Source organism: Solanum stenotomum, chromosome 11 (assembly GCF_019186545.1).
Source record: "Solanum stenotomum isolate F172 chromosome 11, ASM1918654v1, whole genome shotgun sequence".
Classification (NCBI taxonomy): Eukaryota; Viridiplantae; Streptophyta; class Magnoliopsida; order Solanales; family Solanaceae; genus Solanum; species Solanum stenotomum.
The window spans coordinates 31,517,520-31,579,093 of NC_064292.1; the positions used below are offsets into that span (position 1 = coordinate 31,517,520).

The 61,574-nt window shown below is 35.6% G+C and overlaps 2 protein-coding genes and 2 pseudogenes across 2 annotated transcripts; 1 reads left to right on the top strand and 3 right to left on the bottom strand.

The window, feature by feature from the left end:
• The first annotated feature begins 19,709 nt into the window (after positions 1 to 19,709).
• Positions 19,710 to 21,869, top strand: LOC125845828 (uncharacterized). Its single transcript, XM_049525344.1, has one exon. It carries the CDS (start codon positions 19,710 to 19,712, stop codon positions 21,867 to 21,869), a length of 2,160 nt encoding a protein of 719 aa, XP_049381301.1.
• Positions 21,870 to 31,065: 9,196 nt separating this feature from the next.
• Positions 31,066 to 52,521, bottom strand: LOC125845829 (uncharacterized; annotated as a pseudogene).
• A 48-nt stretch (positions 52,522 to 52,569) lies between these two features.
• LOC125845830 (TOM1-like protein 9) lies at positions 52,570 to 58,477 on the bottom strand (annotated as a pseudogene).
• A 454-nt stretch (positions 58,478 to 58,931) lies between these two features.
• Positions 58,932 to 59,531, bottom strand: LOC125845831 (uncharacterized). Its single transcript, XM_049525345.1, has one exon. It carries the CDS (start codon positions 59,529 to 59,531, stop codon positions 58,950 to 58,952), a length of 582 nt encoding a protein of 193 aa, XP_049381302.1. The 3' UTR covers positions 58,932 to 58,949.
• Between the last annotated feature and the right edge of the window lie 2,043 nt (positions 59,532 to 61,574).

Here is a 61,574-nt window from a genome sequence, read left to right on the forward strand (position 1 = left end):
GATATTTTTATTTTTGTAATGTTGAAATTTCGACCTCTGAAGGTCGGTATTTTTATTTTTGTAATGTTGAAATTCCGACCTTCGGAGGTCGGTATTTTTATTTTTGTAATGTTGAAATTCCGACCTCCGGAGGTCGGTATTTTTATTTTTTTATTTTTGAAATTCTGACCTCCGTGGGTTGGTTTTCTGCTACAAAACGGGCAGCAAATTGCTGCAATTTTTAGTTGCCCACATGCATATTTATACCAAAACAACCCAAAGCCAAATAAACTTCATCCAACCAAAACAACACAATATTTTTAACATATACATTAAACTATTTCAAAATAAACTTCATCTAACTTCAAAATAAACTAAATTACGATCAAATTAAACAATTCCAAAAATATAGAAGTCTAAAATGTCAAATAGATACAACTACTCCTAATTACCCTCACTCCTTGTCAGACTTACCATTCTCATCACCCTCACTTTCCTTATTGGACTTATCATTCTCATCACTACTGGCCGAACATGAATGAAGAATATTTCCTGATTCAAAAAGAAAAGTTAGTTGGGCCGTAAGCGCTGCATACCTCTTGTTCTCTATCTCCTTTGCTGCCGCAATCTCCTCCTCTCTCTTCCTCTCTTTTTCTTCTCTCTTCTTCTCTCTTCTTCTCTCTTTCGGCTACAACAGCAAGCTCGGCATTGAGATAAGCTATCTTACTCTCCATTGCAGATATTGTCTCTCTATCCCTGCCATCAAAGCTTGGGGATGATGAACCACAATACCAAGACTTCTTCTTCTGATACGCCTTTTCTGGATAGCCGTAGATTGAACCTCTAATCGGTTCACCAGCACTCTGTTTCCAAAGATTCTCGTTTTCTTCTTATGTAAATGGTCTGTCCTGACTCTCAAGACTACGATATTCTTGAGATATTCGTATATACCTATCCTGTAATTTAAACAAAGAACTCTACGAATAAGAATGTAATATATACAAGGAAAAGAAAAAAAAGATTAGTTTGAATGGAGTTCTTACATATGTCTCTTGAGCACGTGGCTCAATCCATCTTTCTTCTTCTGTGGGGTTCGTACTCTTGTTGACATGAGTAACCTTGAACATCTCTGCAACAGCTACCGGCCTACCCAACTCTTTTTCCTGCAAATAACATATATAGAATATGATCTCATTAATCTCCAAAAAGTACTAATCAAAAAAGAATTTATTTTTACTAAATTAAGAAAGTATACCATTCTTTCCTTCCTAGTAACCTGGCTAATAGCTCCACCAGTGTGCAAAAAGCCTCCCTTTTCTGATGCGTGAGCCATCTTCCCAATCTCACTCCTCTTTTTAAATTTTTCATCAGTACTCCAATGTTTCAGTAACAGAGCCCATCGATCTGGTAACATAAACTTAGGCATTCTGTTTTCTCTCCGACAGTCACAAAATGTGCTAGAAAGAAACTTTGAAGCTTTAAGCTTGAAGTTCACTTGAACGCCATCCTCGTGTTCGGGAGCCCATACATAATATTTCTGGAATAAAAAATAACTAAATATTTATTGTTCAAATGACTAGAGAATTTAAATATATATGATGTGAATTTAATTTATATATATTCTTACCTTAAATTCGTTGAACATCTGCCCTTGGGTGTTAAGTGGAATCGAACTCCAATTCGGATACACACCATTTAGTGAGTTCCGATGCACTTTAAAATAATCTTTGCCATACCCAGATCCGGACGTAAGCTGAAATGCGAGTTCATTGACAAAGTAGAGTTAACAAAAAATAATCAATCAATTAAAACATAAATAGATAAATGAAAGATAAAACATAATTAAATCATACTTGTATCCTAATGGCTCGATGATGAGTCTCCGAAAATTGTCTTTATCGCCTGGCTGAGGACCATGTGCATCTGAGTGTTGGGTGGTGGGAGTAGTAGGCTCCGAGCCATTGGATTCAAGATGAAGATTGGAAAGTCCAATTTATCCACTACTAGTATTCAAACTATTACACTGACTAGCACTAGATGATGGTATGGTAGACCCACGACCAAGATGTGAATAGCCCTGCAATGTTTGGTAACCCGAACTAGGTACCACAGTGGGTGTAGATATAATATAACCAAATTGTGGAGACACATGAATAGAGGCATTATGTGACTGGTGTGTCGAGTGAGTAGTTGAAACTGAGGCTTTTTTTGAAATATTAACTCGAGAGGGCTCATCAGATATCACGACCCCAGTGGGCCTTCTCATAGCATTGGCCTTAAATTTCTTTTTCGGATTATCGGATTTTTTTGATTTACCCTTGTCTTTATCTACCATCTATATCAAATAAATATAAAGATTAAAACAAAGTAGTACAAAATAATGTCACAATGTCGAACAAATATATCAAACAAAGTTATCATAACATAAGGCTTAATCCAAATAGTCTTTCACAATGTCAAACAAACGTTAAAACTACTAAAACATAAAGTATACTCAAATATGAATAGCTAAAAATCCACCAACTAAACATACAAATTGTTATTCATCCTCTTCGGAAGTTTCTTCATCATCTATCCATTCACATGCATTATCTTCGGAAGTTTCCTCCTCATCTATCCATTCATCCTCTTCGAAAGTTTCCTCCTCATCCTCCTCCATATTTGTTGGCATATCTAACTCTTCTCTATTAACTTCTTCTAAAATGTGATCAGGATGCTCCAAATTCATTTCTAACTCAGCATCCACTACTTGATGAACACTTGATATTTCATTTTGATATGCAACATCCAATTCATTCTCAACTTCCACTCGCCCCATCGGTTTTGTTTTGATTACAACCCACCAATTAGACTTATCCCTACGCAACGGATAAGGAGCATAGTACACTTGCTTAGCATTTTGTGCAATAATAAAAGGATCATAAGCCTCATACTTCCTAGTGTGCTTGACTTCAATGATATTATGCTGCTTAAGCTCCCTCGTACCTCTTGAAGTTGAATCAAACCACTTGCATTGGAAAAGTACTATTCTTTTGATTGGCCAACCCGAATACTCCAACTCTACAATCTCCTGTAGGACGCCAAAATAATCAACATTCTCATTTTGATTTCCATCATCACCTTTAACCCAAACACCACTATTATTAGTTTTCTTATTCTTTGAGTATTTATCTGTGGCAAATTTAAAACCATTTACGTTATATTGGGACATTGTGTGAACTGTAATCGGTCACCAAGAAATATCCTTGAAAAATTGATCAAATGTGGTGGCATTTTCTGAATTGTAGACCTATATATGGTTAGTAAATTAAAAGCAATGTTAGTAGAAAGAAGAGTACACTAATCTCTTAATAGGTGTATATATTACAACACTTACCCAATTAGTATACCACGTTATAAATGATGGAAACACTTTATCATGACCATATTGGCTCACAAAATAACTGTAGAACCACATTGAAAATACAGTTAGTTTCCTTAATAAAATCGGAGTTGAGTATATGTTGTTTACATATTTAATTTTCTTACTCTAAGAAGGGTTGGACTTCTGGACAATTCAACAAGACATGAAGCTCTGCAGATTTTTTTTCCTTTTCGGTAAGTTTGCGCAATGTACGCTTTTTTGAACCCTTACCCGGTTGGTTGAAGATTGATAATGATTGCACTGCAGGATCATTCCCAGTAGCGTCATGTCGATTAAGTCTGTTTCTCAAACACGACACATACTCATCAAAGTAGTAAGAACAAAAGTGGGATCTTTCTTTAGCTAGATATACTTGAACCATACAGCCATCCACCCTATGTTTATTCTTAATACCCCTTTTAGACTTGCCAATGCTCCCGTAAAATTTTATATTAGATATATAATTTTAAAAGATATATGAACGATTTATGAAATAAGAATAAATATGTTATAGTTACTTACCGCTCAAAAGGATACATCCACCTATATTGGATTGAACCTCCCAGTAGGGCTTCATGAACAAGGTGAATGGGAAGATGTTCCATCACATCAAAGAACCCAGGTGGGAGAATCTTCTCCAACTTATTACTAATAACAACTATATTTTTGGCCATCCGAACCAGATTCTCTACTCTCAATGTGTTGGAACACAAGTCTTTGAAGAACAAATTGATCTCTGTCATCAGTTTCCATATGTTTTCAGGCAATCCACAAAAAGCAATCGGAAGTAATCGTTCCATGAAAACATGACAGTCGTGACTTTTCATCCCATGTAATATTCCACGCTCAATGCAACCCTGTTTCCCAAATTTGAGGCATATCCATCTGGCATTTTCAAGCTTTCCACCCAATCAAAAATTTTTCTCTTCTGTTCCATTGTGAATGAATAACTAGCCTTGGGCTTAAGTAACTTGTTGTTGGCAGACTCCTGTAAATGCAACTCCGGTCGTCTACAATGTTCTGGTAAGTCAAGTCTCGCCTTAACATTATCTTTTGTCTTGCCAGTCACATCTATTATAGTGTTGAATAGATTATCAAAATAATTCTTTACAATATGCATGACATCAAGATTATGTCTAAGCAAATTATCCTTCCAATAAGGTAACTCCCAGAATATACTCTGTTTAGTCCAATTATGTGCAACACCATACCCATCAAATTTGTACGGTAGTTCCTCAATTACCTTTGGAAAATTTTGAACCCTTTCCCTAATATCATCACCTGTTAATATTAGGGGTGGACCATCTCGTTTAGTTTTATTCATTTCAAATGCATATTTCTTTATCCTAAACTCATGATCAAGTGGCAAGAACCGACGGTGACAATCAAACCATGAATTTTTTCGCCCATGTTTCAATGTGAATGATTTAGTATCTTCAATACAGTAGGGACATGCTAACTTTCCGGTAGTCATCCATCCAGATAGCATTCCATAGGCAGGAAAATCATTAATAGTCCACATTAAAGTAGCACGCATGTTGAGATTTTGTTTATGAGAAATGTCCCATGTTTCTACTGTTATGCCGTAATTTTCCTAACCTTTAGAAAAATCACTTTTGAAATGTTCTAAGTATAAAACAATTTGAGAAAAATACTTAGAAAAGAGTCGCCACTTAATTTTTTAAAGAAATTAAGAAAACTTATAATTTTCAAAGACTTAAACAGAAAAAATCATTTGAAGATACCAAAGAGGGTTCGGGGTTCAATTTACACTTCGAGAAGGGCTTAAGCATTCGAAGTGCCCGCTAACATGCGGTTGCCCTGCGACTTGACTAAAATATATTTGACTATCTTTAGGAAAATAATGATTTAACATCAAAAAAAGATAACTTACAATATTTGATAAACTTTGATAAAATAATTAAATGAATGACGCATTTTATATTATTCTATTTTTTAGAGAAAGGGATCCAAAATGGAACATTTGACTCGAAAATCAAGTGATTAGAATATTAATAGAATTAGATTAATTAGAATTTATTTGATTCATTTTTAAATAATAATTTAAACCAATTTAATAAATTAAAGCATGAATATCATTTTGAATTAATTGACTAAACCTTTTGAGAAAATGATTAAGTAAGTATTACTATTTTTAATTAATTGAAAAGGTTTTGGCTAACATTTTTAAAATTTATTTGATGAAAAATACTTTAACTTAAAACAACTTTAACATGAGTAAAATATGATTAAGCAAAAAGCATTAAAGAACAACTCTTTTCAAGTACAAAAAGTTTAACTTAATTGAAGATATAAAATTTTGACCAATATACTTAATTACTAAAATAAATGAACACAAAACATGAAATGTATTAAAAATTAAACCAACACAAAGAATATAACTCTTCTTTTGGGGAATTTAATTAAGCTAATTAACAATTCTAAAGTTAGAATTAATGATTAAAAAAAAAACAATAAATAAAATCAATTAAATAAATTAAAGGTAAAGGAGAAATGAATTTGGGCCCCCTTTTTGGGCCAATTTTGCTGAAAATTTTGGCCTTTAAACCAATCCCCTTTTTGTATACACAGGCTGTATATTAGTGTATATCGAATGTATACAGCCCATTTTTTGCTTTCCGAGACCTGTACATCAACTCCAAAGACTTGTTCTTCGATTTCTCAAGGTTGGCTGACTCGTTAAGAGATAAAATTGAGCCTTTGACCCAACGAGGAGATGCAAGGAGAGGAGATAGGAGTTCATGTTGAACTCCGAGCAAATTTCACATGTAACAAAACGGAGGTAAGGATTAATATTTTATGCATACATAAATAAGTCAATTGCGACATGAAGTTTCAGCAACATATAACTTATCATTTAGACAACCAACTACCAAAGAGATATGTATCATGCTTTAAACAAATAATAGGCAACCATTAGTAGTATTGGTGAACACTAATTTTCAAATAATGAAGAATGTGAGGCAGTAAAATGGCCTAAGCAGTGATGTGTTCATAATGGAAAGCATATATTTTTAATGATAAACATGCTGCACATTTGACCGACACACCTCACACAATATTCAATATTAAAACCCATCTGTAAAAGCCAAAAAAAAATGCCAACTAATCGCACCAAAGAAAAATAAAATAAAAGAAATAAAAAGATGTTGAAGGCACTTAGCAGACCCAATTAGTTTAAGCAAAAGAAGAGAAAAGACCCTATTCCAATACTATATATAACAACACTACTACACACTAACAAGTTGCAAGCACAAATATGCACAGACAAACACAATATCCATAAGAAATGGCATTTGTTGAGCAGTAGCACTTAACACAGAGAACGAAAATGCTAAGTAACATGGAAATTGTCCTTATTAATAGTATATTGACACTTACCCATATATTCAACAAACTCAAACTAAAACAAGGTCTAGGTTTTAATAAAATGGCAACAATATGGCTTAACACATGATCTGTAAGATCTCACTTGCACGCTGCCGAAAATCAACTAAGCATAAACTCATTCTTTATCATAGTAGACTAGTACAAAGATTGTATAACATATAACCAAACCACTAGCAATTGACTTTAAACTAAAGAAAAATTAGCACGTTATACACATGAAAAATCAACGCCAATAAATTCATGCTCCACGGAATCTTAAACGACAAAACTTAACGTTAACAAAACTAAGATTTTAGGCAGAAAAATGGTATAGACTTGTTCAAAATGGGTCATATTAGACAATAGAAAGTTAGTTGAGATTTTGCCTTTACATGTGTAACAACATTAACAACAACAAACCAAGATAGGACGATACTCAAAGACAACAAAATACAAGCAAAGCCAAACAAATTCAGCAACATATAGGCGAAACCAATTCAAGACGAGGGACGATAAATATACAAAAATAATCTAAAACAACTCACTCGAACATGTAATCTAACGACTAAAACAGGACAACACCACGTTCAACTTGACAGAAAAGAACTAGGTTCATACATTACCATACTACTTGAGTTCATGCTGAAAGAAAACAACGCCTAATACTTCACTAAATATATGATTAGCTAAACTGAAATAAGAGGAGAAGAGAGGTCACCTTTATCGTAGCAGGGACTGGAACGACGAGCTCGAAGGTAGCGATTTCCACACCTATGGATTTCGATAAAGAGAAATAAAAGCTTCGGAAAGAAGATAAATTAGAACTTAGAGTTGGTCTCCCTCCTCTAATAGGGATCAAAACGAATGAATATATAGATGGAAATTAAGGGGAAACCGGGTGAAATTTTCGAATTCAAAATTCGAATTTCTTTGCCTTTTTTTTTTTTTGAAGACCATAGTAGAAAAGATTTAAAAATCCCCTAAAATGGGGGAAAGGGGAAGTGAGGGTGGTTGGACCCTGCAGGCGAGGATGACAACGACTTTTCTCCAGATTTGCCGAATTTTTCGCAGAGGGATGGGCGCTCTGTTTCTTAGCATCTGAAGGAAAGACGAGTATGGGCAGTGGGGTCAATTTCTGTGTGAAAAGGGAAGAAGAATGAAGAGTACAGGGGTCGTTTGGTTTTTGCTGCTGGAGAGGCTTTGCTGATGGGTTTCTTTGGTATTGAAAAAAAATGGGTTGGGTCGGGTTTCTGTTGAAAGTAGTGGGCTGCTAGAATTGTTGAATTGGGTCTCTTAAAATGGCCCAAAACTGATCTTAAATATGGGTTGGAATTGATATTAGAGGATGGTTAAGGATTGCAATTGTAGCCAATTAAAATTAAGAAATTAGCCAAATTGAATTTAATTAGTGAATTCGGCTAAAATTCAAACAAGATGAGTTAATATGAATTAATTAATGAGCTTCTTAATCTTAACGAAATAAAAAATTATTTCTATTATAAAATAATTAGTTTAATTAAAAACTAATTAACTCGAAACTATAACTTAAAGTCATAAAATATTTAACTAAAATGTAGAATCTTTGTGATGATTTTCAAATATTTATAAAAAAACGTGATTGTAAAAAATATACATATTTATTATTTAAAATTATTAAAATTATTAAAATGATAATATTACTCTAAAAATAACTTGTAAGTATTTTGGATTTCATAAAATTTATTAATTCAAAATTATGACCCTTGCTAATAAAGTATTTAAAAATAAAAAATCTTTTCGAGATGATTTTTAAATACTCATAAAATGCATTAATTATATACATAACTATATGAAACATATATGTATATATATATATATATATATATATATATATATAAGAAGTGACAAAACTTTTTAAAATAACTTGCAAACTATGTTTATTTTATTTTATTTCTGAAATTTTTATAAAACTAATTATTTTAAATCATTAGAAATTGAAGAAGCTCCTTAATTAACTTATATTGTGGAGGTCCAAAATTGTGTGTCAACAGCTGCCCCTCGTTTGACTTGGATTGATGAAAGAAATTCGAGGCAAATGAAATTGACGAATCCAATTTTGACCGAGTACATCTTCATCTTTAGGAAAGGGATTTTTGTATGGATTTTAGGAATTATGGCCGAACCTCGGTATCAGGCTTTCTACATATCTCAGGCTATATGAGAATTTAGGCCACTTGTAGTTCGATACGCTTGATTTGACGCACGATTGTGAAAGAATTCAAAAGCTATCTCGATAATGAATAATGAAGAGACCGGAATGCTCAAGAATAAGATTTGAGAGAGGATGTCAGAATACAGCCGAGTTTTCAACATTGATCCCGCTTACATATCCTTATACCTTAGGAATCAGGCTGTTTGTAGTTCGACTCGATCGGTTGAAAAAGGAAATCTATTATGCTAGATAACCCTTGGTTCTGGAGGAGTGACATAGTAAGTCAAGTATGAAAAAGAGGCTTGCAATCTCTTAGCCATGAATGTGGCGCGCTTCACACCCATAATTAAGAACTTACATGGACATAATTTCCAAAGCACTTGGTGTATTGTCACTCAGATTGGAAAGTTGCCTCCGGTGGGAGTGGAAAGTTTTCTAGATGCGAAATTCGAACTGATAAACCCAAGGGAATACCCACATGCCTTTTGATAGGGGTGTGATTTGATTGTGGTGGAAGTCGCTCTTCAGCTCGCGTTGTAAGAGTTTGACACTCCTCTTTGGACTATGTCCCAGTTCGATGCTAAGAAAAGTTCCACGTTGTGCTGCATCCTTTTTTATGTCATCCGCACCATGTTGACACTTAATTGCTCTCCTTGAATATTTAATGACAGCTTCTTTCAGTTTGACGTAAAGCAAATAAAGCTCGTATCTCATATTTTCAATATAATTCTTCAATGTACTCTTCTTTTCATATCGAAGCAGTAATAGACTGATTTAATATGTTGGTGGTTCTCTTGATGGTCTGAATATGCAATGACCCTTTTTGCGGCTTGAATATGAATGGCCCTCTCGGCGGTTTAAATATGAATGGCCCTCTCAGCGGTTTGAATATGAATGGCCTTCTTGACAATTTGAATGTGAATGACCCTCTCGGCAGTTTGAATATAAATGGCCCTCTCGACAATTTTGAATATGATGGCCCTCTCGGTAATTTGAATATGATGGCCCTCTCGGCAATTTGAATATGCAATGGACCTCTCGACGGTTTGAATATGAATGGCCCTCTCGGCGATTTGAATATGAATGGCCCTCTTGGCGGTTTGAATGTTATGACCCTCTCAGCGGTTTGAATATGATGGCAATTTGAATATGATGGCCCTCTCGGCAGTTTGAATATGCAATGGCCCTCTCGGCGGCTTGAGTATGAATGGCCCTCTTGGCGGTTTAAATATGAATGGCCCTCTTGGCGATTTAAATATGAATGGCCCTCTCGGCGGTTTAAATATGAATGGCCCTCTCGGCGGTTTGAATGTGAATGGCCCTTTCGGCGGTTTAATATGCAATGTCCCTCTTGGCGGTTTGAATATAAATGCCCCTCTTAACGATATGCAATGGCCCTCTTGGCGGCTTTAATATGATGGCCCTCTTGGCAATTTAATATGCAATGACCCTCTCGGCATTTTGATATGAATGACTATGAACGTCGTCTTTCATCAATATTTGATATAATGATAAGTACGTTTTTATCATAATATCATTTTCATCGGTATCTCGCAACCTTAAGTGGTAGATACTATTTTTTAATTTATCAAATACCTCATTGATCAAATGAAGATCTTACACTCACTAATTGATATTCGCTGGACATATTCTCTTCAACCAGTTGGTTGATAAATATAGCTCATTTGATGATCTTATTATACCCTGCATCCACAAAAACATGTTAGTTTTGGAATACTGATCTGTGTTGAAATCGCCTTGCTCATGGTCTCGTTATCTCTGGAAACTTTGTCTGGTAGATCCAATGAATCGCAGTAGATAAAAGACAAGATCATATTTAAATTAAAACATTTGCTAGGTATGAAGTTTTGGAAAAATAGTTTTAAAGAAAATATTTGTCGATTAATTGTCACGACATGCACGACACGAACAAAACCCTTTGTCTCAGATTTTGATATGATAGGTAGCTTGCTGGCAACTTAAAACCCTTTAAGAACACGTCAATTTGAGGCAATTGAAGTTGACTTCGAAGGTCCGAGTATTCTTGATTGAATTTTTGAGGTCTTTCTCAAAAATTCTGTCCCAGTTAGATGTTTCAAAAACAAATCTGATGATGATCACGGGAGTCTGGAATTTGAGATCTTCTCACAATTATTTCCAGTTGCACATTTCGATATGATCCTTGACTCTTGTTTGTAGGAAATGACTCTTCTTGTAGAATTTTTGAGGTCCTCTCAAAAATTCTGTCCTAGTTTCCATTATGAGGGGAAATGGAAATCTTATTGGGAATATGACCAAACCCTTGTGACGCCTACGTATCCCGTTGAGGCAGGAATCAGGTCAAACGTAGTTCCCATCTCGAGAAGTGACAAAAAAGAAAATTAATAAGGAAACGACTGAGGCCGACATAGACCGCCTACGTATCTAATTCTTGAGAATTTAGGTCGAACGTAGTTCAAGTACAAGGGGAATGTTTCAAAACATAATGCGATAATGATTACAAACAAACTGCAATTACAAGGAAATAAAGGAAAGAAAAAGCATCCTTCAAATGTAGTATCTCTTAACGACATTTGAATTGATAGCTTTGCGCCACACCTGACCGTTCATCTCTGCTAGAACCAAAGCTCCTCTTGATAGTACTTTGTGGACAACATACGGTCCTTGCCAGTTAGGTGCAAACTTCTCTTTGTATTCGTCTTGATGAGGAAAAATGCGTTTCAACACCAATTGGCCTACCTCAAATGTTCGAACTCTTACTTTCTTATTGAAAGCACGAGTCATTCTCTGTTGATACAGCTGGCCATGACAAACGGCACTCATTCTTTTCTCATCAATCAATGCCAATTGCTCATATCGGTCACGAATCCATTCAGCATCGCTCAATCCAGCTTCCTGAAAAATCCTTAAAGATGGTATCTCAACTTCAGCTGGTATCACTGCTTCTGTTCTGTATACCAATAGGTAAAGAGTTGCTCCAGTTGAGGTTCAGATTGTGGTGCAGTAGCCTAGCAAAGCATAAGGCAAATTTTCATGCCAACATTTGTAGTTGTCAATCATCTTTCTCAGTATCCTCTTGATGTTCTTATTAGCAACTTCCACAACTCCATTCATCTGAGGGCAATATGCAGTTGAATTGCGATGGGTAATGTTGAATTGTTCACATATCTCTTTCATCAAGTGACTATTCAGATTTGCTCTATTGTCTGTGATGATAGACTCTGGAACTCCAAAATGACATATCAAATTGTTGCGAACAAAATCGGCCACAACTTTCTTTGTCACAGCTTTGTAGGAAGCAGCTTCGACCCACTTTGTGAAGTAACTAATGGCGACCAAAATGAACCTATGACCATTGGAGGCAACATGCTCAATCGGTCCAATAACATCCATGCCCCAAGCTGCAAATGGCCAAGGGGAACTCATCGCATTGATCTCGTGGGGTGGTACTTTGATCAGATCTCCGTGCACCTGGCATTTATGGCATTTTTGGACAAATCGGCCACAATCTTTTTCCATAGTCATCCAGAAGTATCCCGCCCTTAAGATTTTCTTTGTTAATGTAAACCTATTCATGTGCGTCCCACACACTCCAGCGTGCACTTCTTCAAGTAATTTTGTGGCTTCTGCAGCATCCACACATCTCAATAATCCCATATCGGGTGTCCTCTTATAAAGAACCTCTCCATTCAAGAAGAAGTTGTTTGCCATTCTTCAGATTGTTTTCTCCTGAATACTTGTTGCTTTTTCTGGATATTCGCCAGCTTCTAAGTACTTTTTTACATCGATATACCATGGATTCCCATCCCATTCTACTTCCACGTGTGAATAATGTGCTGGTTGTTCTTTTAAAACTATCTCAATTGGATCGATATAACTCTTTTCTGGATGTTGTATCTGGACGATATGGTTGCAAGGGCGTCAGCAAGCTCGTTCTGTATTCTCGGTGTGTGTCTGAACTCGGTCTTCCTAAATATTTTGCATAATCTCTGTACCAATTGTACGTATGGTAAGATTTTAGGATTCTTCACCTCCCATTCTCCTTAAACTTGATGAATCAACAAGTCTGAATCACCCATTATCAGTAATTCTTGAACATTCATGTCAAGAGCCGTTCTAATGCCAAGAATATATGCTTCATACTCAGCCATGTTATTAGTGCATCGGAATCTAAGCTTTGCTGTTGCAGGATAATGTTGCCCCGATTCAGATATCAACACTGCTCCAATTCTTGATCCTATAGAGTTTACTGCTCCATCAAAGAACATTCTCCACCCAGGATATGATTCTGATATGTCTTCCCCTACAAACAATACTTCTTCATCAGGGAAATATGTTCTAAGTGGTTCATATCCTTCATCTACTGGGTTTTCAGCAAGGTGATCTGCCAAAGCTTTCCCCTTGATTGCTTTCTGAGTCATGTACACAATGTCAAACTCACTCAACAACATTTGCCACTTTGCTAGCTTTCCTATGGGCATTGCTTTCTGAAATATGTACTTAAGCGAGTCCATCCTCGAAATGAGATGTGTTGTATAAGACGACAGATAATGTCTCAATTTTTGAGCAACCCAAGTCAAAGCACAACAAGTTCTCTCTAAAAGGGTGTAACGAGCCTCATAAGATGTGAACTTCTTGCTCAAATAGTATATAGCTCTCTCCTTTCTTCCGGTCTCATCATGTTGTCCCAACACACACCCGAATGCATTGTCTGAGACGGATAAATACAATAGCAAAAGACTATCTGCACGTGGTGACACCAACACTGGTGGATTCGAAAGGTAACTTTTTATGATGTTGAAAGCCTTCTGACATTCTTCGGTCCATTTGGTTGGCGCATCTTTTCGTAGTAACTTGAATATGGGCTCACATATCACCGTTGATTGAGCTATGAATCGACTAATGTAATTCAGTCTCCCTAGGAAACTCATTACTTCCTTCTTAGTGTTTGGAGGAGGTAAGTCTTGAATTGCCTTGATCTTGGAAGGATCAAGCTCGATACCTCTTCTGCTAACTATGAATCCGAGTAACTTCCCTGCAGGCACTCCAAATGCATATTTGGCTGGGTTCAACTTCAAATCATACCTACGTAACCTGTTAAAGAACTTTTCCAAGTGTGTTAGGTGATCCGAACTTTCACGGGATTTGTGATGACATCGTCCACATACACCTCAATTTCTTTGTGGATCATATCATGGAAAATGGTATTCATAGCTCTCATGTAAGTGGCTCCAACATTCTTGAGGCCGAACGGCATCACTAGATAATGGTAGACTCCTCAAGGTGTGATGAAGGCTATTTTTTCTGCATCTTCTTCATCCATTAGAATCTGGTGGTATCTCGCAAAGCAATCCACAAATGATTGCAGCTCATGCTTAGCACAATTATCGATAAGTATGTGGATATTCGGCAAAGGGAAATTATCTTTTGGACTCGCTTTGTTGAGATCCCGATAATCCACGCATATCCTGATTTTTCCATCTTTTTTTGTCACTGGAACAATGTTAGCCAACCAAGTGGGATACTTGGTCACTTCAACGACTTTTGATTCGATCTGCTTCATGACCTCCTCTTTTATCCTTAAACTCAGATCGGGGTTAAACTTTATGGTTTTCTGCTTTACTGGACAGTACTTTGAATTGATAGGCAGCTTATGGGAAACAATATCAGTGCTTAACCCTGACATATCATCATAAGACCAGCAAACACATCGTGGTATTACCTGAGCAGCTTGACCAATTTTTCTCTTTCTGTTGCTGCCAAATGGACACTGACTCGGGTTTCTCTGATCGACTCGTCATCTCCCAAGTTTACTGTCTCTGTTTCATCCAAGTTGGGCTTTTTATCATCTTCAAGTTGCCTCAAGTCCTCGGTAAGGTGTTGAGGCATCATAGTTTCCTCATCATATTCTTCGCATTCATCTTCATCGACCTTACTTGGTTCGCCGTGTTCGTGACATATCACGACATTGGCAGGTTTAGATTCATTTTTACTGAAAAAAACAACAAATCAACCATGTTAGATAGAAAGAGTTTAAATGTATTTATTGCAAAACAATTCACAATGACAAAATAATCAATTTAAAATAAACGAGACTTTCATTGGAATTTTAAAAAGGCGTACAAACTTTGGTCATGACTCATGAGTCATTTCCTTTTTAAACATTATGATGAAAAATAAAGTGACATAAATGGTGGTTTTCGGCCTCGTTCGAACAACACCGATTTTCAAAAATAAAACTTCAAATCTTGTCTTTGTCTACCAAGCTATTCGATGGATCATAAGTGGAGTGGCCATCCAATTCTGCAGCATCTCTCCAAGTCCGGCATCTCAGATGATGGGTGTTGTTGTGCATTCTGCCGAGATCACAGCACAATCTTCTTCATCAAACAATCTTCCCATCCCTTCCACTAGACCATCAATCTTAGGCTCCAAAGCTTTAGCAACAAATGACTTGTACAGTACTGGAATAGGCTTCGATATATCACAGTTAGGCTTCTTCTTTGTTTCTGCTTCAAATAATTCTTCTTCTGTTGGGGTATAACCGACACCGAAGCAGAAATTTTGAAGTGGTATAGGAAGAGGTTCAGATATGTCATCCAAATTCTTGCCTAACACATGCCCAGGTTCAAAACCACTTCTCAGCATAGTTGTAGCTAGCATTTTATACACTTGCGGCATTAGTACTTGCAGTGTCGTGTCTTCAAAAACAACATTTATTATCTCCACCATGTGAAAGTCAGTACCTTGAGAAAACTCTTCAATAACTGGAATGGAGAAACCAGGGTAACTATGATTACTCCCTTCACCATGAATGACGATTTCATGATCCTCCCAGATGAATTTCAAAAGTTGATGCAATATAGATGGGACTGCTCCAACAACATGAATCCATGGTCTTCCTAGCAATAAGTTATAGCTCGTAGATATACCCATCACTTGGAACTCAGTGACAAATTCTGCAGGCCCCATTTGGATACACAGTTCTATTTCCCCATGGTCTCTCTTTGTGAACCATCAAACGTCCTTACATTCATGCGGCTTTGACGGATTTTCCCTACACTATAATTTAGCTGAGTCAGGGTTGATAATGGGCATATATTGAGCCCTGAGCCATTATCAATCAATACTCGAGCTACAAACTTGTCCCTTCATTAGATGGTGATATACAAGGCACGATTGTGCCTCACCCCTTCGAGTGGCAACTCCTTTTCTCGGAAAGAGATATGATGACTCCAATGACATGACTTACCATGGTGGCCAGATTCTCACCACTTGTTCCCGTCGGTACATACGCTTCATCAAGTACCTTCAACAGTGCTTTTCGATGGTACTCAGAACTCATTAATAGGGCCCAAACAGAAATTTGAGCGGGAGTCTTCTCCAAATGTTTGACAATGGAATACTCTTTAGGCTGCATTCTTCGCCAAAACTCTTCAGCCTCACCCTCTGTGATCGGCCTTTTTTGATTCTTCTTTCTTCGTGTCTCCTGAGTTAGTTCTTCTTGAATGTAGCATCTTCCAAAATGTGTCATCCCTTGTGCGGTAGCCGCCTGCACGACAAACTTTTCTTTGGGATGCTCGTTGCTGCTTTCTTTTGTCAAAGCGAATGCATGATGAGGTGCAGTTATTACAACAAACTCTGGATGGGCTTTTATGATCAATGAGGCATCTGTTGGTATAAGTGAGTTGACATTTGCTTCACTGATAGTCCCATTAGCAAGCCAATCTTCGTCTCTTTCAATCATGTTGATGGTAGTTCCTCCATGATTCGACAATGGGTTAAGGTTCACATTGGGGGCAGGGGCTTGGAAAGTGACGACTCTGTTATCGATCAAGTCTTGAATCTTATGTTTCAGATTGATACATCCTTTTGAATCATGTCCTGCCCCTCCAGAATGGTACGCACAACGTTGATCCGCTCGAAAGAACTTTGTTGTGGGATTAATTGTCCTTGCGTCTACTGGTTGGATTAATCATGCCGCTCTTAGACGCTCAAAGAGTTGGGTACGTGTTTCTGCTAAGGGAGTGAAAATTTTGGGAGGCTTTCTTTCGAGGTTAGGACGGGGTAGATTGTTGGCATTTGGGTTGTTTTGTCCTGGATTTTGGTAGACTGGTGCATTGGCCTGGTGATTTGGTAGTGTATTTTGGTAGGTTGGTGGTTGATTTTGGTAGATATGTGGTGGTGCTTGGTAGTTCTGTTGTGCACAGTAGATTTGTGGAGATGATGGGTAAATATTTGTGGTGGGGAATCAGTTGGAGTTTCCAATGGCAGAACCAGACTCAAAATACCTTTGCAGCCTTGGCGTCGGGCTAAAAGATACGGCAGACACGTCTTCTATCTTTTTCCTAGCAAATCCTGTGGTCATGGATGGTGAAGATTTGTTGGCGGCTTGCAAGGCAATGAGACTTGTAACCTTTCCAGACTTGAGGTCATTCTCTATGGCTTCTCCCATTCTGATCAAGTCTGAAAACTTCAGTCCCATCATGGGCAACATCCTTTCATAATACTCGGGCTCCTGAGCTCGAATAAAAGCAGAGGTTATTTCGCTTTCAGTCATCACAGGTTGTACCTTTGCAGCTTCTTTCCTCCAGCGGCACGCATATTCACGATAGTCCTCCGTGGTCTTTTGCTTGATTTTTTCCAAATAATAGTTATCAGGGACAACTTCGACATTAAACTGGAATCTTTCCAAAAAATCTTTGGCTAGAGCCCCCCATGTAGACCACTGGTGGAGTTTTTGAGATATGAACTATTCTAACGCCTCCCCACTGAGGCTTCGACTAAACAACCTCATAATTAATGCATTATTTTTCTCGATACCCACGAGTTTGTCACAATACCATTGAAGGTTTCAAATTTTGGAATTTCGTAACCTTCGGGTATTTCCAAGTCAGGGTGCATGCAAAGGTCCTCATACTCAAGTCCTGCTATCTTCCTTGAAAATTGGACACTTTTTACTGCCTCGGAGATGGCATCCTTCATAGCATTCATTTTTTGTTCGCGCTTTTCTTCTCTCAACCTCCACTGCTTCTCCATTTCTTCATAGTGATCCAGCTCCGTTTGAACAGGAAAGCTAGGACATGGCTCAGGGATTGTATAGGCTGGTGGAGTTTAAAATGTTACGAAAGGGTATGCAGGCTGGCTAGGCTAAACATGTGGATTATTGGAGACTGGGGTGGGATTTGTTGGGTTGGTGTAAAGATTTGGGAGTGATTAGTGTTAGGTGCTTAGTTCTGATTTGGTAATGGTGGTGGTGTTTGGTAGGAAGTGCTGGCGTAAGGAGCGTTGGATACAGTTAAGTCAATGGTATGAGGATTAGGGGTGGAAGTGATGGGTCCTGTGGTATGGGCAGAGAAATAGTTGGGTAATGGGGAACTTAGTGATGGAAAATGAGGATGAGGTCTTCTAGTTTCAAGGGGGTGTTCATTCGATGCAATAGGCAGTTTGGCCAGATCTTTGATTTGTTGAAGCTCTTCTTGCATGTCTGCAATTCGTTAATTAACGGAGAGATCAACTCACTCTGATCAGTGAGTTCGGTATTTTTGATGGTCACACACAATTCCTGTTTCTTCAAAAGTACCAGTCATTTTGCTTTTGCCTTCCTCCAAAGAATGATCAGGGAAGGATGATATGATTCCTTTAGATCTTGTAAAGTGGGGATGGTCAGCCAGTTTGATTTCAACACAGATCAGTTTTTACCTGCAGAGAAAAACAACTCAAAAGACATATGTGTTAGTTTTTGTTTTTAACGAGATATGCAAATAAGATGACAGAAAAATAAACACACAAGTGTCATTTTTCTTCAAGCAGATTAATCCACGAAAATATTTTGGTTGTATTTGAGGACTCAAATGGAAATAAATCTTTTTTGCAATTTAATTGGAAAGGTCGACTTGCATAGAATCTTGCTAATTTCTTCCACTCATATGCTTTTGTAGGCGGAACTATTCAGAAGCATTCACTAATAAGGGAGAATAAAAATTGAAAAGATAGGGACCGAGCCTTAAGTAGGCTGCCTACGTATCCACCAAGGAAATCAGGCCTGACGTAGTTCGAATTACATAAGATAACCTAAACGTACCTTTCCTAAAATCGATAGAGAGACTAGTGTCACGTCCCGCCACTTCGCAGTAGAATTTTGCGTCCGGATAGGGGCGGAAGGGTCTAGAGTTGTGGAGAGGTTTCCGGAAGACTCTAGAACCCTTTGGATTATTCAAGAAGGCTAGAGAATTCCCTAGAATTCGGGAATTCTCTAGAATAACTTAGAAGGCAATAGAAGGTCCTAGATAGTTTCCAAGAAAGAATTATCTAGAATGTGTAGAGAATTCTAGAAGAGGGACTAGATATTTTCTTGGAAAGCTTTAGAATTTCCTAGAATTAGTAGAAGATTCTAGGGAGGGACCAAAGTGTAAATAAGTTTAAGGACTTAGGAAGTAGTTTAAAATTGTACTTTAGTCCCTAGGAGTTAGTATAAATAGGTGGTGCCATTCATTTGCAAGGCAACCAACCAAGAAAGCAACCATCCAAGTTGTAAAACAATCTTCCAAAAACAATACAAAAGCCTTCTTCCAAATTCTCTAAGTCTTCCTTTTCATTCTCTTAGCGATCTAGTCTTAAAGGGCTTACTTGAGCTTACAAGATCGTGAAAGATTCGTGAGTAAGTTGTCAAGTGCCGCACGGAGCTTTAGTAAGATTCTAAGTCCGTGACAACGTGGTATCAGAGCGAAGGTTTGCACTAAGGGAATGGCAACCGAAGGGGACGTAAACGCCGCTAGCACCACCAACGTCCGTCCGGATGGTGGAAAGAAGACCCGAAAGGGAAAGAAGCACCAAAGGAGTCCTGAGGAAATGCTGCTGGAACCTACATCAAGCGAGGCGCTAACATCTCATCCACCTTCGACCACCGAAGCAAGTGACGATGAACGTGGCAAGGAGCCTATTGACGTCACCGCTGGAGAAGAATGGGTCGCAAGGGTTGAAGTGGCGAGGCAAGCCGTGGAGATATTAGGCCGGCGTTTGAACGTGGCTGATGGCAAGTTCAAGACTCTTGAGGACTTCACCCTTGAGGAGACTGAAAACATCCGCAAGGAGTTGGAGGGACGTCAGCGGGCCGAATTTGAGATGAAGGAGACTATCACTTCCTTGGAGTGTCGGCTCATGGAGGCGTTGAGCACGATTGAGACCATGAAGGCCGAGATGAAAGCACTCAAGGAAGGTGTGGCAGCTGGAGGATCATCGTCGCTTGATCGAGAGAGGGAGGCCAGGGTCGACGCTCCCAAGCCACCTATGTTCAAAGGCGTCCGTGACGCGCAAGAGGTGGAGAATTTCCTTTGGCATTTGGAGAATTACTTCAAGTGCAACGGGCTGAAAAGCGACGAGAGTAAGATCAACACCGCTGTGTTGTATCTTTCGGAGATGGCCATGCTATGGTGGAGGCGCAAGGAGGCCGAGATAGAGAAGGGGACGTGCACCATCAACACCTGGGAGCAATTCCGAGAGGAGTTCAAGAAAGCCTTCTTCCCTAACAACGTCATCTATGAGGCGAAGCGCAAATTTAGGGAGCTGAAGCAAACGGGCAGCATCCGCGCATATGTGCAGGAGTTCACTACCCTCACGCTTCAAATTCCTAACCTCACGGATGATGATATGTTGTTCCACTTCATGGATGGGCTACAAAATTGGGCCAGGACGGAGTTGGAACGTCGGCAAGTCAGGACCATAGATGAAGCCATCACACAGGCCGAAGCTTTGACAGACTTCAGGCATGAGAAGCCCGAAAGAGCCAGAGGAGAGGAGATGAGAGGTAGTCATGACCATGGTGGGGGAGATCGTGGCAAAGGCGAGGAGCAGCGGCCACATCCCAAGAATCATGATACCTACAAGTCCGATGGCAAGAAGTCTGGACATCATGGCAACACAGAGAGGAAGACAGAGGTTGCCAACAAAGGTGGTTGCTACATATGCGGCGGGCCGCATGGTTATGCAAGGTGCCCTGAACTGAAGAGCCTTGGTGCCATCCTGCGAGAGCGGAAGGAGAAAGACGCCCAGGAGCAAGGACAAGGCGAAGGGACGACGCAGTTGGGCTTGATAGGACTATGCGGAGCCATCACGAAGCAGCCAGAGAAGCCAAGAGGATACGGCGCGCAGTATGTCGACCTGAAGATCAATGGAAAGCCCGCTTGTGCTTTGGTCGACACGGGTGCAGAGGTCAATCTCATGACCAAAAAGGCAGCAACGAGGTTGGGGCTGAGTTACAGTTCAAACAACACCCAACTCAGGACGGTCAATGCACCCCCGACTCCTGTGAACGGAGTCGCGCACGAAGTGAGCATCACGCTAGGCGAGTGGCAAGGTAAGGCCAACTTCACTGTCGCTCCTTTAGATCTCTTCGACATAATTCTTGGGCAGGAGTTCTTCCAGCAGTGCCACGCAGTGATCGACCCTTACCTCCAACGACTTCTAGTCATGGAGCAAGGAGGATCATGTATGGTGCCCATGGTCAAGGTGCCGAAGACGGAAGGACAAGTCCGCCTAACGGCCATGCAGCTCGAGAAAAACCCTAAGAAGAAGGAGTCGACATCTAAAGCCACCATTGCAAGTTCGAAGAAGGACAATGGTGCAAGAAGGTCCTTGCCACCGTGCATGAAGAAAGTGCCAAAAGAGAACGATGCCGTGATGCCAAAGAAGCTGCCGAGGCGCGCACATCCTAAGAAGGAGATGAGCCATAAGTCCGAGTTAAGAGGGCTATGGAAGATGTTGAAGGCGTTGCGCAAGGGCCTTAATCGAGTCAATGGACTATTGGTCGCGCACGCACAAGGCTCGGATGACGATGTAGCGGCAATGCGACGCGGTCGTCGCATCAATAGGTGGGGGAGAGTGTCGCGTCCCGCCACTTCGCAGTAGAATTTTGCGTCCGGATAGGGGCGGAAGGGTCTAGAGTTGTGGAGAGGTTTCCGGAAGACTCTAGAACCCTTTGGATTATTCAAGAAGGCTAGAGAATTCCCTAGAATTCTCTAGAATAACTTAGAAGGCAATAGAAGGTCCTAGATAGTTTCCAAGAAAGAATTATCTAGAATGTGTAAAGAATTCTAGAAGAGGGACTAGATATTTTCTTGGAAAGCTTTAGAATTTCCTAGAATTAGTAGAAGATTCTAGGGAGGGACCAAAGTGTAAATAAGTTTAAGGACTTAGGAAGTAATTTAAAATTGTACTTTAGTCCCTAGGAGTTAGTATAAATAGGTGGTGCCATTCATTTGCAAGGCAACCAACCAAGAAAGCAACCATCCAAGTTGTAAAGCAATCTTCCAAAAACAATACAAAAGCCTTCTTCCAAATTCTCTAAGTCTTCCTTTTCATTCTCTTAGCGATCTAGTCTTAAAGGGCTTACTTGAGCTTACAAGATCGTGAAAGATTCGTGAGTAAGTTGTCAAGTGCCGCACGGAGCTTTAGTAAGATTCTAAGTCCGTGACACTAGGCCCGAAAAGAGCTTCCTACATACCCCCTATGAGCTCAAGTCTCACGTAGTTCTTGATTACAATAAAAATTTAAAAACAACATGACAAACATAAGAAAAGCGTTACACGAACCTAAATCTACCCAAAGGCTTCTTTCTTTCTTCTTCAACTGTAGAGTGACGATCCGGTGCTCTCGTCATCTAAACCTTCTTTTGTTTTACCATTTCCCCTCATGGAGGAAGTATTCCTAAAATTTAGTTTCTTAATGTCCCGTTCAATTTTGAGGATCCTTGCAGACGCTTTAGTGATGTTAATTATCTCTTGATCAATTTTTGCAATCTTTCTTTTCACCGAGGTTATTTCCATGTCAACCTCAATAATTCTCTCTCGTAGCATCCATTCAGTTTGGTCTAGTATTGCAAGTCTCCTTTTGGCTGCGGCTATCCTCTCTTTAGTCTCGATAAATTTTTTTAACATTGATTCTTGAGTTTCTTCATCACTAACCAAAGCAATGGGTGGGATTGGTGCGTTGACACTTTTTCTAGACATTCTAGCAAGTCGTCCTTCCTGTGATGGACAAATAAAAACTTAGGAGATTTTTAGAGTAGACGGTTTATAAATTTCTGAGAAACTTGGACAACACTTCAGAAGTAATTTGGACGGACTTTGTTGTTGTGAATTTTAATATGTGCTTAAGGTGCTCTAAGAAACAAGAGTGGATTAATTCTGCTTTAGACAAAATGACACATCATAACACAAGGCAATTATATCAAGCAACACACAAACAATTTATATCGCGTCCTAAACTTGTGACCTTTTTATGCCAAAGGTGGGCCTATCGAATTGAAGGATGTATATGTCTTTTTAAGCCAATATATTATCCCCCAAAATATTTCATTAATGACATTCAAAAATGTCTGACAAACATAAAATTTGGGAAATGAGTTCGGAAAGTAAATTACAAAGCAAATTACAGATAAAGCAATCCCACGCAGGGGATTATAACAAACTTCAAACTTATCCTGATCCTTCGCCAAGTTTGGTCCTCTTGGTGATGCTGACCTCTTCCCATATAGTATATTTGTTCGCCCATAGGTGATCTTTTGCCAACCGAGCCCCTTCCTGGTTTCTGAACCTCTCTACTGACTGAATCTGATGTTCCATGCTATCATCCAATTCTGACATGCCTCGTCTGGCTCTTTGTAGCTCTTGCTTCAACTGAGCTATAACTTTGGCGTCTTCTGAATGTGGCATTGATGATCCAACTCATTCTGATCAAACTTCTCTTGGAGTTGATGAAGTCGAATTTGATGTTTGGCTCCAACATCTGCAATAATATGGGGAACGTTTGGACCGGGTTCAATAGTTTCGGCGAGACTCTTTTTTAACCATTCCCTGTAATCCTTAGAGCATTCAGGACGAAACCTATTTGGCACCGGCTCACCCAATACCCTTCGAGTTTTCCATAATTGAAGTATCTTTTTAGTAAAAACGACTTCTCCATTTTCATGATCTGTCACAAATCTTGTCATGTCTTCGATTTGAGGAAGTTCTTATTTCCCTCCTAGTTGTCTAAGTACGTGAGAAGGAGCATACGGTCGAGTTCCTCTCAACCCAGCAAATATCAAGTAAGGGGCCTTCCCACTTCAGATCACAATTTGTTTTGTTACTACCAAGCATGGGATCGACCACTGCACATTTTCCTCTCTCAAACCCTGAAGTCTCGGATACCAAAACTCTTGGCCTCCAGTCCTGTTGAAATTATTACGTTGCACCTACCAATCGTGACTTTCGAGTCTGTTCGGTCTTTTCAAGGGATTTGGTTCTGTTGGATCATGAGCTTTGATCAAGTGTCTCATCATCGACCATTGAAGTATTAGGTTGCACCTTTGAAAGAAACGTGTTTGACTAGAAGGGTTTAAGCATTCGAGTGTCCGCTAACATGCGGTTGACCTGCGACTTGACTAAAATATATTTGACTATTTTTTAGGAAAATAATGATTTAAAATAATAAACTTACAATATTTGATTAACTTTGAGAAAATAATTAAATAAATGACGCATTTTATTTTATTTTTTATTTTTAAAGAAAGGGACATAAAATGAGACGTTTGAATTAAAATGCAAGTGATTAGAATATTAATAAAGCTAGATTAATTAGAATTTATTTGATGAACTATTTTAATAATAAATTGAACTAATTTGGTTAAATAAAGCATGAAAAAAAATCTACTTTAACTCGATTGAAAGAAAATAAATAAAAGTTTTGACTAAATATATTCAATAAAAGTATAAGAGTTGCAAAAAAAAATTTAAGATAAACTAACCTAAAGAATATTGTTCATATTTTGGGGAATTTAATTAAGTTATTTAAAAGTTAGAGTTAAATAATAATAAAAAATTATAATCACACAATTGAATAAGTTAAAAGTAAAAGAGAAATGAAATTGGGCCCTTCTTGGGCCTGCTGCAGCTGATATGGGCCTCAGCTTAATGTTTGCCCTTAGAGACCTTGTGTATACGTCAAGCATATATTGTTGTATACTGGTCGTTTCTAAGCCTTTTTCTTATACATTGAACCATATATCAACTATATACGACCCGCTCTGACGCCTCCAACATGTATATTTATTTTTGGACACATATTTTCTGCCCTGAATCGATATATCAGTGTATAAATGTTGTACACAGTATGTATACAACCCATTTTCGGGTTTTTGAACTAATTTCCAGCAACATGTTGGGTCTCTAGGACCTGTAACAGCTTCCAAGTGTATAGGGGCTGACTCGAGAAATGGGGAAAGCAAAGATCGAGCCTTTATGGCTCAACTCAGAAATGCAAGGTTGATAAGTCCACCATGGACTCGAAAAGGATTCACATACACACAAAGAGAAAGAAGAGAATTAGAAAAAAAAAAAAAAGAGATAAGAGTCCCCAACGAACACATGATCAAATGATTAACTTGTGACAAAGATAAACACATTATTCTTATGAAATAAGAACACAATTACGAACTAATATGCTTTTAGACAAAAGGTGTTGACATTGTATCCAAAAGGAGAGATAATTGCGACAATTAATTAAGAATAGGATAGGCCATTAGAAAGCTTCTCAACTAGATGAATATATAATATAGTATTAACTTAATGATGTAAAGAAAAGTCAACAGTGAACTAAGTGAATTGATTGCTAAAAAAAATTGCACAAAGGCATGAAAGCTATGGTGGAAAACTATCATTTTAAACACATCTAGATATAACTCCTACTATTAAACTTTAAGAACTTAACAACTATAAGGAACATTTCTAAGTTAATGGGCAAAATAAATAAATAAAATAATCTCACTCACTGCAAGACTAACACAACTACACGTTTTAAAAGCTCATGGCATTAGGTGACATTCCAAAACAGGGAACGAAAGTATATGACAACTAACTTAAAGGACACATGAGAAGGTATAGAACACATTAAGGAAAGCGATAACGGCTAATCTAATTTGAACTTGAGGGCCTATTTATTTATTGATTATTAGCAACATATCAAGACTACATTGAACGTTAATAAACAAAACAACAAATTTGGGGCACTCACTAAACATGATCAATGCTATAGAATTGAAATTGGGTAACTTTAAAGGCTAGTAATCATTCACTCTTACACAATAATAAAACCATCAAAATCTGAAAGTACAATACTTAACAGAGAAAAACAAGGTGGTAAAATCTTACACTTCAACTATTGAGCCTGTTTAACCACGTCAAACAGATAGTCAAGACTTATCATGAAAGTAGACTTTATTTAACATGCTCGAATAGAATGTAGTTGCTTGCTACGCTCACACGGTTAGGAAACAAAGTTTTCTCAAAAAGGATTAGAGACTTTAGCATCGAGGCTGTGGGATAGTGGAAACAAGGAGGTTATAATAACACTACGCCTTGAAGCCAAAAAAGAACAAAACAATAGCGAGACATGGACAACATTCTAGTATGTAAGAGCAATAATTGGATTTAAATAGCATGAGATTGAGCTAATATTGATAAGAGTTTATTATAATGACTAAAAATCGACAGAGGGGATAACCAAGGCTACGATTAAGCAGTGACGAAATAGAACTTATACATTTAGCACACTCACAGTTGAAACCAATCGAATAGTGGATCATCTCGAGCAAACTAAACAAGTTCAACTAGCTTTATAGATACAAAATCGAGCCAACAAGTCTAAGGACTAACATACAATAATAAAGTGACTTCATCGATGCTTGAATCATGTTTACTGCTAAAAAGAAAAACCCACAGGAAAACGGTACTAAAGCAAAGACTTAAGAGCGTAGGAACCAAACGTTCTTAATAATAAATTCCATACCAAGTATCGAACACATAGCACACCATATTGAAAGCAGAACGTAAGAGGAGGCGAAGCTACCTTTTTTGGAGCAGTGAGCTGGACGATGAGTTTGAGAAGGCAGCAATTCTTCCGCCACAAAAGCCAAATACGAATAGCAAACCAAGAAAATTTGAGTGGGAACCTTCTCGGAACTTAGAATAAGAAAGCCAAATATAAAATTTTAAGTGTAAAATCACTATTGCCAAAGAACTCAAACTCAAACTCCGCTCCTCTCTCCTCTCCTTTTTTTTTCAACACCGATGGATAGGGGGTTTATATAGAGGAAATAGGGGGTCGATTTAGGAGGAAAAACGAGTGGGAAATTGAATTTGAAATCCGAATTCCTTTTTTCCAAAGCCATCATTGGAGAGATTTGGAAATCCATGAACAGGGGACGTGAGGGTTTGACATTGAGGCAGCTAGGGTTATGGGTTTTGCAGATGATCGCGTACAAGTTTGGTATTGCTCGCGACTTTGGTTGATGTCCGCGATTTCTGGGTCGCGGATCTGCTTTGCTCACTGCGTGTGAAGAAGACGATGATGTACATGGTGGGGTCGTTTATTGTGTATTGTATTTTTTGCCAGAACTGTTGGATCGTTGTAATGGGCTGGGTTGATTTTATTTGGCTTAAAGGAATTGGGTTGGCAGGGAGAAAAATGGAAAGTGTTGGATTGATATTGGAAAAATGGGTTGATGGGCTGCTGGGAAATTGAACTTAATGGGCTACTGAAAAATTGGCCCAAATAAGAAAGGGGGTTAGATCTTTTTAGAGATAAACATATTGAGTTTAATTTAGATGGGTTAATACTAATTAATTAACGAGCTTCTTAAATTTAATGAAATAAAACAATTAATTTACTTGTAAACAAATTTACTCAAAAATATAAACATAACTTAAACTAATCAAACAAATACTTAATTAAAGCAAAAAATCTTTTGAGATGATTTTCGAATATTTTTAAAATATATTAATTATATACATAATTATAAAACACATATATTATCTTAAAATTATAAAAACGATACAACTATTTAAAATAACTTGCAAACTATATCTATTTTTATTTTTATTTTTTGAAATTTTATAAAAACTAATTATTTTAACTCATTTGAAATTGAAGAAGCTCGATGATTAATCTATAATGTGGAGGTCAAAAATTGGGTGTCAACAATATGCATTGAGTGATATTGTGAAGTTCTCTATGTACTTGATTGTGTGGTTGTGTAGCTTGGTTGTGTGATTTGTGATTGGTCTGAAATCCTGAGACCGTGGAATTTATAATCTTAAACCCTCTCTATCGAAATGATGCCTTGAATAAAGAAGGCTTGATGAAATATAGTTAATGAATTGGAAAGTGGTGATAATAAATGATAAATTAATGGTATAATTGGATTGGATTGTCATGTTCTGACACGTATTATTGGATCGGAGTGTCACATTCCAACACGGTATAATTGGATGGGAGTGTCACGTTCCGACATGGTATAATTGGATGGGAGTGTCACGTTCTGACACGGTATTATTGGATCGGAGTGTCATGTTCCGGCACGGTATAATTGGATCGGAGTGTCACGTTCCGACACGGTAACATTAAAGGAAAAATATGTTGAATTAACTTAATGTACTCAATCTCAAAGAACTCAATTCCCAAATTAGTTTGGTTTGGAGGCATGAATCCTCATGTGTGATCTTGATATTGTTAACTGATTACGTACTTACTTTAATGTTGTTGACACTGGTTCATGTGTTTGTTGCTTGCCACCTGCTAAGTGTCATAGTTGATTTTATACTATTATTCATTACATATTAGTTTCTATTTTGGGTTGGCAAATGATATTTACTCAATACATGTTGCCCTGTACTGAGCCCTACTTGTGTTTTTCTTTGTTTTCTTTTTGTGGAGTGCAACGAGTGTATCAGTGACTTCGACTCGCCCTTAGCTCTAGCCAGTCTCCAGCACATCAGTTTCCAGGGTGAGCTATTCATTTCAGCTCCGTGTTGGATTCTCTTGGTCATGGCATGATGTCCTTAGTTTTCAGATATAACCTATTTTATTCATTTATATTGGTGTCTTTAATACTCTTAGACTTAGTATTTGAAGATTAGATGTCCTTGATGTGATGACTTTCAGATTTTGGGAATAATAAGTGTCAGACTTTAAAGGTTTATTTGATTGGTTACTTTAATAAGTTTTGAGCTTCCACATTATTGTTGTTTTTCGTAGTTGAATTATTGATATATGTTGGGGTTTGGATTTCTTGGTTCGCCCACTTAGGAGGTTAAGTGGGCTGCCACTCACGACTCATTTTTTATCATGACAATAATATTTTATAATAGAAAAAAAATAATTTACTTCGATCTTTTATTGATAAAAAGGAAGGTCTCTAGTAAAATTTGTAAAAGGCTAAAAAGGAAATCACAATTTCTTCCCAAGTTGAAACAAGAACTAAAATCTCAAAAGAATTATAGATAGTGAAATTTTATTGAATTTAAATTTGCAAGGACTTCAGATTATATTAGATTCAAAATATTATAATAATTATAATATTTTTCTGTCTTGATTTTTTATATTTTTTATTAGCTTTACTGTCTATAATAATGTCTTCCACCCAAGCGAAAACACTTTTTGAGTGGGATTTTATGGATTATTGAGGTTTCATACGTACATAATTAAAAAAGAGATATATATTGTGATTAATTTATTTAAGCAATATCTGTGAACACACATATGTTTTTTTCCAAAATATGAACCAAATATATATATATATCTAATAAAATGCTTTATCAGATGTTCAATTACTAAAAAAATATAATTCAAATATCAGCATAAATTTTACTGTTAAATTTAAAAAATTACCGATATATTGTGGCGCTAATTTTACTACGTTAGCTTTATTTATTTATTTATGGTATAAGATCTATAAATGAATAAAAGTCTCATCATATGACTTTGATATTTATTAAACCTCGGTGAAAACATATTTTTTTTTTCTCAAATTAAATAATGTCATTTCTGTGATACGTCAAGTGGGTTTTCATAAAAGTTGAGAAAATTAATATTTATTTCATTTTATTTTATATGACATTTTTTAACTTGATACAATATTTAAGAATGAAATGAAATTTTTGAAATTTATCGTTTTAAACAATCCTTAGATATTTATGTCATTGATCATTTTATTAAGGATAAAGGGGAGTTTTGAAATTAATTATTTCTAGTTATAGTAAGACTATATTCTTTTTAGGACTAACTAAAAAAGGGGGTGCCACATAAAATGGGACCGGAAGAGTACTTCTTTTGTTTAATTTAATTTTAATTTTAAAAGCAATGAATATTGAATTTTATTTTAAGAAAAAAATTAAAACAGAAACCAAATTGACTATATAAATAGTTATTTAAAAGGCTTAATAAATAATCAATGATTTAAAATTTATTAGGATATTTCATTTAGATATTGTAACTAAGTCATGTTTCGATTCAAATTTCAATAAAATGTTTGCGCGTGATTTTGTTCATCGATAATTAAGTTAACCACATAAATATGTCATTTCCTTTAGTTATACACATTCACCTCAAGAAGAAAATATGTGTAGTATTATGACGTATTGAGGTGAATGTGTATAATCAAAGAAAATAATATATATTTTATTTGATTAATTTAACTATCTAATTAATGGAGAATGAGAGCAGCCACAATTTTTTTAATGAAAAATGTCATTTTATCATTGAGATACTTTGCTTGTTTGCTCGGAATAAATTTAAAGATATTATACACAACATCAAATCGACACCTACATTCTTATCACCGTAATTGGAGTTCACCGACCTTGATTGATCACATATATCGCCAGCTATCTTTGCATTTTCAATATTTGTAGCGACTTGCGATCAATATACGTATTATTATTACCTCCTCCAGTCATGATCATTAATAAGGCTTCATAATATTTTAAAGCTTATGACGTCTGAATCTAAATATTAAAGTATCAGCAGTGGTCATCCTACCAGCTTTTGCTACATCCCGTTAAGCTCCCATATTCTAAAACTAGCTAAATAGCGTAAGAGTTTCAGAAACCAGAATAAAACACGGAAATCTTACTTTCACAAACAAGTTGTAAATAGGATAAAACTTATATCAGACTATTTAGAGAAAAAAAACACTTATTAAACAGCAGTTAAACCTGATAGTATAGATGAGTAATGTTTTTAAACATAAACAAAAAAAGCAAACTGGCTCCAATCCGTTGTTGAATCACTAAAGTTGTAGGCATTGTAAAAATTGCATAATCTCCTGCTTATCAAGTACAATTTGCATCTTCTCATCAGATTTGTCATTATTATTATTATTAGCAGCTTTGGTCTTGATCATCATGATTAATAAGACATTTTTTCTCTCAACTTTGCTTTGGGGCAGATATGTAGGTGCGAGATAATATTCTCTAATCTGCCATTCACTCTGTCTCAATCTGGATGATGACTTTTGACGTTGTCCATGTGTCTCTTCTTTCCATCAAAAATTTACTTGACTTCTCCTGTAGGTTTCCAAATCCATGGGGGTGCTTTACTAGCAAAAAAATTGTCCTTTTCCAAAATCTGAAAAGCGATCAAATAGCATGTATTCTTCGCGTCCTCTGTAGATTCAAAAATTTCAGATGGATTAGCATTTTGATTCTATCACAATAATCGACTTCCATAACGTTATGATTACTAGGAAAAGGCTTTCCTATTACGTACCTCACCAAATACTTCATCATCTCCTTGTCAGTTGGGTTCAAACACCCACAATTACCTTTTTTTTAAGGAAACTGAATCCAAAAGTTAACAAAGATATCAATGAAGTCATGAGTCCATTCAGAGTCACCTACCCAGGAAGTGATTGAGCCTCCCCCACGATCCCCTTTGTTCAATGGGGGAAGGGTCATGCCTTTGTGTTTTCAACCTCAAATCGTGATTTGAAGTTGATACTCATGGATTAGGAACACATCCAAGTAGCACAAAGTATTCAGGTGGTTGCAGCTCAGCAGTCATTTCATTAATCGAAACATTGTCTAAATCAGCATACTTCTGAAATGCACTTGAAACCCGATCTGACATAGGAATCACAAATGTAATAGACTTCTGGTGCGATGATTTTTTGCACGGTGAAGTAGTCTGAATATCTACACCTGCCAAGTTTTCTGACATTGAAATAACAGCAGAAGAATTATTTTGACTTCCACCGCCATTTAAAATAGGAAAAAAGGATAAATATACCCCCGAACTATTACAAATGATATGTTTATATCCGTTATACTTTAAGGTTATATATACCCTTACCATTACACTTTTGGATTGTGTATACCCTTAAAATTAACGAACGGACACGTGGCTTCATCTCAACCATTTATTCAAATTTATTTATTTATTTACCTAAAATTAAAAGATCCACCCGACCCACAACCAAATAACCAAATCTTCATCTAGAATAAACCCAATGCATCCTCTGTAAAGTTTCAAACAACAACAATCTATCAACCCCTTTCAACAACACAAATAGATTGTAAGAATATTTTTAACCTTGTGCAAAATCAAAATCAAAAGCTTTCCAACAACAATCACAAAAATATGGTGCACTTGGTTCAATTCATCAAAATCTATTTCAAGAATATTTTTGAACCCTTTTAACCATAACAAATCAATTTGAGCTCAAATTTTTTGATTCAATTGCAAACCCAATTTAAAGCTTGAAGTTTTATCCATCAATGGTGATAGTATATTTAACCCGTTTCAACAACAACTAATCAATTTAAGTGCAAATNTGACTCAAACAAGGTTTAGCTTATTCTCGAACAAGAAAACCCAAAAAGGGAAACCTAAACTATATATGTTGAATGGGTTCAACTTAATTAACTATAATGGTTTATATAAAAAAGAAAAAATTAGGAAAACATATGGTATTAGTCTATTACACTATTAATTAATTAGTAATATTTTTTGAGTACTTAGAACAATATCCAATAGTAGTACTAATATTTTGTGTGGTTGCATTTTATGATTAATCTTTATATTATATGCAGAGTAGAGAAACATAATTGAGATATGAATATTTTCTAGAGTTAATATCTCAAAAGGTCACTCAACTTGGAGAATTTATCTAACAAAGTCATTGAACTTTGTTTTGTATCAATAAAATCACTCAACTTATACATTTGTATCAATAAAATCACTCACTTAAATTTATTATTAAAATGATTAAATTTGACATGATAAAATAAATTATTTTATTATATCATGTTCATTATTAAAATAATACGTAAATAAACCAGAACTCTTATTATTAAAATAAATTTAATATTACAAAATAAATTATTTTTATGACATATTCATTATTAAAATAATAAATAAATGACTCAACTCTACATATTTTTAATCGCACTACAACTCTCATTTCTAAGATTAAAAATAAAAATCCCACCACCTCAACTTTGTTTGTTTCTATTTTTTTAAAATTATACCTATTATATTACTACTTATGCATTTTATATGCTTTTTATATCTGCATTTTGCACCGACGTCGAGTCTAATAGATTCTTGATGATATATTCTGTCAAACTGCCGTAGGGATTATTTCCCTTTTCTGTTTGCGTTTTCCCATATATGCAAATGAAAAAAATAATTACTGCAATAACAATTCACATGCATAGTTGTGGTTTCTGGACGTTTCAACTTTCATGTGAGTTTTGACTGAAAACCTCAATGTGTAAATTAGTGAGGTTTAGGATAAATTTCGATTGATCCTCAATGTGAACGTTGGAATCGATGGTTTTTTATTTTTTTAATAATGAACATGGCATAAAAAAATAATTTATTTTGTCATGTTAAATTTATTTAAATAATAAAATTTAGTTAAGTGATTTTATTGATACAAATACCTAAGTTGAGTGATTTTATTGATATAAATATCTAAGTTGGTGATTTTATTGATACAAAACAAAGTTCAATGACTTTACTAGATAATTTCTCAAAGTTGAGTGACATTTTAAGATATTAACTCTATTTCCAACCCCATTCAACAACAAATCGATTTGAACAACAAATTAAAATTGATCTCTTGTTTTTTAACGAAAGCACATGCTACTGTGTCTTTGTTTTAATGAGATTTGAAAAAGAGTTGCAAATGAAGATGTATTGAAGAACAATTTTGTCTTTTGTTTGATTTAAAAGGTTTTGGGTTATGTTTTAATGGAGGAGGGTTCTTTGCTTTTTATTTTAATTTTAAATGTCATGGTGTTGTAATTTGGGTCACGGGTGGGTAAATAAAGAAAGATGGGTGGGTTTTTGGGTAAAAAAATAAATAAAATTGGGTAAATTGTTGAGATGAAGCCATGTGTCCGTCAGTTAGTTTTAAGGATATACACAACCTAAAAGATTGACGGTAAGGGTATAGACAATCTCAAAGTATAACGGAGGATATGTACATACCATTTATGATAGTTCGGGAGTATATTTGTCCTTTTTCCCTTTAAAATATTTGGGTCTGCAGCAACCTGCAGAATAAAACTGTTCCTTGAGATGCAGAAGCTCATTGATCATATTTCGGTAAGCATTTGCATCTCGAATTCTACAGGGAAAACATTATCAGGTAAGGGATTGCTTCAACAAAATCTCTCCACCACATATGCTCTTCTAGGGGAGAGAGATAAATTTACACAAATCACAACAAGTTCAAATATTCACATTGATTATCACGCCTCTTCATACAAAAGGCTAGCGAAATACTCTTCCAATACGATCATTAGCTAAAAGGTCCATTGCATGACTGAATCTAGACAACTTCATCATTATAAGATGATGATACTGAAGGCAAATCCACCGTCGTATTCATCACAGCCGAAAGATTTTTGGTCCACTTGCAACTACAAAGTCATCAGTCAGTTTGTAAGGCAACGCACACAACCACTGCAAAATGACAGGAAAAACAATAGCATAACAAAACTTACAACTTCAGTAGAGTGCTCGACGATGCAATCTTTTGAGGAAGAAACTGAAGGCAAATCTACTGTCATACCTTAATTGGTGCTTAATTACCATAACTTTTCTATGAGACCAAAAACTTAAAGAGACTCGTAAAACTTAAAGTAATCTTCTAAGTGAGGCAAATAGGTATTTATAGAGAAGCAAATGTACCCAAAAAATCAAGTAGAAGCACTAACTAACACTGAAATAATTAGTTCAGAAACCTAAGTAAAAATAAAAAGCAACAACTTAGAGAGTAGAGTTCTCCGGATATGTCACGACTCAAGTCTACACCCTGGACGTGGCCGGCACTCAAGAACCATTGCTGGTCCCCAAGCGAACCCTCATCCTGGTTGACTACAAGCGGAAGACTAACTTAAGCATGCAAAAGTTTAAAACTGAAATAAAATTCAATAAACTCAACTTTTGAAACTTTAACTCAAATGAACAAATTAGAATAAAAATAATATATTTAACTCGCCATAAAATAGGCACTTAAGTCTTTAAAACATTTAATAAAATAAATGAATAATACAGACTTCTCAACTATACTGACTATCTATGAAGCCTCTAACTGATAAAGATGGAAGTCGGGACAAGACCCACGACATCCTGACTAAACTGAAAAGTAAATGAAATCCTCCGGAAAGCAAGGAGGCTCACCATAGCTAACTCGAACTCTCGGATGTATCAACGAAGCTCATGTTGATGATCCTGAATACATGTGTGTGCATCATGAAAAGATGCAGGCCAAATGGCTCAGTACGTGGAAGGTACAAGCATGTAAGAGGAATTTTAAAGCATAAACATAAGTTTGAAACTTGATAAAAAGGAAACATATATACTTACCTCTTCTCAAACTTACTCAACTCAAGGATTACTCAAGGATACTCAAAACTACTCAAACTTACTCAACTCAGAAGTATTCAAGGATAAGATACTCAACTCAGAGATTAGATACTCAACTCAAGGATACTCAACTTAAGATACTCAACTCAAGATACTCAACTCTGGATACTCAACTCAATATAAAGCAACAATAAGAGATGCAATATATAGAAAACTTTATAAAACAGTAAAAACAACTTAGTTCGTTAAAGAAAGTGCGATAACAAACTCAACTTTACTCATATCATAAAAAGACATATCATGCTCCCTCTCAAAGTCTACTTGTGCAATGTATGAATGAAGTCTCATACCCCCATTCATACTAAGCAGAACCCCTTGAGGAGCCATGCAATTATTACTGTGGGAGTTTCTCTAATCGACAATCACCACTATGAGCCTAAGTGGTGATACAACGTCTTGCCCACGCTGTCAGAACTGTTTTATACTTTGCCGTCATATAGAACGCTTAACTAAGTAGATCCACTAGCTTAACTTATGTGATCATCTAAAAAGTATGACCCATTAATACCCATGATGGACACATGGTTTATGGAGACTTGAGTTAGCTGAACTCGCATCTCCATATTGGTGCTCAATACCACTCCCAAAACGTACTTAGCTCATATGTTTGTAAAAACAAAACTCTTTCTTTGGTTTGAGATTATTACTCAAAACTTAGCTTAAAAGCTCTCTTGGAAATCATAGTTTCCTCTTTATTGAAAAACTAGCTCAAAGGCTCTTTTGAAATCTCAGTTTCCTTTCTTGTTTAAATGTGAAAGTATTTACTCTTTGGGAATACATAGTCCCGATATACTCTTTTGAAGAAATGAACTCAACTTTTTACTCTTTACTCTTTACTCTTTGCTTAAGTCTTAAAACAAAGTTAAAACATTTGTAAAAGACTTCTTAAAATATGGTTCACACTGAATTATGGACGTGAACGACTCAATGCATGGTTTTCAATAACCATAGATAGAACTCAATACTTGGAACTCAAGAACTTCAATAATTCTACTCACTTCAAGAATGCTCAACTTAGAGGGTTCATGCAGAATTATGAGCATGAACTACTCAACTCAAGGACTCAAAGATACTTCTTATCTCAAAACTGTTCGACTTATAATGTTCATGCAGAATTATGGGCGTGAACAACTCAACTCATGGACTTCATGGGTAATAGGTAATAGTCTCATGATTAGGAATGTAATCTCAAATGGGTTAGAAACTCAATACTTAAGACTTAGGATTTGAAGTTATTTCTCCTCTCATAGATACTCAACTTCTGGAGTTCATGCCACTACTAAAAAAACAGTGAATACCGACCTAAAAATTTCCGACCTCAAATGGAGGTCGGTAATTTCCGACCTCCGGAGGTCGGTATTTACAACTAGTCGGTTTTTATGCAAAATAAAGAGGGAAAACCAAATTCCGACCTCTGGAGGTCGGAATTTTCCCGGAAAAAATAAATGACAATAAAAATACCGACCTCATGAGGTCGGTATTTTTTATATTTAATTGAGAAANTCCTCAAAAGATTCTAAGGGACCTTATCAAAAGGTTTGAAAGAACTCTCAAACTTGACTCTCAACTCTACCTTGAATTTGATTTATGAATTCAAGGTTATGATCATGTTAGGAATGATTTTAGGTGTTTAGAAGTAGCTTAGAATAGTTAGAATCGAAAATGAGTGAAAGTGCACTTTAAACGAACTCAAACGGGGTAACCGACGACAAACTGGATGAGGTAGGCAACCCTGGCGCTATGGGTGGCGCAAGGCGCCAGCCCCTAAACTTCAGAGGTGCATTTGGGGCGCTCTGGCAGGCGCATCGCGCCAGGCCCCAACCCAGAAAATTCAGCAAGTTTCTTTTCTCGTTTTCTCACCTTATTTCGCCTAGAATCGAATGGTTTCTTCCCCAATCACTTAGAATTGATTACTTAACATAAGTACCCTCTAATCTACTCAATACATCCATTAAAACACTCACTTTGATCTCAAGAAATCATCCAAAACCCAACACGACAAGATTTAGAATGAACTTCAAGAACACCTATCAAGAACTCAAATCTTTCAACTTCAAGAATGAAATTTGCGCTGAAAATAACATGTTGGGCATGTGGGTGAACAAACCCAACACTATGGAAGCTTAGATACCTCTTAGGGATTAAACCCATGGCGAAAATCCGCAAGAATCTCGACGAAAGCTTGACCCCTTCCTCTTTTCACCTCTTTTCTCTTCTTTTCTCTTCTTGAACTCTCAACTAAAGCCCTAGGCTAATTTTAGAATTATAAAACTGAACCTAATAGGATTAGACCCTTAAAATATTACTAAAAACGAATTAAATCTGATTGGGTAAGGAAAATACCAAACTACCCCTCACTATTTCCGGCAAACTTTCCTTAACTGGACAGCCTAACTTCAAAAGGTCATATCTCACTCATACGAACTTGAAACTTAGCAAAATCGGCGGCGTTGGAAAGATAATTCAAAGATCTTCGCTATTGTATCTAGTAGCACACCTAAATCATCCTGAGCTAGGAGTTATGATCGTTTGAAGTCGACCCAAAACTCATACTTAGCTTAACTTACAAAATTTCAGATTTTGCAATATCCAATTTAATTCTTTTTGGAACTCAAGGTGCTACATCTAGTGACCTTAACACTCAAGAAATTTTAATTTCCTTGGTAAAATCCTACTCACAACGAAGGATGGTTCAAGTCTTAGCTCAAAAAATTTCTGGGGTGTTACAGGATATTATCACTATGTTTGCAAATGACCAAACTCTCCGACTTTAAACTCATTGATGATCAGAACCTAAATTCTCTCCGACTTTATACTCATTGACAAAAGACGGAAGGGAGAAAATGACAAAAAGAACAATTGATATCTGACCAGCTCATGCAGGATCAAGAACAGGACACTTTTTGGAATATGGAGGAAACTATGGTAATATACTTAGCGCAACAGAAATTGTGAGAACCTTTATAGAAATGAATCCTATTAAGTTCTTCTACTTTTTGTACAACATTATCATACAACGAAAAAGATTCTTTTCCTAGGTTGTCTGTATAAACAATGTATACGGGTTATTCCCCCACCTCCACAAGTTTGCTTCTATAATAAAATCATATGCACTTACAAAAATATTTATATTCCATCAAAAGAGTACTCCCAGCTTTTATACTTTGACTAGACCCTGTCATATGTAAAATAAAAAAAGTTAAGTGATCAGTCTCAGCCTCAGTGTAGTGTAGCAGACTAGCAGCTCAATCGAGTGATTCCACCATCAAAATCGGGTGAACTGTTTTGCATATAGGCATAGCTCAGAAATCCAACATAACGAAACAAACATCTTCCAACAGAAAGTCGGTATGTTTGTCTCTTCCATAATGACATTAGTTACAATTGTGAATAGCGAAAAATTGTATTTTTGGCCTAAGGAGAGTCAATTTTTTTATTTTTGGACAATGGTAACACTTGTAGGAGAGATAAAGTTGCACATCACATCTTGAAGAAACAAGTAACTAAAAGAATATCACCAAGAACATTACAAATCCTTAAATATAGAAGAGGAAGTACCGAAGACGTAGACGGAGCAAGTGTTCCGGCAAACCCAGCAATCGCCATCTGCTGGTTCAAGGAATGGGTTCACCCCCTGAGTTACTGTAGGGGGAAGTTGTTGGCAACTCGACTCAATTTCCTCTTGAATCTTTGGTAAATCGTGTGTACATATTCGTTGGTCCATTCGCATCAGAGGACGAAACCATTAATGTATTATTGAGTGGGATTTTATGAATTATTGAGGTTTCTTACGTATATAACTAACTAAAAGAGATATATATTGTGATTAATTTATCTAAGCAATATTTGTGAATACACATATGCTTTTTCCAAAATATGAACCAAACATATCTAATAAAAATGTTTTATTAGATGTTCAACTATTAAAATATATAATTTAAATATCAGCATAAATTTTACTGTTAAATTTACAAAATTGCCGATATATTGTGTCTCTAATTATTGCACTATGTTTGCCTTTATTTATTTATTGTATAAAATCTATAAATCAGTAAAAGTCTCCACACGACTTTGATATTTATTAACCTCGAAGAAAACATATTTTCGTCTCAAATTAAATAATGACATTGTTGTGATACGTCAAGTGGTTTTTCATAAAAATTTAAAAATTGAGAAAATTAATATTTATTTCGTTTTATTTTACATGACATTTTTTAACTTGATATAATATTTAAGAAATAATGAAAATTTTGAAATTTGTCATTTTAAACCATCCTTAGATATTTATGTAATTAATCATTTTATTAAGGGTGAAGTGGAATTTTAAAATTAATTATTTCTAGTTATAGTAAGATTATATTCTTTTTAGAACTAACTAAAAAAGGGGTGCCACATAAAATGGGACGGAAAAAGCACTTATTTAATTTAATTTAATTTTAATTTTAAAACAATGAATATTGATTTTGATTTTAAGCAAAAATTAATAAAACAATTAAAATAGAAACCGAATTGACTATGTAAATAGTTATTTAAAAGGCTTAATACATAATCAATCATTTAAAATTTATTAGGATATTTCATTTAGCTATTCTGACTAAGTCATGTTTCGATTCAAATTTCAATAAAACGTTTGTGCGTGATTTTGTTCATCGATAATTAAGTTAACCACATAAATATGCATTTTCTTTAGTTATATGAATTCACCTCAAGAAGAAAATATGTGTAGTATTATGACGTATTGAGGTGAATGCGTATAATCAAGAAAATAATATATATTTTATTTGATTAATATAACTATCTAATAAACGGAGAATGAGTGCAACCACAATTTTTTATGAAAAATGTTCTTTTATCATTCAGATATTTTATCGCTTGTTTGCTCCGAATAAATTTAAATCATTCAGATACTATACACAACATCAAATAGACACCTACATTCTTATCACCATTATTGGAGTTCACCAACATTGATCGATCACATATATCGTCAGCTATCTCTGCAATTTCAATACTTGTAGCGACTTGCGATCACTATACATACTATTATTACCTCCATCAATCATGATCATTAATTAATAAGGCTTCATAATCTTTTAAAGCTTATGACGTCTGAAGCTAATATATATATGAATATAAAGATGGATATTAAGATTTAAAAGTTTGAATTTAAATATATATTTAAAATATCAAAATGTTGTATTAATTAATTAAATATAAACACTACTCTTAAAAGATTTAGATGGTTTGTTTTCAATGTTTGAAAGAATAAAACTCTTGTTTGTTTAAAAATTAATAAATATAAAATTGAACAAAATATTAAATTCATAATTATATATCAATAAAAAAATTAAAAATTATACGAAATTATGGTGATGGTAACGGTGGTGGTTGTGGACGCTAATTGGAGATCGTATTTGCTAATGATAGTAGATGGTGATAGGCAGGTAGTGGCTAATAGTTGTTTCAGATAATAATGATAGTTAATGGAGACGATAAATGATGATAGTGATTACCTGATTGGTGGTATATAATAATAACTAGTGATGGTGATTGTCGATTGTAATTAATGATTATTACGATCGAGATGGTCGATAGTGATGTCTAGCTATGGTTGTATGTGGTTATTACATAGTGGAGTTACTAATGGTGGACAATAACGCCTCTAGTGATGAACGAATGGAATTGATGAACTCCAATCTTTAATTATATTTTAATACAATACCAAGTAAATTATTAAACATAAGGTATTCAAAATTTTATTTTTATTGAAAAATTCGATGCTCTTTTACATGTATATCTAAGCCACATACTAAAATTATGGGTTCAATTGAATGTATAACATGTGAGCTACATCCGTCTATATTTGTATGCATAATATTAATCATCATTTTATTTAAATTTTATATTTATCAATATTTAGATAAAAATAAATTATATCTATTCACATATTAAGACAATAAATAAATATTCATATTTCAAATTTAGATACAACATCAAATGCGTACATCTTTTTCAAAAGAAGAGAAAGAGTAGGGCTTAAGACTTGTGTTTTGATAGAGTAAATACTGTTATTTACTGAATATATATATATATATGTGTGTGTGTTTACCTCAACTTTGTGAACATCATCTGTTGTAGTAAATGTACAATGCTTTTGTTAGTACATTTGACTACATAGTCGATTTATATACATGCATTCAGATTTTTTTTTAATATTCAATAACAAATTACTCATATTTATTTTACCAGATAGATAACATTACTAATATCAACATTAACATTAAAATATGTATAACAACCTATTTTGTATATTCTTACATAACAAATTATTCATATTTATACAATTACGAACATGTACAATTTGACATAAACTACAGTAGATTATACAATTGATTTCTATTTTTATACATTTACGTACTCAAATTGCAGATATATATCAAGTCATCTGTCTTGATCAATTCACATACAATTGAAAACAGATTCTTCAACCGAAACTCCAATTATCAATGGAGTAATTATACAATCACGGATAAAAGTAGTTAATTCTCGATTTATTAAAATATAATTGCAAACAACTGTTAGAATGAAACTCCAATTATTAATGGAGAATTTATACAATTACATATACAAATCGGTTCAATTGCTCTATTTTTTCAAGTTCTTCATCTACATGAATGCAAATCAAAAACACGAATCAATATAAATCAAAAACACGTTTATAGCTGAGAAAAGTGAGTTGCCCTCGAGATTTGATTGGATGTACGAAGATGAAATCAATTGGTTGTACGAAGAAGATATAACTAGTAGGAAAGTCTAACGAGCTAATATTCCGTGAATTAAGGAATTTTATACCTTTTCGTAGCCGAGATTACCCATAGCTTTCAAAAATTTGAATTCAATTTTGTATAAAACTTTGAAGAAAACAGAATTGTGCCGATCATCACTGTAGCAACTTAAAAATATAGCTACGATTAGTAATTAATTTAATTGTGGTAGCTATATGCGAAAGTTGCTCAATAGAAAATGGGTTTTGACCCATTTGGTTCCTGAAAATTCCTGTATATACTGAATGTATACTTATGTATATTGACCCTTTTTCATGTATATCAAACTGTATACCGAGTGTATACAACTCACTTCAATCCATGCAACCTGTATTTTAATTTGTAGCCTTGTATTCACTGCACTTCGACCTGTATATCAGTATATACATGTCCATTTTTGGAGGCTTAAGTTTCAGCTTTCAGCCCAGGTACTGCTTCCAAGCTGACTGACTGGATAAAAGAAGGATTGGGACTCAGATAGATTTCACATACAAACAGGCAAAAGCAAAAGAAGAGGAATTAGAGTTGGATAGAATCCAAACTCTTAGCATGATATTCAAATCACAAATAAACGGAATAAATGGAACAATCCACGTTATTAATACTAAACAGCCAACTGATTTTTTGACCATAGATTGGACTACAAATAAGACTCATTCAGCTTATTTTTGTTATTTTGGCTTTTATATAAGTGCTTATAAGCACTTTTTAATTTTATTCAAACACTTCAAAACTGCTTAAAAGCTATTTTGACTTAAAAACACCTAAAATAAGTCAATCCAAATGGGCACTCATACTCATATAATGCCGAGTTAAACATAGATGAGCCAAACTTGGAAATAAACCATTCTCACACAATAAAAGTGGAAATAACATGAACTCACTACTTAAAATAAAAGTCCTACATTCAAACCAAAATGCATCAGATTTCCACACAAATGACAATAAACATTTTGGTGACCCTTTTCACTGGTAACAAACTAAAAGAAAAAAAACATAGAGAAGCCAAACTAAGCATGAAGCATAAATTTTGAATAACACCTGCTGAGAAAATAAAACGGAATTATTCTGCTCCCTAACATGATGACTTGAGGACCATTCACATCGAAAGACAACAAATTAAGCACATTAGAGGAGAAAAGCACAAGGAAGCATATGTATTTCTTCTTGAGTAAGGCATCAGATATACTTCAAAAATCGCTTGGGACGCATAAACAAATCACTGGACGGAAACAAAAAATTGATGCAAAATCTAAACTTTTCTTGTAAAAGCAAACAAAACTCAAGGGCTACAACACATTGCATGAAGATGCATCAGTATATATTATATTATAGGCAAAAAATAACATACATTTGTTAAAGATGGCACTGCTTGTTGTAACACCTAAAATAGTGAAGGAGTCAATCTTAACAACCCATAGATTAGCCTTTTTGAAAGATGAAATCGAACATTCATGAAGCCATTTTAGAAACTCAGAGATGTGATTATCATCTAGTAACTAAGGAGTCAAAAGAGTACTCCCAGCTTTTATACTTTGACTAGACCCAGTCATATGAAAAATAAAAAAAGTCAAGTGATCAGTCTGAGAGTAGTGCAGTAGCTCAATCGAGTGATTCCACCATCAAAACCGGGTGAACTGTTTTACATATAGTCCATAGCTCAGAAATCCAACATAACGAAACAAACATCTTCCAACAGAAAGGATGGGACAGTACGAGAAACAGATGCACCATGTGCTGTAGTGCTAATTTAAAGACCCAGCAAACTGCTGTAGAAGACACAAACTCACCATCACTGAGTCCACAATGTATCCATAATGAATAAAGCTCCACAAGAGAGTGCGGCCCAGGTTTCCTCCTTTCATGATCTTCAAAGAGCCAGCACGATTCTTCGTTAACCTATTTCACCCACAATATTAAGAAAAGATAATCATAACAGTAGGTAGGGAATCAAAATTGCAGAAAATGCAAAGGTCTATTTGTCCTTTATCAAAACAGTAGAAGTATGTTTGTCTCATCCATATTTCATAATTACATTAGTTACAATTGTGAATAGCGAGAGGAGAGCCAATTTTTTTTCTTTTTGGACAATGGTAACACTTCTAGGAGAGATAAAGTTGCACATGACAGCTTGAAGAAACAAGTAACTAAAAGAATATCACCAAGAACATTACAAATCCTTAAATATAGAAGAGGAACTACCGAAGACGTAGACGGAGCGAGTGTTCCGGCAAAGCCAGCAGCCACCATCTGCTGGTTCAAGGAATTAGTTCCATGTTCAGGCCCTGAGTTACTGTTGGGGGAAGTTGTTGGCAACTTGACTCAATTTCCTCCTGAATCTTTGGTAACTCTCGTGTACATATTTGTTGGTCCATTCGCATCACAGGACGAAACCATTAATGTAAGGAACCACACATTTACCCTGTTCATTGACATGCATCCATCCAGTTGTAAGTACAGCTTGTGGATACACCACACTACTCTGTCACTCGCTGAAGCTTGTGGATACACCAAAATACTCTTGGCCACCCGCTCAACATAAATGGTATCTCATCTAGTAAATCACTTATATAAATGTAATAAATTCATTAAAATGAACCAAAGTAGAAGACAACAAAAGTGAGTTTATTTAACCTTTTCCTTCCTTCTTGGTTACCTCTTCCTTGTTCTCCTCCTCCTCTTTTTGTTCAACTTTTTCTTCATTGTATTCTTCTTGTCCAGTGTCACTATCATTATAGTAATCAAGAACAAAGTCACTGTCAAAGCAATCATCTAAACGATCATCTTCTTCCTCTGAGCTAGAATTAGGCGGCGAATCACGATATTCATGCGCTTTCCCATCAGGATCAAAAGAATCACCACTAAAAAAGGACTCAGGATCAGGATTAGGATCATTACAAAAAGAATCAGACATGGTCTTGGTGATGATATAAAAAAGATGAATTTTTCTAAGAATAAATTTTATTTTTGTTGTTTGAAAGATGAATTTTAGAAATAGGTAGAACATTTTATAATCAGATCGATCAGAATGAAGAGGTATAAGATCACACAAAATGGATGAAATTTTTATGAAGATTGTATGAACATGACTTTGACTAATAAAATGAGAAAGAACCGAGACAATGAAACATGCTGTATTTGTACTAATTCTATTTAAATAGTCCATATTTTAATAACTAATTATAAATTAGTCACTAATTAAATTTCAATACTCTATAAATATATAAACATTAATTAGTTCAAATGACTTATTCATAAATTAATCACTAATCAAATATACATTAATTAGGTTTTATGTATTGTAAACGTTTACTTTGATAATAAAATTAGTTTGTTATTAAAAAAATGTTAATTAGGTTTTGTCTCAAATCAATTACCGATTCAATTTGGGTATCTCAATAAAGATATACCATAATTAGCTGACTGAATTCAATAGTTGCTCGAGAAAAATGAATCCAACTCCTCTCTATTAGTGTATTACTAATGTAGTACCCGAAAAATGTCGGAGAAAAAAATTATTATTTATTTGCTTAATCATATGTCTATGGTCCAGGAAAGTCTTGAAGCAACGATAAAGTTATCTTCGTGCGATTTATAGGTCACGGATTCAAGTTGTGGAAGCAATCTTTAATGAATGATTGCATCTTGATAATTTTTTCATTGTGAAATATTTTTACGTTTTTCAATCTTAATATTAGCACCCCTGAGACAATATTAATTTTTGAAGAGTTTCTTGAAAATGCTATCTCCGAGATTCAAATGAGCCTTCATGCTTTAAAAATAAAGTTGTCTTCGATATAAAACTCAATATTTTTTCATAATATTTAGTATTACTAGTTTAGTATATGTGTTTTCTACGTGTCAATCGATACAATTATATATAAAAGAATAAAATTATTAAAAAATTGAAATTGACGTTAAAATAAATGTTATAGTTAAACATTGTAATTTATTTATCGCTATTGCAAATCATAAAATTAATGAATATAATTTTCTTCAAAATACGATCTGAAGATAATTTTTACTTATATAATTATAAATCTATCAAGACTTAATAATAAATACTTTATGTGATAATATAAGATTAAGCTACCTAACTATTTTAAGTAAAGTATTGCAAAAGATATTAGAAAAAAGATAGAAATATGAAATTTATATCAATCTTTTATATCTATTCCACTTGAAATTTATTTAGGTGAATTGGTTCTAACAGAAAATGTGAGTAATATGATCATGTTTTTCTAATCCTTGTTTGACTAAAGTTAGGTGTGTAGTTACATGGAGGAAAATGATGTTTGAGTCACATTATTTGTGCATCCCTAACCATTATCCATTAAAAAAAAATATGATTTTTGAATTGCATTATATTTACAGCAAAATCTTTGTATCATATTCATATTATTAGTACATTATTCATAATGCTATGTTCACTTTTACTTGTTCATTACTTTAAAAAATAGATTTTCAACTTTATTTGTTACTTTTAACATATCTGTAAGGCATATATTATTATTTTTTTCATAGTTTATTTTAGCATTAATTACTTATTTTTCAAATCATCTACCACGCCTAATACTTAAACTGTTAAACATTTTTTTGATGAACGTGTCAAATCCAAATATGACAAGTTAAAGTGAAATTAGTACTCTACCATCTAAACTTAACTGCTAAATTACATCAAATTTGCATTTGTTGCTAACAAATTCACAAGACTAGCATTTCTGAGATGTTCATAAACTTGCATTTACAAAACATGTAAAAACATCATCACATATTCAACATGAAATAATTTTTTTTGTACCATATAATATAAGGCACACGCTTAGCATTAGAACAAAAGCTGATAAGGCAAACTTTTACATTAGCTAGTTAGTATATACATAGTTGTTGAGCCAGAAAGTTGTAATTTTTGTGCTTTCTGGTGATATTATTTCACCGCCTTTTTTAACTTGACAGTGTTGTATAGGGGTTAGGCTTAGTCCCTCCTATGTGGCTTTTTGCTAAATACAACACGACCGAGACTTTAATCTGGGTATGTGAATGTAAAATAAAATAAAAAGTAGCAGCACCGTCTTTACACAGAATATTTGCAACAGTTGGGCAATGCCAGGACGACCTTGAGTAGCATATTGAGTAGGACTATCACTAGGCGTCTTGTGATCCTTTTGAGTTCTTCAGCTTCGCGTTTCCTACAGATAAACTGAGCTCTACTGCTGTAAATACAATAGAAAGTGGCAATCCTCGAGGCAGCATCATTCTGACGAGATCAAGTTGAAGGCGGCCTTGTAGAGATTGAATAATCTGCATCTCCTCATCAGATTTCCCTTGATTGTCATTATTACTACCTTTTAGTTCCTTTAGCTGGATCAACATGGTAAATAGGACATCTTTTTTCTCAACTTTGTTTGGAGGCAGATATTTAGATATGAGATAATATTCTCTCATATCAACGATGCTTGTCTCTACCGTAGTAGTAGCAGTAGTACCTGTAGAAACAACAAATAGTAAGTACACCGTGAGGAAGGGAAGGATGAAGGGTGATCGATGTTCATCGGGCATGAAACAATAAACTGTCAAATAGTTGAGTTTTCCCAATAACTAAAAAGTAATCAAATTCATTTTTCTCTACCAAGAATCAATCAATTCTCCTCCAATCTTGTAATTGTTTGCTATTGTTATCAGTGGACATAATTCAAATACTTATAATCTAATTTCAATTTTAAAAAAAAATTGTTATGTACATACTTAATATACTTTAGATATAACAAGCTAGAACAACAAAATTAAATAGTAACAGAAATCACGTAATTTTTGGACAATTAATATCGTACCAGGAAATTTTGACATTGTCCATGTGTCTCTTCTTTCCATCAAAAATTGACTTGACTTCTCCTGTAGGTTTCCAAATCCCTGGGGCTGCTTTACTAGCAAAAAAATTGGCCTTTTTTCAAAATCTGAAAAGCGATCAAATAGCATGTGTACTTCGCGCCCTCTGTAGATTCACAAATATCAGATGGATTAGCATTTTGATTCTATCACAATAATCGACTTCCATAACGTTATGATTACTAGGAAAAGGCTTTCCTATTACGTACCTCACCAAATACTTCATCATCTCCTTGTCCATTGGGTTCAAACAGCCACAATTACCTTTTTTTTTTTTAAGGAAACTGAATCCAAAAGTTGACAAAGATATCAATGAAGTCATGAGTCCATTCAGAGTCACCTACCCAGGAAGTGATTGAGCCTGCCCCACGGATCCCCTTTGTTCAATGGGGGAGGGGTCATACCTTTGTGTTTTCAACCTCAAATCGTGATTTGAAGTTGATATTCATGGATTAGGAACACATCCAAGTAGCACAAAGTATTTAGGTGTGGTTGCAGCTCATCAGTCATTTCATTAATCAAGGCATTGTCTAAATCAGCAGACTTCTGAAATGCACTTGAAAACTGATCTGACATAGGAATCACATATGTAATAGACTTCTGGTGCAATGATTTTTTACACAGTGAAGTAGTCTGAATATCTACAACAGCCAAGTTTTCTGACACCGAAATGGCATCAGAAGAATCATTTTGACTTGCAACGCCATTCAAAATATTTAAGTCCTCAGCAACCTGCAGAATAAAACTGTTTCTAATTGAGATGCAGAAGCTCATTGATCATATTTCAGTAAGCATTTGCATCTCGAATTCTACAGGGAAAACATTACCAGGTAAGGGATTGCTTCAAGAAAATCTCTCCACCACCTAGGGGAGAGAGATAAGTTTACACAAATCACAGCAAGTTTCAAATATTTACCTTGATTATCACGAAGGATAGTGAAATACTCTTCCAATACACTCTCAAGCAGAGGTTGTATACGATCATTAGCTTCAGGGTCCATTGCATGACTAGATCTAGACAACACCTTTTTCATCATTAAAGGATGACGAAACTGAAGTCAAATCCACTGTCATATTCATCACAGCCAAAAGATTCTTGCTCCACTTGCAACTGCAAAGTCATCAGTCAGTTTGTAAGGCAACACACACATTGACCGTAAAATGACAGGAAAAACAACAGCATAAGAAAACTTACAACTTCAGTTAGAGCGCTCGGCGGTGCAATCTTTTGACGACAAAACTGAAGGCAACTCTACTGTCATACCTTAATTGGTGCTTAATTACCACAGCTTTTCTATGAGACCAAAAACTTAAAGAGACTTGTAAAACTTAAAATAACCTTCTAAGTGAGGCAAATAAGTATTCATAGAGAAGCAAATGTACCAAAAAATTCAAGTAGAAGCACTAACTAACACTGAAACAATTAGTTCAAAAACCTAAGTAAAAATTAAAAGCAACAACTTAGAGAGTAGAGTTCTCCGGATATTATCACTATGTTTGCAAATGATCAAACTCTCCGACTTTAAACTCATTGATAATTAGAACCTAAATTAGTAGTTAAGCTATATGATACTAGAAAAGCAAAGGGAAACAAGCTAAGTTGAAACTCATGAGATAATTTAAAAAGGGAAAATAAAGTTAAACTGATGTGAAGAATTGCTAAGTTAAGTTTGGGTTCGGTTCGGAGAGGGCAGTGTGGAATAATTAATATAAAAGTACAATACACAAATAGTTTGTAGATAGGCCAGACCTTCCATGTTTTGACAAGACCATAACCCAGCAACAAGCACAAACAACAAAGGAAAACTTTGCCAAATTCAAAATAGAAAAGTTTAGAGTATCGGCAGATGTGTGGAAAAATAATTCTGCAGATAAAATGAGAAGAGACTACAGGTTAAATAAGGCCAAATTGACAAGACGGAACTCGGAAGGGAGAAAATGATGAAAAGAACAATCGAGATCTGACCAGCCCATGCAGGAACAAGAACATGACACTTTTTGGAATATGGAGGAAACTACGGTAATATACTATTTTTTTGATAAGATAAGTGGTATTAATAACAACATCAATGAGATGCAAGATTTACAAGATATGACATTTGAGCTTAAAAAAAAATCTCTAGCTAACCATACAAACTATCTAAAGCCAGAACTAATGAGTTAGTAAAATCCTGAAGTTGTTCTGCATTAACAGCAGGATACAAGTTGGACCAACTAAACAAATTTGCAATGCACCTAGCCTTCAAAATGCCTAAAGCAGTTGACTCTCCATCAAAACATCTCTTGTTCCTCTCTAACCAAATACACCGAAAAATACAAGCAGGTATCATAATTCAGATCTACTTGATGGCTTTGTCAACTTTCCATAGTCTCCAACCCTCATATGCATCATTAACTGTGACGGGTGTGGTCCAATTGATTCCAGAGAGACAAAAAAACATGCTCCATAATTCTGAGGCCACCTCACAATGAAGAAGAAGGTGCTTGGGAACTGGATTTTTCTTTTCTTTATGTTGTCTTGGGTGAGCCATGCCTCATATAGAGCTGTGTCCAGGTAAAAAGAATGACCTTAGGTGGTAGCTTGGTCCCTCCAAATGAGCTTCCAGCGCCAGTTATCTATCACAGGGTTTCTAGAGCACAACTATTAATACCCTTCCTTGACTGTATAAACTCCTTTTTGTTGTCCCCATTTGAGCTTATCAACTGCCTGGAGATTAATATGACAGTGTTGTAGTCTAGCAAAAAGGTCTTAGATCATTCACTTACCAATCGTGCATATTCCTTCTAAATCTCAACAGAAATTGTGAGAACCTTTATAGAAATGAATCCTATTAAGTACTTCTACTTCCTGTACGAAATTATCACACAAAAAAAAAGCTTTTTTTCCTAGGTTGTCTGTAACAACACTGTATACGGGTTATTCCCCCACCTCTCCAAGTTTGCTTCTATAATAAAATCATATGCACTTACAAAAATATTTATAACCCATCAAAAGAGTACTCCCAGCTTTTATACTTTGACTAGACCCAACCATATGTAAAATAAAAAAGTTAAGTGATTAGTCTCAGTGTAGTGTAGCAGCTCAGTCGAGTGATTCCACCATCAAAACTGGGTGAACTGTTTTTGGAAGACGTAGACGGAGCAAGTGTTCTGGCAAAGCCAGCAGTCGCCCTCTGCTGGTTCAAAGAATGAGTTCCAAGTTCACCCCTGAGTTACTGTAGGGGGAAGTTGTTGGCAACTCGACTCAATTTCCTCCTGAATCTTTGGTAACTCCCATGTACATATTCGTTGGTCCATTCGCATCAGAGGACGAAACCATTAATGTAAGGACCATGCATTTTACCCTGTTCATTGACATGCATCCATCCAGTTGTAAGTACAGCTTGTGGGTACACCACACTACTCTGTAACTCGCTGAAGCTTGTGGATAAACCAAAATACTCCTGTCACAAGGCGATGAAACTTTCTCACTCTCACCATTAGACTGGTAACTCATCTCCACACACAATGATGAAGCAGATTTTGCAAGAAACTGATAGTCTTAACTCCTTGAATCAGTCAGCCAAACAGATAATATTAAAGTATCAGCAGTGGTCATCCTACCAGCTTTTGGTACATACCGTTGAGCTCCCAAATTCTAAAACTAGCTAAATCGTGTAAGAGTTTCAGAAACTAGAATAAAACATTTTTATATACATCAAGCAAATGCAAAGCTTAAAAAAGAGAGATTAGACCATCCCAGATACACAAAAGACTAAGAAACCTTACTTACTTTGTAAGTAGAATAAAACTTATATCGGACTATCAAATAAAGGAAATTTAGGAAAAACACTTACTAAACAGCAGTTAGAACCTGATAATATAGATCAGTAATGTGTTTTACAGTTTTCCCTATTCTAAAAAGTGATCAACAAGCGTGTGTTGTTGTTTGTCCCCTTTGTATATTCAAGGATTTGGGATGGGCTGAAGACTCTGATTCCGTAAACATTATCGACATCCATAATAGTATGCTTACAAAGAAAAGGGTTGCTTATTACTTACTTCAACAAATTGTTCATCATCTCCTTGTCCATTGGATGACCATTACTTTTCCCCATTCTATTCTCAAAACAAACATAAATTTCTGTTGAATTAGAACAGAAGAAGATGATCGCTATTTATTAGCTAGGGTTCTCTTTTTGGTAGGGCATGTGGACTACCTGGCAACAACTGATTATTTTGCATCGGTTGAGCATGAGGATTACCCACTGTTTGGCTGCTCTCTGCTGCCTCAGATTCCCATGGAGGTGGTGGAAAAGAACTGCTTTGACTACCTAATCAGAAATTGGACAAGCACTATGTGAGTCATAATTCAGAAACTCAATGAGCATGAGGTCGTAAAATTCAGGCAATACATAAGACATGTACAGAAATTGGGTTTTACACATGCGGCATACCAACTTCAAACACATGCTATAGTTCAGCATATCCCTGTTTAACTCTTCACTAACATATCTAATGGTTGCCCGGTCTTTTGGGGTAATAGAGAATGATAATGAGCACAAATTCGACCTATAGCGAACCGAGTACACATTTCTATAGAACTTTAAAGTAAAACAGAATACATGCAGATATTTTGTTGTTGTTGTTGATATAAAACAGAATGCATGCAGAATGACAAAGAAACGCACCATAAACTGGAGAAGGTGACTGCAGCTGTTGCTGCGATATCTGTTCGTTCCAGGCTGTGTTAGAGCCTTGTGTGTATGTAGTTCCGGGGACACTTCCATTTGGGTAGAAGTGAAACTCTGTTGTCGAAATTGAGGGGACGAAGCATGTGTCTGCCCAACTGAATATGGAGATTGTGAGTTGCTGGGTGATGAAACCATGTCAACAAGAGCAGGGGCATTCTGCTGTGAAACAGGACTTGCAGGCTCAGGTTCTCCACCAACAGGAACAAGGGCCAGGACATTCTCAGTTGTAGGTGAGCTGAAGTCATCTCCACTCAGAAGATCAATTTTCGGGTCAACTTTTGTTGTCGTTGATGGAATGCTAGCTGAAGGAGGAGCAGGAAGAAGCAACTGTGTCCCTAGGCTAGCATTTGATGTAGATCTGAAAAACACACTAAGCGATTTAAATGAAAAAGACTGTGTCACATTTGATGACTCAAAAATGAAAAAGAATACCAGGATTTCTATCATATTTCCCTTTTCTTTGAGGGAAGGGGAAGGGATAGCTTATTTAAAGTACAATCACCTAGCACTGACTAGGAAAATTCTGCATTGCAAAGAAAAAAGTCACATATTTCCATCAATCTTGTAGTACCAGAGGACTTTTGACGCTTGATAACATCCTAATCTAGTTGATAATAATTTTAAGGTCACTCATTTTTAACAATTTAACATTTCAATCTAGAAAATCCACGTATACTATTTAAGCTATGAGCTCGCTCAAAAAGAAACCAAGAATCAAAACATATTTGGAGAGGGGGAGAGGGGGATTCAGTTTGTATACAGAGGTCAAATAAGAGAATGAGACAGATAATAGCTATTTACCCTTGGTCTGATTGTTTGCGGCCTCAATCAGTGGCCTCCGGTATCAATAAGCAGAGCATCAACATTTACAAGAGGTTGACGTGGTTTAGATTTTAGTTTTTCCACTTGAACAGAAGTTCCGGAAGCAATAGATTCGTGCTTTTTCAATACAAGCTGCAACTTATCATTCAGCGCTAGCCCTAGGCAGAGCAGTGATTCATCCCTGCATCAGGTAAATGTAAGGATCCCACAGGAAGCACAACCAAATGGTGCATAATATATATGGCAGAGCAGAGACAAAACATAGCAAAGACTCGGACTAAGAATAAGAGATTCTTATTGCTTAAAAAAATATTGCTGTCCTAACTGAATCACTAGAACTTCTACTACAAAAATAAGGACAGCAGATGGCATTAAAAATGGTTAGCCTTTACTTCTCTCCCCGACAATGACTTAAAAATATGACATAAATTAGAAGCTTCAAGTTTCAACTAATTTCCTTACCCTCTTTCACTAGAAAAAAAAAATCTGTAGATATGGAACTCATAAATAAATAAAAAGGAATCTAAAAGACACTAATCAATAAATGCAGAAGAAAAAAATAGCAAGCATTCCACCCTCCTGCTCTCAGTTTCCCGACAAAGCATCCCAAACTGCAAATGCAAACAGTGGGTAAGGCTCTATTAACCAATTCAAAACCTAAAGTCTTACTGCTAAAAATTAAAACTATTCCAGACCATCTAAAGCAAGCAACAAACTTTGACTACTTGGAGAGTCCACGTCAGCAGGGCACAGGCGTTCCTACACCTCTTTGAAGAGCATCACGCGACATGCGCTACAGAGCGTTAATGAGAATGCCCATCTCACGTACCAAAACAATAATTAAAACCTTCCAGGTTTCAATGAGAACCATCCAACAAATCTGAAAATTATTTATCAAAAATAATTTTGTGAGGATTGTCAACAAAAATACATACGTTTTAACATAAACATGAAATGTTGAAATCAGATTAAAAAAATCCGAAAGGTTGTTGACCTGAGAGGCTCCTAAGCTCCTGCTAAGCATAGATTTGGAGTACGGCCCTAGTCTTAATTTTTTTTTTCTCCATTTTTAATACAAGTAGATTACATACTTCCATCTTCTGCTCCTTCAGCTGACATCATTCACATCCGGGCACTATCTAAAGACACTGCAACTGCTTCCACTCCTGGCTTCAGCAGAAACACCATTCACCAATTTTCACTTCCAAAGGCCAGATGAAAGAATATAAAGGTTTTATATCCTACCATTTAACAAGGTCAGCATCATTATAGAAATAATGTCTAATAGATCATCAATGGAACACCTATGCTGTTGTTATTACTAGAAGAGTGCAACTACACTGAGCTGACAAAAAATACAAACCATTAAGCACAAGTTCAATCACTGAAAAATTTCACAGTAAAAAGCTGGTCATTGACTCAGTTAACTTTCTCAAAAAAAAAAAAGCTGGTCATTGACAACAACACAATCTTACACCATAATGCAAGCAGATTTTGGGCACCAGAGAATATGCTTATCTCAACATCTTCAAAAACTAACACATACAAAAGCAGAGAGAAGAAGGCTGCTTAGAGATGGCAACAATCAGTTCATTGTTAGTGGCAATAGCTTTAAGGATAATTTAGTCATTTTAATAGAAAATAGTGTTTGGTAGAAAATATTTATAAAACACATCAACGGCCTATTTTTAGCTTCGGCACTTCTAACCAAACACGTAACTGCATCTTTTTTTTAAGTTCAGCTCCAATACTTCAAAAGTGCTTAATTATTCCCCTAATCCAGACGGGCTCTAAGAAATTAGAAATTTGGTAAAGGAAAGGTTAAGTCATTGAAAACTTAAAACATCGTCTTATTATCTAATCAAATACTTCAAATGGTTTTGAACTTGATTGACACGATTTTGCTTCAAAGGTTTCACTTAGTTATAACTTTTCAAATCTTCATCCAAAAATTATTGTTCGAGTTTAGAGTTACATTTACTTGCATTACACATATATTTTTTGTTTTCTATATTAATGCCTTTCATCACAAAACCTCATGCTTTGATTGTTATTTGCGCTTAAAGTCCCATCAGGCCTTGGGACATTTTCTATACTTTGCCTTTGACAATCTAAACCTTCATCACGAACCCTCATGCTTTGTGTGTTATTTGCGCTTAAAGTCCCATCAGGCCTTGGGACATTATCTATTCTTTGCCTTTGACAATCTAAACCACTCAACTTATCAAGAGGCCATGAAATAATTGTTACAAAACCTGTTCCACCACTCCCACCTCCCACCTGTTGGATTCATGGTGACGTGACTGTCAAATTCGAGAATCCAAAAACTATTTACCCTTGGTCTGATTGTTTGCAGCCTCAATCAGCGGCCTCCGGTATCAATAAGCGGAGCATCAACATTTACAATAGGTTGAGGTGGTTCAGATTTTGGTTTTTCCACTTGAACAGAAGTTCCAGAAGCAATAGATTCATGCTTGGCCAATACACGCTGCAACTCATCATTCAGCACTAGCCGTTGGCAGAGCAGTGATTCATCCCTGCATCAGGTGTATTGTTATATCTGTTTGCTATTGAGAATGTGGAATTGTACATTGCTCCTGAAATGATAACCGATGTGTATATATATTCTGTACATGTTATGCTTACTATGTTGTGACTGCTTATATATGTTTCACTTACTGGGGTGACCGCATGATCCTACCAATACACTGTGGTTGTGTACTGATACTACACTTGCTCGTTCTTTGTTGAGTACAGAACATCTTCAGGCGGCTATTGATAGACCTCAGCTAGGGGATCAGTGATCGAGACCGGATTTCAAGGGTGAGCCATTTCTTTCATGCTGCCATGGAGTCCTTCCTATTGTTTAGTCCATTTCCTTCGGACTTAGAATATTTAGCTATTTCTTATGTTAGTTGGGGTTGTACCCCTTTTTCTTAGACTTGTTGTACTTTAAATGTTTTGGTACAGTGACTTTCAGGTTATATGGGTTAAACTTCCGCGTTAGTTTGGTCAGTTATTTATTTAAACCCTTGGAGTTTATGGGAACTCTATAAAATTTCTACATTTAAACCTGCTTCCATATCTTTAAATGTCTTAATTTTCGTTAACTTCGTAAGATGAGTTGTAGTAATGGTTCTCCCACCGGAGAATTAATGCGGGTGCCAATCACGACGGTCTGGATCGTGACAGAGGCAGTTCATCAAACAGTGAGGAAACAACTTCAGATTTCTCAAGTATCAAACACAAAAAAGCTTTTTTTCCTAGGTTGTCTGTATAAACAATGTATACGGGTTATTCCTCACCTCCCCAAGTATGCTTCAATGATAAAATCATATGCATTTACAAAAATATTTATATTCCGTCAAAAGAGTACTCCCAGCTTTTATACTTTGACTAGACCCAGCCATATGTAAAATAAAATAAAAAGTTAAGTGATCAGTCTGAGTGTAGTGTAGCAGCTCAATCGAGTGATTCCACCATCAAAACAGGGGGAATTGCTTTACATATAGGCATAGCTCAGAAATCCAATGGTACATCCAACATAACGAAAACAAACATCTTCCAACAGAAAGGCTGGGATAGTACAAGAAACAGCTGCACCATGTGCTGTAGTGCTAATTTAAAGACCCAGCAAACTGCTGTAGAAGACAAACTCACCATCACTGAGTCCACAATGTATCCATAATGATACCATGAATAAAGCTCCACAAGAGAGTGCGGCCCAGATTTCCTCCCGGATCTTCAAAGAGCGAGCACGATTCTTTGTTAACCTATTTCACCCACAATATCAAAAGCAAAGATAATCATAAGTAGGGAATCAAAATTGCGGAAAGTGCAAAGAAGGTCTATTTGTCCTTTATCAAAACAGTAAAAGTATGTTTGTCTCTTCCATAACTACATTAGTTACAATTGTGAATAGCGAGAAAATATATTTTTGGCCTAAGGAGAGTCAATTTTTATTTTACTTTTGGACAATGGTAACACTTCTAGGATCGATAAAGTTGGACATAACAGCTTGAAGAAACAAGTAACTAAAAGAATATCACCAAGAACATTACAAATCCTTAAATATAGAAGAGGAATTACTGAAGACGTAGACGGAGCAAGTGTTCCGGCAAAGCCAGCAGTCGCATCTGCTGGTTCAAGGAATGAGTTCCATGTTCAGCCCCTGAGTTACTATAGGGGGAAGTTGTTGGCAACTCGGCTCAAAGTCCTCCTGAATCTTTGGTAACTCCCATGTACATATTTGTTGGTCCATTCGCATCAGAGGATGAAACCATTAATGTAAGGACCACACATTTGACCCTGTCCATTGACATGCATCCATCCAGTTGCAAGTACAGCTTGTGGGTACACCACACTACTCTGTCACTCGCTGAACCAAAATACTCTCGTCACTCGTGGAAGCTTGTGGGTACACCACAGTACCCTTGTCATTCGTCACCTCACGAGGCGATGAAACGTTCTCACTCTCACCATTAGACTGGCAACTCATCTCCACACACAATGGTGAACCAGATTCTGCAAGCAACTGATAGTCTTAACTCCTTAGATCAGTCAGCCAAACAGATAATATTAGAGTATCAGCAGTGGTCATCCTACCAGCTTTTGGTACATACCGTTAAGCTCCCAAATTCTGTGTTTTCAAATTCTAAAACTAGCTAAATCGCCAGAAACCAGAATAAAACATTTTTTATATGAATTAAGATGTTCATAAGAAGCATCAAGCAGATGCACAGCTTAAACAAGAGAGATTAGACCAGCCCAGATACACAAAAGACTAACAAACCTACTGTCACACACAAGTTGTACGTAGAATTAAACTTAAATAAGACTATCAAATAAAGGAAATTTAGAAAAAACAGCACTTAGAACCTGATATTATAGATTAGAATGGTTTTAACATAAACAAAAAAAAAGTACTCCTAACAAGCAAACTGGCTTGGCTCTAATCTGTTGTTGAATCACTAAAGTTGAAGGCATTGTAAAGATTGCATAATCTCCTGCTTGTCGAGAACAATCTGCATCTTGTCATCAGATTTGTCATTATTATTATTATTAGCAGCTTTGGTCTTGATCATCATGGTTAATAAGACATTTTTCCTCTCAACTTTGCTTTGGGGCAGATATGTAGGTGCGAGATAATATTCTCTAATCTGCCATTCACTCTTTCTCAATCTGGATGATGACTTGTCTCTACCATCATCGACGTTGTAGTAGTAGTACCACCCAATTTTGATGTTGCCAATGTGTCTCTTGTTGGCATCAAAAATTCCCTTGAGTTTGGTGGTAGATTTCCAAAACCCAGGGGCCTCTTTACTATCAAATATTTTACAGTTTTCTCTATTCTGAAAAGTGATCAACAATCGTGTGTTGTTGTTTGTGCCCTTGGTAGATTCAAGGATTTGTGATGGACTCAATACTCTGATTCCGTAAACATCATCGACATCCATAACAGTATGCTTACGAGGAAAAGGCTTCCCTATTACATACTTCACCAAATTCTTCATCATATCCTTGTCCATTGGATGATCATTACTTTTCCTCATTATATTCTCAAAACAAACAAAAAATTTTGTTGAAGAAGAAGAACAAGAAGAAGATCCTAGGGTTTTCTTTTAACGTACGTAAAACAAAACAAAAATTTGTCTTCTCTTTTTTATTCAATTCCTGCGTAACTTAAACGTCTATACATATAAATTAAAAATTGTTACCAAAATCGAACAAAATTGTTTAGCGTGGGATTTTTAGTAGCTACCAAATTTGAACAAAAATATTTAACCTACGAATTTTAGTAGCTACCTAATTCGAACAAAAGTATTTAACGTGGGAATTTTAGTAGCTGCCAAAATCGAACAAAAGTATTTAACGTGGAAATTTTAGTAGCTATCAAAATCGAACAAAAGTATTTAACGTGGGAATTTTAGTACCACCGTCAACTTTTTTCTAAAAAAAATATTTTTGAAAAATATTTCAATTTTTTTAAAAAAGAGTCATTTTTACGCCACCTGCCCTGCCCCCGCCCAGTCCACCTCGTCAATTCTTATATTTTAAAGAAAAATCTTTTTGGAAAATATTTCAATTTTTTTTAAAAAAATAATCATTTTTTACGCCACCCCTACCCCCAACCCCCACCTAGGCCACCCCTATAAAATATTTCTTTTTTAAATATATCCGAGGCGAAAGTGTGGGTCAGATATCAGGGTCAAATTTTGGAATTGTCATCGGGGTCTTGTCCTAGCTCAAGCATCAAGGTGATCAATTATCGGGTTGATTTTCAAATCAGAAATCATTTTCCTAAAGAGTATTTTCTAGTCTCAAGCCAAAAATAAAAGATATTTTTTTGAAAAATATTTTGCAATCACCAATCAAACATTAAAAAAAAAAAATCTACTGACCAACCAAACATGAGAAAATATAAATACTACTCCTAAAAGATTAAGATTGTTTTCAATGTTTGAAAGAATAAAACTTGTGTTTGGTTAAAAATTTATAAATATAAAATTGAACAAATATTAAATTAATAATTATATAGCAATAAAAAATTAAAAATTATACGAAATTGTGGTGATGGTAACGGTGGTGGTTGTGGACGCTAATTGGAGATGGTATTTGCTAATGATAGTAGGTGGTAATAGTCAGATAGTGGCTAATAGTTGTTTCGGTTAATAGTGATAGTTAATGGAGACGATAAATGATGATAGTGATTACCTAATTGGTGGTATATAGTAATAAATGGTGATTGTCGGTAGTAATTAATGATTATTACAATCAAGGTGGTTGATGGTGATGATAATAATGTCTAGTGATGAACAAATGAGATTGATGAACTCCAATCTTTAATTAGATATTTTAATACAACACCAAGTGAATTATTAATATTATTTTCATGCTTTGTGAGTAGAAGCATAGTTAGAATTTTGATTTGACAAGTTCAATCTTTATATTTTACCGTCAAACTCATTACACATTAAACATAAGGTACTCAAAATTTCATATTTATTCAAAAATCGATTATCTTTTACATGAATATCTAATTCACGTATTAAAATTATGGGTTCATTTGAATCAGTAACATGTTAATGACATCCATCTATGTTTGTATGTATAACATTAATCATCATTTTATTAAGTCTTAAGTCATCTGCAGCCCCTTAAAGTTGTTCGCATATGTCACTTGGACACCTTATCTTAGGCTTGTTCCAATTGAACACCTTTATTAGTAAAAAAAATATATATCTATCGAACACTTTTGACAATCAACAAAACAAATAGAGATTGTGTGTAATACACTCGCGAGTAACGTGGCATAGTAACAACTAAAAAAATTAGGAAATAAAAGTTATATTTTCATCCAAAAAAAAAAGAAGAAAAGAAAAGAAAAAATCGTTCTTCACCCTTTTCTTCTTTGCCAAAAACCTGGAACACCCCACCTACCCCCAACGTACACACAATCGTCACCGGCTAAAATCGCTGCACCCCGATCATCCTCACTCCACCTTTTTTCCTTCCAATTTTTAATTATATAAGAATTTTTTTCCACTCACACTCTTATCCATCTTCTTTATTCTAATTCAAACTTTGTAGTTGTC

Bases quoted from the DNA above. Each gene is read 5' to 3' on its own strand.
- LOC125845828 (XM_049525344.1), top strand. From the start codon at position 19,710: ATGGCAACCGAAGGGGACGTAAACGCCGCTAGCACCACCAACGTCCGT.
- LOC125845831 (XM_049525345.1), bottom strand. From the start codon at position 59,531: ATGAGGAAAAGTAATGATCATCCAATGGACAAGGATATGATGAAGAAT.